At 35.6% G+C, this 68,504-nt stretch overlaps 5 protein-coding genes across 5 annotated transcripts; 4 read left to right on the top strand and 1 right to left on the bottom strand.

The window, feature by feature from the left end:
- The first annotated feature begins 14,471 nt into the window (after positions 1-14,471).
- On the top strand, positions 14,472-15,347 carry LOC141685625 (uncharacterized). Its single transcript, XM_074490721.1, has one exon. The coding sequence runs from the start codon at positions 14,472-14,474 to the stop codon at positions 15,345-15,347; it is 876 nt and encodes a 291-aa protein (XP_074346822.1).
- A 3,360-nt stretch (positions 15,348-18,707) lies between these two features.
- On the top strand, positions 18,708-19,462 carry LOC141685614 (uncharacterized). The gene is made up of 2 exons (XM_074490712.1): positions 18,708-18,814; positions 18,928-19,462. The coding sequence occupies exons 1-2, from the start codon at positions 18,708-18,710 to the stop codon at positions 19,460-19,462; spliced, it is 642 nt and encodes a 213-aa protein (XP_074346813.1).
- Positions 19,463-21,396: 1,934 nt separating this feature from the next.
- On the top strand, positions 21,397-28,097 carry LOC141706983 (WD repeat-containing protein 55). The gene is made up of 15 exons (XM_074509910.1): positions 21,397-21,585; positions 21,924-21,956; positions 22,057-22,121; positions 22,208-22,295; positions 22,382-22,454; positions 22,891-22,997; positions 23,776-23,818; positions 24,772-24,828; positions 25,823-25,899; positions 26,041-26,089; positions 26,176-26,222; positions 26,313-26,386; positions 26,525-26,580; positions 26,693-26,819; positions 27,687-28,097. Exons 1-15 carry the CDS (start codon positions 21,491-21,493, stop codon positions 27,743-27,745), a joined length of 1,050 nt encoding a protein of 349 aa, XP_074366011.1. The 5' UTR covers positions 21,397-21,490; the 3' UTR covers positions 27,746-28,097.
- A 953-nt stretch (positions 28,098-29,050) lies between these two features.
- On the top strand, positions 29,051-30,364 carry LOC141706982 (putative clathrin assembly protein At4g40080). Its single transcript, XM_074509909.1, has one exon. The coding sequence runs from the start codon at positions 29,164-29,166 to the stop codon at positions 30,220-30,222; it is 1,059 nt and encodes a 352-aa protein (XP_074366010.1). The 5' UTR covers positions 29,051-29,163; the 3' UTR covers positions 30,223-30,364.
- Positions 30,365-47,309: 16,945 nt separating this feature from the next.
- LOC141685604 (zinc finger BED domain-containing protein RICESLEEPER 2-like) lies at positions 47,310-49,712 on the bottom strand. The gene is made up of 6 exons (XM_074490703.1): positions 49,692-49,712; positions 48,189-49,595; positions 47,985-48,134; positions 47,630-47,900; positions 47,406-47,513; positions 47,310-47,320 (listed from the first exon to the last, which is right to left on the bottom strand). Exons 1-6 carry the CDS (start codon positions 49,710-49,712, stop codon positions 47,310-47,312), a joined length of 1,968 nt encoding a protein of 655 aa, XP_074346804.1.
- Positions 49,713-68,504: the final 18,792 nt, after the last annotated feature.

Below are 68,504 nucleotides of genomic sequence, written 5' to 3'. Positions count from 1 at the left end.
CCCCCTCACTTGGTCCTTTCTCCCCCTTACTTGGTTCTCTCTCCCCCTTTTTGTTATCATCAAGTTGAGGAGTTAGTCCTTGTGCTTTAGCCAGTTGCATGAGAAGATTTGTCTGAGACTGTTGATTTTGAAGAAGGAGGGCCACATAATTCTCAATAACTTGAACTCTATCTTCCAGCTTGGCCAGCTTCTTTTCAGAATCTGATTCTCTCCTCAGTCTCAGTAATAGATCCTGCATGGTACCATATGGCATGTCTGAATCCAGCTTCTCAGAATTGTAGGTCTTCAAGTCAGCTATATCCTTTCTGATTTCATCTACACTCAGATTCTGTCTTAATTGTTGTATCTTCATGAGATGTAGAGAATCTATGTGAGCTTGAAGAATAGTCTTGGTACCAGCATTTGAGCTCTTCTGAATGGCCTTTTGGATAGACATGATTTGTTTGACCAAGGATACACCAAATTGTCCTGGTGTGGACTCCTTTGTCCAGGCCCATTCAGGTAAATCTGGAATAGAACTTGGGCCTTCATCTCCCCCTAAGTTCATGCTTCCATCAAATGAAATAGAGTCATCATCATTAGAATTTACTCCAAATTCCTCAGATGGCTCATCAGCTGTAGGAGGTATTAAATTGACAACAGCTTTATCCCTTTTTAGAGATTCTGAAGTATACACCAAATTTAATGTCTTTTCTGCCTCCTCATTGCCCTGAGCAGCCAACAATTGATAGGCTGACACAGGATGAGTAAAAGTGTCAGCATCCAAGGAAATGTTATCAATTACAGCCTTGTAATGTTGCTGAAATTGTCTTTCCTTTTCAGCATCATCCACAATCATTGACTCATGAGCAATGGCTGTATCCACCCTTATTACTTCTGTACCTGCTTTTCTCTCATAATCTCTTTTTTGTTGCATCAGGGTCTCACCCTAGCTCCCCACCCTCACACCCTCACCTTCACCTACTAAGGTGGGACTCCTCTCACTCACTTTTGTCAATCCTGAATAAATGGATTGCTGATTTTCACTCTTTTCCTCTCCTTTTGCCTGGGAGTAACCCAGCCTCTCACTCAATACACTCTCCTCTCTCAGTCCTAAGAGTGACTGTACAACCACTAAATCTTCTGCACTTGAAATAATTGAAGTTTGAAGTTGTGCAGAGATACTCAACGGATAAATGATATCCGTCAAGTGAGTGGTAATGCTATCCGACGGATAACTGCTGTTAGGCTTATCCGTCGGGATACAATCACTACTCGACGGATGAGCAATATCCATCGAGAGAGTAGAAATGAATGAGGTGGGAAGAGAAACTATTGTTGACTCTGTGTTGATTGAAGATATTTGGGGCACAGATGTCACAATAGTATCTGAAAGAATTGGCAAGTGAGCCAACAAATCATCTAAAAGATGATGCTCACTTGCACTAGATTTTGGCTTCCCCAACAGAGTTAAAGAAGGGGAATCAGGAATTGAAGTGTTTATCATATCCACTTCTAGAGAGTTTGTTGGTGAGTATGGTGTTTCGGATGCTTCTATTATTAGAGATTTTGGCTGTGACTCCACATTTATTGGAGCCACATCAAACTGAATTTGAGAGAGTGCAGGGACTGTGTCTTTAGCACCAGTTTGCACTGTGTGTGCCCTGTGCATCCCCAGAGGTTTTAGATTTCTTCTTTCTTGTGTAAGTTTGGGGTGAGCTTGTGTCCCTAACCCTTTTGGCCTGTGCTCTTGGCTGAGAGCTTTGTTCAATAACTGCATCCTTTTGGGAGGATGCAACTAGAAGTGAGCTTTTATCCTTTTTAAGCACTGCAGTTTATTGAGAAACTGCAGTGTGGCTAGGCTGGGATTCACTCAACTCTCCATCCTTATTCTTGGGATTTCTTTGATGTTCACCCCTTCCCTCACCTGACTTTCCCTCCTTCACACTCCCCTCTTTTGCTTTTGTGGATTTTTCAACTGGCATCTTTTGAGAGATGCCAGAGGGGGTTTTCTTTGATTTAGATTTGGAAATTGTAGAGGGTTTGGAGGCTTTGGTAGGCAACTATTTGGTCATTGGAACAATTGCCATAGCTACTCCTGAAGTCAAAGAAATAGTGGAGGTTGGAATAGTTGTAGGGATGGATGAACTTACCTCACTTACCTGAGGTGCCTGCATTATAGAAAAATAGAACATTGGCACATCCCTATGATGGTTGGCTCTGTTCAAATCTGCAATGAGTCTTCTCTCTTGAACCCAACAAGCCAGTTTGTTGTTTGGGTTCTCAAGCACAATCTCTTGACATAGATGGTTAGCCAATAACATGACAAATCTAGCATAATACACATTATTTACTCTTTTAGCTAACTCACCTAGTTTAAAACCTAACTCAATCAAGACAAGGTCACTGAAATTATAAAATTTATCTGTAACTAGCATGTATAGCATGTTAAGCATGGAAATATTCACTGAATCAAAATTACTGACTTTTCCAGAGAAAACTTTAGTAACCAAATCACACAAGAAACTCCACTCCTTCCTAAGACCCAATCTCCTAATATCACTTAGTTTAGTAGTAGGAAGTGCATAATGCATGGAATTAAGCATATTGATAATATCAGTGTCATTGTGTGGTGAAGTCACATTATTATCAGGAATTTTGAAACATGCTTTTATCATATCACTATTGATACAGAACTCATTACTTTTGATGGTTAGAGTGATGGTCTTGTCAGCAGAGTTGTAGATAGCAGTGGTCCACATCTCTTCAACAACTTCACAGAAGATTGTGGGTGACTCCAGCATGGCGTAATTTAGCTTGCAATTTTTCACAAAGTCCATCATCTTGTGATAGTCCTCTGATTGCTAAATACCCTTATTGACCAAAGCAGTGAAGTTGATCTTCTCATAAATGAACCCAGTTTGAGACATAATCTTTACTACAGGTGCCATTGTTAGAGAATGAAAGCTTGAAGAGAAAGAGAATATTTACTTGAGAGAGAATGAAATAAAAGCAGTTGAATTTGAGAATGATAAAAGAAAACAATTGGAATGAAATAAGCTTTTATACTATCTAAAAAATAACTGATAAAAATAATAAAGAAAAGTAAATTAACCAATAGAAATTGCCTAAAATAGCCGTTTAAAAGTAAACTGTAAAAAATCCACCCATTATCCGTCGTGTAATGCTTACAAACTGTAAGTATCCGTCGACGGATGAGGATAAACTGATATCCGTCGAGACATAAAGTATTCCAGAAAAGTAATTGACTTTTATTAGCAAGTAGTATATCGACGGATGACTAAACTCGATGGATAAGGGTCATCCATCGAGATGCAAATTTTGACTTAGCCAAAATTTCATCCAAGACTTAAAAATCAACTAAATTTCTGGCTACATTACAACTTGCAAAATAACTCAGATAAATTTAAGAGTAATTAAGCATACCTAACTCACTTACCAACCTTGAAAAGGCGGATTCATCCAGTGGCTTGGTAAAGATATCTGCAAGTTGCTTCTCACTTGGAACAAAATGTAATTCCACAGTACCATTCATCACATGTTCCCTTATGAAATGGTACTTGATGTCTATGTGCTTTGTCCTTGAATGTTGCACTGGATTTTCAGTGATGGCAATTGCACTTGTGTTATCACAGAAAATAGGAATCCTCTCAACTTGCAAACCATAGTCTAGCAATTGATTTTTCATCCATAAAATCTGTGCACAGCAACTGCCAGCAGCAATATATTCAGCTTCAGCTGTAGAAGTAGAAACTGAATTTTGCTTCGTACTGAACCAGGACACAAGCTTGTTTCCTAGAAATTGACAAGTTCCTGTTGTGCTCTTTCTATCAATTCTACAACCTGCATAATCTGCATCTGAATAACCAGTTAGATCAAAACCAGAATTTCTAGGGTACCAAATGCCAAGATTTGGTGTTCCCTTGAGATATCTGAAAATTCTTTTAATAGCTATCAAGTGAGATTCTCTAGGATCAACCTGAAATCTAGCAAATAAACATGTAGCAAACATTATATCTAGCCTACTAGCTGTTAAGTACAGAAGTGAGCCAACCATGCCTCTATAACTTGAAATATCCACAGACTTTTCAGTAGTGTTTAGTTCAAGCTTAGTTGCAGTGGCCATGGGAGTTTTTACAGATGTACAATCCATTAGATCAAACTTTTTTAAAAGATTAAAAATATATTTAGTTTGATTAATGAATATTCCATCACTAACTTGCTTAACTTACAAACCAAGAAAGTAAGTTAGTTCTCCCATCATACTCATTTCATACTTACTTTGCATCAATTTGGCAAACTTTTTGCAAAGTTTCTCATCTGTAGAGCCAAAAATAATATCATCTACATAAATTTGAACAAGTATACTAGTGCCATTAATATTTCTGAAAAATAAGGTTTTATCTACAGTACCTCTTGTGAAATGATTTTCCAAAAGAAACTTTGATAAAGTGTCATACCAGGCTCTAGGTGCTTGCTTCAGTCCATAAAGTGCTTTCAGAAGATAATAGACATATTATGGAAAATTTGGATCTTCAAAACCAGGAGGTTGATTAACATACACTTCTTCCTCTAAATCTCCATTTAGAAAGACACTTTTGACATCCATTTGATAGACCTTGAAATTGGCATGGACTGCATAGGCTAAGAAGATTCTAATGGCTTCAAGTCTTGCAACAGGAGCAAAAGTTTCATCAAAATCTATTCCTTCTTGCTGACAATAACCCTTAGCAACCAATCTAGCTTTATTCCCGATTACTATGCCATTTTCATCCATCTTGTTTCTGAATATCCACTTGGTGTCTATTGGATTCTTTCCTTTAGGCTTGGGTACCAGCTTCCATACATTATTCCTTTCAAATTGGTTTAGCTCCTCCTGCATAGCTAAAATCTAATCAGGATCCAACAAAGCTTCTTCTACCTTCTTTGGTTCTTCCTTTGACAGAAAGCTGCTATATAGACATTCTTCCTGAGTTGCTCTTCTTGTTTGAACTCTAGAAGAAACATCACCAATGATAAGCTCAAAGAGGTGATCTTTTGTCCATTTCCTTTGTTGAGGTAGATTAGCTCTAGATGAAGAGACCACATGGTTGTCTTGATGTGTGATTGAGTTTTGATTGCTAGAAACTCCCCCTGAGTTTGTGGATCTTTGATTTGAGAAAGGGGAATTCTCTGTAGGTGATCTGTCTTGACCTCCTGCTCCTTTAGATAACCCGACGGATGGTGAATTTTGAGTACCGACGGATGAGGCAGGTTGTCTTCCGACGGATAACACAGATTGCCTTCCGACGGATGAAGCATTATGCAACTCGACGGATGTTGAGTTTTGTGCTTCATTGGTGGTAGATTTTTCTGTATTATCCTTAGACACTGTTTCTTGATCACTCTCATCATCACTGTCATCACTAACCATCTCCACATTGTCAAAATTGAGGCTCTCATAGTAATCTCCATCTTTCAGTCCTTCAATCTTTTTATCATCAAACACAACATTTTATCATCAAACACAACATGTATAGATTCCACAACAATGTTGGTTCTTAGATTGTAGACTCTATATGCTTTACCAACAGCATATCCAACAAAAATTCCTTCATCTGCTTTAGCATCAAACTTCCCATTTTGATCAGTTTGATTTCTCAGGATATAGCATTTGCAGCCAAAGACATGAAGAAAGTTTAGAGTTGGCTTCTTGTTCTTGAACAATTGATAGGGAGTCATGCATCTTGCTTGATTAATCAGAGAAATGTTCTGAGTGTAGCATGCAGTATTTACAGCTTCAGCCCAGAAATATGTTGGTAGTTTAGATTCTTCAAGCATTGTCCTTGCAGCTTCAATAAGTGATCTGTTCTTTTTTTCCACTACTCCATTCTATTGTGGAATCCTTGCTGCTGAAAACTCGTGCAAAATCCCATTTTCTTCACAAAATGCTCTCATGACAGAATTCTTGAACTCAGTTCCATTGTCACTCCTGATTCTTCTAACTTTGAAATCAGGATGATTGTTGACTTGCCTTATGTGATTGATGATGATTTCATTAGCCTCATCTTTAGACTTTAGAAAATGTGTCCAAGAGAACTTTGAGAAATCATCTACAATTGCTAGGCAAAATCTTTTTCTTAAGATGGACAATACATTGACTGGTCCAAACAAATCCATGTGAAGCAGTTGCAAAGGCTCTTCAATTGCTGAATCAAGTTTCTTCCTGAATGATGCTTTAATCTGCTTCCCTTTTTGGCAGGCATCACACAGTCCATCCTTTGTAAACTCCACTAGAGGAATGCCTCTTACTAGTTCTTTCTTTACCAGCTCATTCATGGTCTTGAAGTTTAAATGGGATAGCTTCTTGTGCCATAGCCAATTTTCATCCTGACTTGCTTTGCTGAGAAGGCAAGTTACAGATTCTGCTTTGGATGAGTTGAAATCAGCTAGATACATATTTTCTCTTCTCACACCAGTGAGAACCACTTTGTTGCTTTGATTATTAGTCACAACACAGGCTTCTTTGTTGAAGGTTACTGAATTGTCTTTGTCACAAAGCTGGCTGATACTCAACAGATTGTGTTTGAGACCATCCACTAAGGCAACCTCCTCAATGATGACATTGTCCTTTGAAATCAAGCCATATCCCACAGTATAACCCTTGTTGTCATCTCCAAAAGTAATACTTGGGCCAGCTCTTTCCTTAAACTCTGTGAGCAGGGTAGAATCACCAGTCATGTGTCTTGAACAGCCACTATCCAAGTACCAAAGATTCTTTCTGTTTCCCTGCACACATCAAAATCACATCAAGTTGATTTTGGTACCCAAGTTTCCTTGGGTCCTGCCTTGTTAGCTTTCTTCTTCTGTTTCTTAGGTCTTATCTCATTTAACTTAGGAATTTCAAATTCTTCCTTAGTCATTTGGGTTGGACCTTTGAAACCATTCAATGCAACAAAATTATTTTAACATCCGGGAAATATCGTGTAATCATTTGTATCAATATATGATTATTATGTGAATATTATAGGAATTTTTGGTGAATTATCTGATGTTTGATAATAATATTGGGATGTTTGTATATAATAAAATATAAGTATGTTAATTTTAATATGTCCAGAATAAAATATAGATAATTAAGGTATTTTTTTGGCAATTTATGGAATGTTATATGATTTTATAATGATTTATGAATTTATTAATTATTTTCTGAATAATTATAAAATTATTTTATAAAGCCGAGAATCATCCGACTTCAACCGTTTTTACGTTTTTACAACCCGAAACTCTTCCGAAAACTCCTTCCTAACCTAATCTGGTAATTTCGGACATTTTCCGTGTTTTGACTTTTTCGATCCGGATTACGGTTTGACCCGTGCGCGACCCGGCGCAAGATTTTCGATACGATAATCATTTCGGTAAATCAACGAAACCCGTATTCTCGAAAGACGAGATATTATTACATTATTTTGGTATAGAGTGTTTTATAAAAAGCCCGGTTGGGATAATTATCCAAAATTGATATCATATCGGATCGTTATTGCAGTTACTTAGTGGCTAAGCAACTAATTTATCGATCCAAAACGATCCAGAACGAACCAATATTTCGTAAATATAAACAACATATTTCTTATTTAATTTTATTCATTTATTCATTTTGCAACCCGTAAAAATACCGTAAATACAGAGAAAAACCTAGAAAACCGATACGTTCCTGAGAATCAAACACATGAACGAAGGTGTTATCGAACTCCGATTCGGGCGTGCAACATATCAAAACGAAGCTTTCAAAATCTTCTTTCTGAATCAATCATCAGTTTTTGCCCAGAAATCATGGTAATTTTCTTACTTATTTAATTATATTCGAATTATTTGATGATTAAATTAGGAAAAATTGTTCTTGATGTTTTTGATATGGTATGGTGTCATAATCATGTAAAGAATAATTTTCCGATCATTTTGGTATATCATATGTTTGATTTTGAGCTTCACATCATATAGAAACGGGTGTTTGATTTTCGAAAAATAAAATTAGGGTTCTTGTTCAAGAACAGTTTTAATTAATTTTGGGTATTTTTGATTTAAGGGTTATTGATAGATTCTGATGCTTGGAATACCTTTTGGATGTAATTTTCAATCGAATTGTATAATGATTTGAATCAAACGATTCCTGGAACTATATATACGAGTTTTCAAGTTTTTAAAAATTTTGATTCGTATTTTTGGTTTAATTGCTAATTCTTTGATATTAAGGATGATTGTATCAGACTGTAAATAAGTAGAGCTGCGTTTTGAGATATATATCACCTATTTGGTTTGGATTCGATCGAAGCCAGTTTTTCGCCGGATTCCGGCTGAAACCCGTCGGGTAAGATGATGTAATCGTCGTTCGGGGAAGTTGTGGCCTGTTCTAGATTTCTGGGGCGATTTGGAGTCAAAACCAGTATCGATTGCAATGTTTAACCCCGAATTTGGGCTGTGTTTTGTTGCCGGAATGAAAGTCCGATGGCCGGACATTGTTGCCGGAATTTGAAGCTTTCCGGTGACGTGACCCGACTCTGTTCTTTGCTGACCCGCGTGAGCCGGATTTTTGACCCGGGTTTGACCCAAAACCCCAATTCCCTTTCCTCAAATCTGTTTCTAGATTTTCCTATTAAAAATAAATCAAAAATCATATTCTAATTCTAAAATCAATATTTTTAATTCTAAAATTATTTTAAATTCGAAATTAAATCTTAATTATTTATTTAATTAATTTTAAGTGATAATTAATTAATTATTTAATCAATTAATTTAATTATTAATTGGTTAATTGATTTAATTAATTATTAATTAATCTTAATTGATTTAATAATTAGATTTAATTATTTATTTTTGATTTAAAAAATTCCGAAAAATAGTTTCGAGCTTTAAAATATTATTTTCAAGGCTCGATAATTACTATAAAATTATTTTAAAGTCATATTCGGGTATTTGAACCCTATTATTTAATTATAAAATGATTCGGAGACCCATTTTAATACCGAAAAATGTTCAAAAATTCATAATAAATCAACCGTTCGTTCGTTTAATACGAAACGAACGCGTCTAGACTCGGAAAAATATTCAGCTTCTATTAAAAATATTTTCGAGACCTTGATTCTTTTGTATCAAAAGGGTGTTTGTTTTATGAATCATCCTGAGTCGGTTATTGATCAATAAAATACTCTTTTCGACCCGATTTCAATTCTAAACATATCGAGACCTATCTTTGACAATTCAACTTATGTGCTATATGAATTACATGATTATGTGTTATGTGGATAATATGATTACCTTCCCTATGTGTACGTATTATGGGAATAATGAGTCAGCATGTCTTTTAAACGTTATCTGATTGTGATGTGATCCTTATCTATTATTATCGGGCGGGTAGACGATAGGAATAAATGTATAGACTAGACAATTATATGTTGTCAGCTCATTAAATAATATTATTTGTGATAGATGCACGTAGTGCGAGACGTTCAAAGCCAGATAGAGATTGTAGAAGTAAATCCTAATTGCGTGTAGTAATGAAACGAGTGGATTCAGAAGAAAGACAAATCTAAGAAAGTAAATTATAAGAAAGATCAAGTAGCCTGTCAAAGGTAGTGCAGATGCGACAGGACTGAGTGATATGGCAGTTAGTTAAAGATCAGGGGATTATCAATTGAGGCAAGTATTCCTTACTTTTCTCGTAAAATACTGCAATTACTTTATTCCTATTCTAAGTTCAGAATAGTTAACTGTTTTATATTTCGCTGCAATTACTCTTAATTATGCAAGTACCCTTCATTATCATCCCTTTATTATTAATTGATCTCTTAAGCAAATACCTATTGTTCCGACTTATTTGCGAACCCTGAATAGAGATGTTTTGAAATCAAAGTGATTTGACATCAAAATACTCTAAGGACTGGATGGTTATGATACGGGACGGGTATAACCCGAACCCTTGATTATTAGGCCATAGTTGCCTGGGTGCCCCATATGTTGGTTGAGTCTATGCAGTTGGGTATAGATCTGCATTATATCCTGACTGATCAGCAGGTTATAGTGCATATGTTGGTTTCTTGTGTCCAGTCTAATTTATTATTGATCGCCATTAATGACATTCCTTCTTGAATAGTTCATAATTCAGAATCAAACAAAGATTTGATTTCAAGGGATGAAACATAAAAACGTTCACTGTTCTTTTACAGAAAAATGTGATTTATGAATAAAGGCGAATGAGGGCCGATGTTTTATTCGCTCAACTATTTAAATATGAAAAGACATTTTTAAAATCATTCAACAATCGTTTCTAGGGGTTTTCTGATCTGAAGCCTGGAAACCATTTATGATACTTGCTGGGCATTTTTGGCTCACTCTTGCTTTGTAAACTCTTATTTCTTTCAGTATCAAATGAGGGCAAAGTGAATAGTTTTTAATAGACAGCAAAAGTGGTAAGATTCCAGCTGAAGAAATTTGGAGATGTTGGAGCGATCAATACAAGGAAATTAGTAGTGAGGTAATGAAATTGTATTTAGACAACGTAAATTTTAGAAGGTTAGATTCTTGTTTCATACTATAACCTGTAAGCGATCTTAAAAATGAGGGGTTATCTGTATATTATTTTAATATACAGGTTTTTATTATTATTTAAAGTTGTATAGTGACACCCAATCCTGACCCCGGATTTGGGGGTGTTACAATTATCATGCATATTATGGCTAACAGGAAATGACATGCTTGGTGTAAACATGTTATTCCAGTAAGGCATGCTAAATGACATTTGAGGTATATTGTATGCAGCATAATATGGATTATGTGCAAATGGCATATTAGCAACCTGTGCATTCATGTTCTGTGTTGGCATAGCATTAACAGACATGGGAGGCATGATATTCATATTAGGAAATTGAGACTGAACAAACATGGGAGTAGGCATGGCAGATTTGCAATTAACAGACAAATGATTTACACTACCACACTTGACATAGATTTTTCTAGGAGCATATTTATCAGGTGTGTAGTTATTGTGTTTGTTAATCCCTACTTTACCATTCCTATTATTTATCCTTTTAGTCTCTATTTTTACCTCAATTTTCTCAAGTTTGTCACTTAACTGTTTGACAGTCATGTGACCAATATTAGCCTTTTTCCCTTTCTTAACTTGACTTGACTCTCCTGAAACAAAGTTCTTGGAAACAGACCCATACTTCTCATTCAGCTTGATTAGTTTGGCTTTGCTAATGGGTTTGCTCACAGCAGACGGATGAGGATTTTCATCTTTCGACGTATAACACTCTTTGTTATCTGACAGATAGTCCTCATCATCCGTCGAGTCTACATCTGTTAGCAAACCATCTACGAAATTAGGTTCTAGTTTCTCTTTGCTCTTTTTCCAGGCTTCATCACAAAAAGACTCAATTCCTTGAACTTTGGTGATTTGAGCATGGACATCCCCGAATGTTTTCCATGCTTTAATCACCTCTTGTTCACGCTCGAGCTGCTTCTTTAAAATCTCTTCCTTTTTTAAGGACTCGATTAATTCCTCCTTAGCAATCTTACACTCAATTCTTAATTTCTCAAAATCAATAAACTGAGACTCAAGCACATTATTCCTCTCACTTAAAAACATATTATTTTCTTTGATTATAGCATTTTCTTTAGTAAGAGACTTAAGTGTAACACGCAAATGATATAATTCTGTAGATATGTCATTTATGGCATCATTACACTCAGCTTTAGATAAATGTGCAAAGTTTGTAGTAATTACCTGATTGCTTGAGGAACTTGTCTCTGTTTCATCAGACTTGGCCATTAGGGCTAGATTGACATAGCTGGCATCTTCATCTTCACCCAAACCATCTGCTGCCCAGTCATTCTCTTGTGTAATAAAAGCCCTTTCCTTTTGTTTGAGTAGATTAAAGTATTTTTGCTTATAATCCACAGACTCAAACCTTTTCTTACTGGAATCTGACTTTCTACACTCATTTGCAAAATGCCCTGCCAAGCCACATTTGAAACATTTGAATTTTGACTTATCCACCATGTTTCTATTTGGCTTGGCTGCTCCAAAGTTCTTCTTGAAATTGAGCTTGGCAAATCTCCTGGAAAGAAATGCTAGGTGCTCATCAATGTACTCCATGTCATCTTGGCTCAATGAATCTTCACTTTCTACTGCAAGCCCCTTGCCCTTGTTCTCACAGACCATAGAAGTTGACTCAACAGCTTCCATCTTCACTTCCTTCTCCTTTTCCAAATCAGCAACTAGTGCAATGGATCCTCCTTTCTTCTTTCCTCTCTCCATCCTTTCATCCTGCTCTATCTCAAGCTCATAGGTCTTCAGGATGCCATACAGTCTCTCCAAAGTAAACTCTTTATAATCTTGTGAGTTTCTTAATGAGACTGTCATTGGTTTCCATTCATTTGGAAGAGATCTAAGGAATTTCAGATTAGAGTCTTTATTCTGATAGACTCTTCCATGCAACTTAAGAGCATTTAGTAGTTTTTGAAATCTACTAAAAATATCAGTGAGTGATTCACTTTCCTCATTGTGAAAATGCTCATATTGCTGAAGTAAGAGCTGCATCTTGTTTTCTCTAACTTGCTCAGTGCCATCACAGATTATCTGTATAGTATCCCAGACTTCCTTGGCAGTTTTGCAGTTGATAATGTTGTCAAACATGTCTGCATCAACTCCATTGAACAGAATGTTCATGGCCTTTTTATCCTTCCTGACTTGTTCAATATCAGGATCAGACCATTCGTGCCTTGGCTTGGGAACTGATAGCTCGTTTCCTGTTGCAGCTCTCATTGGAACATGAGGGCCTCTTTCTATGCAGTCCACACAGGCCTCGTCTTGAGAAAGCATATGAAGATGCATCTTTACCTTCCAATGATGGTAATTATCTTTATCTAGAAAAGGAATCTTGACTCCAACGTCTTTCTTGTATATCTTGCTGAATTATTTTGATCTTTAAACTCTTTGTAGATTAAGAGCTTGCTCTGATACCAATTGTTAGTCCCTTAACAATATAGCAAGAATTACAGAAGGGGGGTTGAATGGAATTCTTGAACCTTTTTTCTCGAAATAAAAATGTTCAACTCGAATATAGATATAAGTGTTTTGATTAGCACAATGAGGAATAGAAACTTAATTGAATCAAAACATAAGTAATTAAAAAAAAGAGTCTTTAAAAACTTTCTGGTGGATTTAAACAATTCCACCAAAGATATATATTATATATCGAGAGGACTCTGTGTGCAAGAATGCTCACAGCTGCTTACAAATTGAACTACTGAGAATACAGGGAAATGCTAAAGATTCTGCTTACAAAGATTTCTCTGTTTTTTGTATCTCAGCTCTCTTGTTTCTATTTGCTATGTTCTTGGTTTATATATTACCAAGATTACAAAGTCAAAAAGACTGAATAAATATAAAAACTATCAGTCTTAAGCTTTGCTACTTTTCGTCCTCTATTACCCAGTTAATGGGCTTCCACAATAGATTTGTATACATCTCGACGGCTGTGCTCAGCTTTCACTGTTCAACTGCTGTTTGAATTCTTTATATGATCATCCGTTGGACTTTATGAATATCCGTTGGATATATGATCATCCGTCGATTTTCTGAACATCCGTTGATGGCTTCATTGATCATCCGTTGACTGCTATATTAAACATCCGTCGATAGTCATTTGATCATCCATCGATGGCTTTGTTAATCATCCATCGGTAGCTATTTTGGCAATTGACTTCATTTCACTTATGCAGAATTACAAGACATCATTTATATACAATTAATCAACCTATTCTGCATATCTAGTTAAAGTCAACATGACTTATAGGCTACTACAAAATCTATACAAAGATGTATACAGAACTGTGCTACAGACTCATTATTACATAAGCTACTCACTCGATGGATAATAAGTCAACATCCGTCGGGACTATAATGATTTATCCGTCGAGACTATAATTCTTATCCGTCGAGTGCTACATTATTTCACTAAGTAAAATCTACTTAGATGTTTTGTTTATGAAATCATCAAGTACACAATATATGCACAACAATGTTTTATATAAATATTAAAATAAATATAAAATTTATTATAAGGCAAGACACCTCATGTAAATAAATAAGTCCCAACTCAATACATAATTTTTATAAAAGTTTAACCAAAAGTGTCTCTAGCTCAAGTGGTTGATGTGTTTAATTTACAAATAGTTGGCATAAGTTCGATTCCTATCAGCAACAACTATTTTTTATATTTATTAAAATACATGGGCAAAGCAGTAATTTCGAATAAAATGTTTTCCCAAAAACTTGATGCTGCAGGTTATAAAGATAACAGATTTTATATAAAATTTGATAAGTGTCATGTATCATAAGATTAGCAGAAGTTAAGGTCTTTTTTCTCTCCTTTCTTGTGAGAGGTTGTTTTTTTCTCTTCAAACTGTAAACCAGTCTGTGAGAGTTTTCTATGGCACGATATCAGAATTTGGAGGAGCATCTAACATATTTGAATATTGATGAGGAAGAAAATGAGGATTTTACTTTTGATGATGGGGTGGAAGAACAGATGAATCAATATGATCTATGTTTAGTGGGGAGATTTCTAACCGAGAAGAACATTAATACAAGGGCGATGAAAACTAAATTAGCGGATGTGTGGAAGCCGACAATGGGAATCAACATCAAGGAGATAGATCCTGTTATTTTTCTATTCCAGTTTTATCGTCGAGAAGATTTACTTTGGGTGTATAATGGGGGACCTTGGTCATTTGACAACGCAATGCTTGTTATTAGTAAGATTCCAACGGTAGATGAGCCACTTAATGTTCCATTATGGTTTATGGAGATGTGGATTCAAGTTCATGATCTTCCGAAAGGTTTTATGTCTGAGGCAGTTGGGAAACAATTGGGAGATTTCTTTGGAGAATTCGTGGCGTATGATGTGAAGAATAATTCAAGTATTTTGGTCGAATATATGAGAATTAAAATCAAAATAGATGTTCGTAGACCACTGAAAAGGAAGAAGAGGATTATAAGAAAGAATGGTACTGAATTCACTATAGACTGCAAATATGAGCGACTTGGGGACTTTTGCTTTGCTTGTGGATTAATGTCACATACAGAGAGGTTTTGTCGACGGAATATTGATAATAGGGGGGAAAATGTTCAGAAAGAATGGGGTGGATGGTTGAGGGCACCGCCAAGAAGGGTGGCAAGTCAAAATCGGAGTAAGTGGATGAGGAACGAGAACGATGCTGACTGGGAGGCGAAAATGGGGGAAACAGTAACGAACCAATATTCACGGGAGGAAATTTCGGAAACAAGGGTAAAGTTGAAGCTGTAGTGCATGATTTTCGGAGGATAGGAGGTAGTTTGAATTGTATGGATATTCATATGGGAGGTAAAGGCGGGATTGTTTTAAAAAATCAAAAACAATTAAGGGTAAATGATATTGGGCCGGGTGACGAGGAGATAGGTGGGCTGGAATTGGAAGTTAGGAAAAGGAGGAGGGGTGGGCCTGAAGTAGTTCTGGATACAAACGATGTCTTGGTGGGCTCAAATATGCTTAACAAAGGTAACATACATAATAAAGTTGTTCTTTCTGATATGGATTGTTTAGGATCATCTCAACTTGATTTGGCTAAGCTTGCACAGCAAGCTAGCCATCCATTATGAATCTTTTAAGTTGGAACTGTCGAGGGTTGGGGAATCTTCGAACAGTTCGAGTGCTTGGGGAAGTTATAAAGTCTCTGAAACCCATGTTTTTATTTTTGTCTTAAACTGAGGTATATGGGAATAAAATAGAGGAATTATGTGGGAAATATGGTTTCTCAGACTGTTTTGCTGTTAATAGAGTAGGGCAGGGTGGTGGATTAGCAGTGATGTGGAAGTCGACAGTGAAGTGTAAAGTTACTAATTTTTCAAACAATCATATATATGTGGTCTTTTTAGAAAAGGATCAACCAGTTTGGCAGCTTTCGTGCTTTTATGGCATGCCAAAGAAGGAAAGAAGACATGAGTCATAGGATCTCTTGAGGCGGTTGGCAATAAAGGATATGTTCCCTTGGTGCGTGTTTGGAGATTTCAATGATCTTTTATATGCTGCAGATAAGAAAGGAGTACATCCTCATCCCCAGACTTTTTTAGATGGATTCAGGAGAGCCATAGAAGATTGCAACTTGGTCGAGCTTGATCTGATGGGAGGAGAATATACTTGGGAGAAGAGTAAAGGCAAGTCGAATTGGGTCAGGGAACGGTTAGACAGGGCTTTTGCTTGTAATGAATGGTGGCGTAAATTTCTGCTGTGTACTTTAAGGGTCAATCATACGACTTGTTCAGATCACGATCCTATAAAATTAATGTTTTTTGATACGAATGTGTCAAGGAAGCAATTCAGATTTCGGTTTGAGAACTCTTGGTTACATGAACCAACATTTTAAGAGGAAGTGGCTAAGTTTTGGAATAGTTTACCTCCGATAAATATTATCCCTAAGCTGTTGTCGTTGTCCTCTCTCTTAGCCAAGTGGGGGAAACAATTTTTTCATAAGTTTAGAGACAAAGTTAAAAGCCAAAAGGAGGTTTTAAACAACCTTATTGATAGGGAAGATGAGGAAGGTGTGAAAGCGTATTTTGAAGAAACGGAGAAATTAAATGAGCTTCTGCTTCATGAAGAAACGTACTAGAAGCAAAGGGCCAAGCTGTTTTGGCTTAAAGAAGGGGATGCTAATACGAAATTTTTTCATGCCCAAGCAACAAAACGGAAGAAACTTAATCATATTGCATACTTGATGACGGGGGGTGAAGATAAAATTGATACTCATGAGCAGATGTGTGAGATGACTAAGGATAATTTTTAGGGTGTATTTTCGGGGAAAGATTGTGGTGATATATCAGAACCTACATCAGAAGTTCCACTTATTACTGATGTACAAAATAAGGAATTAATAGCAGATTTAACCTTTGAGGAGTTTACAATATCGATAAAATAGATGCATCCCGACAAGGCTGCTGGGCCAGATGGTTATAGTCCAGCGTTCTTTCAATATTTCTGGGGGATAGTTGGTAAGAAAGTGTTTGATTGCTGCAAAAAATGGTTAGAAGATAGTGTTTTCCCTACAGATCTTAATAATACGAATATAGTGCTCATTCCGAAAAAAGATAAAGTGGAGAAGCTCATTGATGTTCGGCCAATAGCCCTTTGTAATGTGGTGTATAAAATTTTGGCTAAGGTGTTAGCAAATCGACTAAAGTGTATCCTCCCTGACATTATATCGGAGAATCAGTCGACGTTTGTTCCAGGTAGGAGTATCACTGATAATGTGCTAATTGCTTTTGAAATGATCCATTTTATGAAGAAAAGAAAAGGGTGCCAAGATGGAGAAGTAGCGTTGAAGCTGGATATAAGTAAGGCTTATGACCGTGTTAAGTGGAATTATCTATGGCATATAATGAGAATTATGGGGTTTAATAAAAAATGGACGGGGTGGATTAATATGTGTGTCACAACGGTGCAATATATGGTTAGTATGAATGGGTCCCAGGCGGGTCCTATAAATCCGAGTAGGGGCTTAAGGCAGGGAGACTCACTCTCGCCATATCTTTTTCTCCTTTGTGTAGAATGTTTCTCTCATTCGATTAATACTGCAGTAAGCATTGGGCATATTCAAGGCTGTAGAATCAGTGTAAATGCTCCGGCAGTGTCTCACTTATTATTCGCTGATGACAACTTTTTATTTTTTAAAGCAACTGGGGAAGAGTCGTGGGCTGTTAAGAATGTTATGAAGGTGTATGAACAACAATCGGGGCAAGCAGTGAATTTCAATTAATCTGGAGCCTTTTTTAGCTCTATTGTTTAAAAGGGACAAACAACATGAGATTTCGAGTATCTTGGGGGTTCAAAATGAACTACAAGATAGCAAGTATCTGGGTCTACCATCATTGATTGGTCATTCTAAAAAGAAGGTGTTTAACTTTGTACAGGAAAGAGTTTGGAAACGGGTACAAGGATGAAGTAATAGTAAGCTATCTCGAGTGGGTAAAGCTGTTATGATAAAAAATATAGCACAATCTATTCTTTCATAATGTATGTCGTGCTTTTTGATTCCTAAGTCACTTGATCAATAGATTGACAGAATTTCAAAGGGGTATTGGTGGAAGTCTGGTTCAAATAGCAACAGGGGTATCCGTTGGCTTTCATGGGACAAGATGTGCACTTCGAGAAGTAGAGGAGGTCTAGGTTTTAGGAGTTTGCATGGCTTTAATATAGCACTGATAAGTAAACATGTCTGGCATTTTTTAAAGAATCCAGAATCTTTAGTAGCAAGGATCTTCAAAGCACGTTATTATCCTAATACTTATGTGTTGCCAGCTTCACGAGGTCAGGATGCTAGTTTCATCTGGAAGGGCATTTGTGAGGCCAGAGATGAGCTGTGTACAGGGTTTAAATGGGTGTTGGGTGAAGGGAATAATATAAACATTTTTTCATATCCATGGTTGAGAGGAAAGGCTGATTACAGAGTCGAAAATCATCATGAAAATAGCAGTAGAAATGACAAGGTGAAGGAGTACTTCCGTTCTAATACTAAGCAGTGGGACGTGACTAAAGTACAATAAACTTTTCACGAAGTGAATGCTAGATGCATTTTGAAAACGAGAATACCTCAAAATCAGGTGCAGGATCGAGTAGCTTGGGTGCATACAATAGATGGATGTTACACAGCTAAGTCAGGTTATCATTTTTGGTATGAGAGGCATTATAATAGAGGGGCAGAGGCTGACTCAAAAGGGTGGAAACGGTTATGGAAGTTGCAGGTACCTCACAAAATAAATTGCTTTTTGTGGCGGGTCTGTAAGAATAATATTCCGGTGAAAAATCTTCTTCGAGGTCGAGGTGTACCAACTTCGATTATTTGTTCCATGTGTAGTGAAGATATTGAACATGTACGTCATGTTTTTATGGAGTGTAAATATGCAAAAGGTTGTTGGGAATGCATTAGTCGAGATATTGATATAACAAAGGTGGAGGATCTTTCTGTATGGTTGTTGGACAAACTGGGGACAGAAACTGAAGTTAAGCTAGTGCATATGGCTAAAATTCTCCGGGGGATATGGTTTGCAAGGAACAAAAGAGATTGGGATGGGAAGATAATGTCACCTTCAGTAGCAATGGAGATTAGCATGAAGATGGTTTTAGACTGGAGGGCAGCTCAGAGTATGGCTCAAGGTAATATGCAAACTGCTGGAAATATAGTAGCTAAGGATCAAGTTAAGTGGCAAAAGCCTCCTTCTGGGTGGTACAAAGTGAACGTTGACGCTGCTATACATGTGGGATCAACATGGTTTAAAGTCGGGATGGTGCTTAGAAATGATAAAGGGGAATTTGTAGCTGGTATGCACAATGGTTTTGAAGAGGATGTTACGATTCTGGAGCGGAAGCAACAGGTGTGTATGAAGCCTTGATGTGGATTGGTGATATGAGAATTCAACAAGTGATTCTGGAGTGTGATTCACTAGTAGTAGTGAATGCTTTGATTAAAAGCACTACGTTTGTTTCTGAAGTTGGGACTGCTCTTGAGTTTTGTAGATCCATATTTCGTCAACGTAGTGATCTGAAGGTTCAACATGTTCGTAGACAGGCTAATAGGGTAGCTCATAACATAGTTAGGCTCCACTGTATGCTGAGAATGAGCTGTTTTACCTCCTCTCCTCCCTGTGTGTTGGAGTCTATTATGTATGATTATTCCTCTAATTAATGGAATTTATTTTAAAAAAAACATCTTTTATATAAATATTAAAATAAATATAAAATTTAATGTAAGGCAAGACAACTCGTGTAAATAAATAAGTTCGAAGAGCATCTCCAATAACTTCTTAGTTCATTCCCTAAATTTAATATAAAATATTGGATCTTAGTAAGTTAATACATCAATAACTATTCAACTCCAACAATATTCCCTATATTCATTCCTTATACAATATTTAATCATTAAAAAGTAACATTATTATATAAAGTAAAGAAAGAGAAAGTGTTTATTACAAATATATATTATAAAATAAAAGTTAGAAGAGAAGAGAGGTTAGTTAAAGATAAAGAATGTGAAGAAGATCTCAGTGGATCTTAGTAATTTAAGGAATCACTAGGATACTGTTGGAGTAGTTTTTTTCTCTATGTTCCTTATATTTGACTTTAAGACTCCAAATAGCTAAGCCGTTGGAGTTGCTCTAACTCAATACTTAATGTTATAAAACTCTAACTAAAAGTATATCTAGCTCAAGTGCTGTATGTGTTTAATTTGCAAATATTTGGCATAGGTTCGATTCCAATCAAAAATTGCAGTATTATATAAAGAAGATAATAGAGTAGATGACTATTTTTGTTTTAAAATTCTAAAAAAGGTCATTTTTATCATCATTTCTTCGGTTCGTTGGTAATGTAATTTTCAATGTTGAAGTGAAGAGAAAATATTGGAAAAAAAATACAGGGACAGCTTGGTTCAGGTTAGAAAAAAAAACTTTTTTCACTTATAAATCATTCAAACAAAAAGTCTTTTTTTTATCGCAATTTGAAAGAAATTTGCCCAAAAATATCACCAACTCATAAAATGGTCCTCTCTACTCTATCACAAAAAACCGTACCTATAATATACTTCAAGAAAAACACAATTTGGATATGTATTTTTGCAAAATAATATATTAAAAACGCATGGGTCGTATACATTTTTGAAGAAAAACAAAAAAATGAAAAAGGTATAAACGCATGTTCACGACTGTCTTTTATTTTTGTAAAAACGCATGTTATGTTTACGTGATAGAGTAATGATCATTTTGTCATTTTGTCATTTTTTCATTTATTTAAGTGATATAAATGGCGTAACGCCTCACAAAAAAATAAAAAATAAAAGGATAAAATAAAATTATACGAAAAATCTAATGTTATAAAAATTGGTAATCAGAAGAAATCGGTTAGTGTATTGATTTAGGATTAATCGGAGAATCAGAAATTTATCTAAAATGATTAGTCGGAGAAAAAATTGGGTGAATTTTAATATAAAAATTATATTTAATTCTAGCATCCTTATTTTATTAATAATTTTTAAGTATTTATACATTTATCATATTATATAATTTATAGTTATTTAAATTCATTATAAACTCTATTTTACATATAATAATTTATTTGCAATATACCCATAAAAAAGAATACATAGATATTAATAAGAATAGGATCAGTAATGTGTTTTGCAAAAAATTAATCGGGAATTAATAAAATCAGAGATTTTTTAAGAATTATGAAAAAAATTTAAATATTAATTTGGCCAAAAAATATAAAAATTCCAACATAAAAAAATTTAATAATTTGGAGTCCGATAACAAAATCTAATAAACCCCTGCCGCCGTTTCTTGGACAAATTTACATACACAATTGCGTGTGTGTATAATTAGGGTTTATCAAACAAACACAACTTTTCTAGGGTTTAAGAAATAGCAATGGAGATTGATTTGCAAAAACTCCCATTTGATCTTGACTTTCACCCTTCTAATCAATTGGTATCTGTTGGCTTAATCACCGGAGATCTTCACCTGTAAGCTCAATTTTCACTCTCAATCTTACACATATCTGTATGTATTTATATATCTTTAATTAGGTTTATTAAACCCTAATTCATGTGTTTTTACTTATAAAGATTTGATCTTTTTGCTTGTAGATATCGTTTTAGCTTAATTAGACCCTGATTTTTGTGTTTTTACTGATAAAGATTTAATCTTTTTGATTGTAGATATGGTTTTGGGTTAACTAAACCCTAATTTTTGCGTTTTTACTGATAAAGATTTGAACTTTTTGCTTGTAGATATCGTTTTAGGTTAATTAAACCTTGTTTTAGTGCATTTAGTGATAAAGATTCGATCTTTTTGCTTGTAGGTATCGTTATGCTGCTGATTCGACACCAGGAAGGTGTGTGTAATTGTGTGTGTTTGTTTTGTATTGATAGATTGGATAGTAGATGGTTGAGATTGGGTGAGTTGTTGTTTATGTTTGAGTGTGTTTTTTATAGGGTTTTTGAAGTTTCGGCGCATAAAGAATCGTGTAGAGCTGTTCGGTTTATTAACGAAGGACGCGGTAATTGGGATTATAGGTTTTGTAATTAATTTGAATTCTTTTGTGGAGTTGAGGTTAATTGTAGTTGGTGTTTGTATGTTTGTTAGCTATTCTCTCTGGTTCTCCGGATTTATCGATTTTGGCAACGGATGTTGAGACTGGAACTCAGGTTGCTCGTGTTGATAATGCACATGGGTGAGTTAGTTTTTTACTTTATGATTTGGGATTAGAATGTCATATGATGAGTGGTGATTGAAAATTGAAATAATGTTCTTCTGTAGGGCTGCTGTGAATCGGTTAGTTAACTTAACAGAGAACACAGTTGCATCTGGTGATGATGATGGTTGTGTGAAGGTGCATTTTTATTTTATCTTTGTTATATATTTCAGTCTGGTCCCAAGCGAGGTGTCTTTTTTAGTTTTATTTTGTTAGTAAGGTCCAGCTGCAGATGCACTTGTCTTTTCAGTTCTAGATTTAATTTGATCTCTGTGGCTCACATGAACGATGTCTGTGGTGCAGTTGCTTAAAAGGATGCAGAGTTATATATTATTATTATATTATTATATAGATTAAGGAGAAGTATGTTTTGAAGATTGTCAACTTGTGGAATGGGTATTCATTTTATTACAATTTAAAGTTGCATGTTAGCAGTAGTTTCATATTAAAATTTTAGGCCATTTTTTCCCTAATGTGCACAAAATTCTCCTATAATTGTTCTTTAATGGTTCATAATTTCTCGGTCTAATTGGTGAATTGTATTTATGTTCACATTTGTTTTCTCCATTTGTAGGTGTGGGATACAAGACAGCGTTCCTGTTGTAATACCTTTAGTGTTCATGAAGAATACATTTCAGACATGACTTATGCGGCTGATTCTCATAAATTGGTGGCTACGAGGTATTTGGAGGAGCCCTCATAAATATGTTCAACTTATGATTTTGAAAATATTGAGTGATTTGATTGATTTCTGGTAGTGTTAAGAGTATATATACAAACGGCCTTTGGTCTGCATAACTGCATGTATTACCATATAAACTGTAAAAGGAAAATAACTGCAAAATGTAATACATGTCACGTGATTGTGGTAAATGGTTATTATCTATTTATTTTGTAGTGAACTCATTTTGCTTAACTTAAATAAATATACTTGTTCCTTAAAGTTATTTAATTAATTATAACTTACTAATAGATTTTTTTCATATAACTTATAATTTATTATCTGTTTTGATGATTTAGTTGAAAATTATAGCTGATAAGTTAAAATAATAAAAAGTAAAATTGACAAAAAAATTAATAGGAGTTACATATGCTGATGAGTGATGATAATATCTATTTCTGTGAAGTCATCACAAATTTAAATAAGTCACTAAAAAATTACCTCGTCCAAATTCATAAAACTAAACTTCTAGATCAGTTTTAAATAATAAGCTGTTTTTTGACGAAATAGACCAAATAAATTAATTTAGCTTCTGATCCAAATGTGTGTTATAAGCTGATTTTGACTTGTAATCTTAAAACACAAACATGCCTTCTTTGAAATTTGAGTTTTATAGATTGCTTTACTTTTGCATGTTTGATTTCAGATGAACTTTTGTGCATATTGTATATTATATAAACATGTATGTGAAGACTGTCTACTTTAGTTGACATTTTAATCTATCTCTCATTTGTGCAGTGGAGATGGAACTCTTTCTGTCTGCAATTTGCGAAGCAACAAGGCAAGTTTCCAACTACTTTTCTTCCTGGTGTTTTATGTTTATTTTTTTAGAGGCAATAGTATTAAAATTTTACAACTTCGTTGATTTTAGTGCAATTCACAGATGACAGGAGGAACAAATTAATTCTCGCCTCTGTGTAGTGCATAAGTTATTATTCTGGGCCCTTGTGACTTGTTCGAAGGAAAAACCATTTATCCTGTGAACAAACATTAATTACCAGAAGATTTTTTGCCGCAAACTATAAATTTGTAACTTTCTACTATTAAGGTTAAGCACATGTTTTTAGCAACAATTTATAATATTCTTTAAAGCAACACATGCTTTATTACCTCTAGGTTTATGGAATGTGAATATTTGATTGATAATGTAATGCAGTTGAAACCAAAAACTTTACAGTGGTTGGCGATGAGCACCTCAGCTATATTTTGCACAATGATCTGCTTTGCAGTCTGTCCCATTATCTTGGAATTTTGGAATTTTCTATTCATTTAATTTCTAAATTCTTTAGAAATCTTATTATAATTCAAAAGCTAAATTATTTAATAAAATAAAAAAGAAATTGTCCGCATAATATATTTGGGATTCGGCCCCTTCTGATTTTAGAAGTTGTTGCCACCTTAGGGGCCGATTACATGCTCATTATAAAAGGATTATATGAAGGTTGATGGTACATATATAAAGATTGTGTTTATATTTAGTCATTCATATAATTGTTGCAATTTTATTATTTTTGTTATATACCGCTTTTACGCAAGTGATGCAATCTGCACATGATGAAAATATTCGTTTATTTTTTTAATAAAATTAATTTTAGATGCATGATGTAAAAGAAAAGTTAAGTGTAAATAAAAATATTTACTCTGGTTCTAGGTTGGAAAGCTGAAAGGGGTGATTTGTTAACCAATAATGTGTGCTAATTCTATTTCTTGACAGATTTAATATGTTGTTATCAGGTACAAACAAGGTCCGAGTTCTCAGAAGATGAGCTGCTGTCTGTTGTTATAATGAAGGTAAAGAGTCTTTTATGCTTTGAAATAAATCTTTTAATTTACCATTGATGTTGTGGCTATGGTTATAGATAGGTTGTCAACAATGCAACATTTGTATACATTTTCCCCCTACTATTGGACACATGTGGACTATTTCTTTTGTTATAATTGATTATTTATCTCATAAACAAGCCTGTATATACGATAGAAAGCTTATTCAGGCCCTAGCCTCTTGTCAGTTTTGATGAAAGATAATTTTAATAAGACAAGAGTTTAGAGATGCATGCAGAATTGTAATAGGCTGTTGAAGACACCTCATTTAGTCAACACAAGGCGCCTTCTATAGAGAACTACCGTTTTTGGGATTTACTGTAGAAATGTATTCACCTTTTAAGATAGCTGTATCGTAAATGTATTCGGAATTAATAATAAACCCTTAAATATGATATAAAAAATATGTCCTAGTAACTTAGGACATGGTAAACTAACTTCATCTCCAACAATGTGCCTTATCTTCACTACATGTTTAATGTTTTATTATTAAATGTTTCTTTCATCATTAAAATACAATATAAAGTAGAGAGAAAGATAGTGTTGATAAGAATTTATTGTAAATACAAGTTAGGACAAGGATAGATGTGCCTTAAAAATTGGGCTTGAAGAGGTTGTCCTAGTGATTTAAGGCCTCACTAGGACATTGTTGGATCAATTTTTTTTTATCAAATGCCCTATATGTTAACTTAGGACATCATATAGGGCACTTGTTGGACTTGCTCTTAGGCAGATTATTTTCTTAGCCATCCCATTTTCGTAAGTATCTTAATTAAGTGCTGAAAATCTGTGAGTCTGTTTGGAAAACCTATTAAGTTACTCGTATGCTGGAATAAGTACCTCCTGTAATTTACTTAATTCAGCATATAAGCAGCTTCTTATGCTAATCCAAGCTGGACCTTGATATTATGCTTGATTATCTGCAAAACGCATCTCTCATGATAGTTATCCTGTCTTACTTCAGAATGGTCGAAAAGTTATTTGCGGAACGCAGACCGGAGCTCTTCTATTGTATTCTTGGGGTTTTTTCAAGGATTGCAGGTATCTCCTATTTTGTAGTAAAATGCTTTAAGTAGCATAACGGGGGATAGTTAGATACTATGTGAAATAAAATTGACCTTAAACCCATTATGTCAAGTATTGATACCTCTTATTTGGTGTGTATTGTTTTCTGATCTTCAGTGACCGCTTTGTTGATCTCTCTCCAAACTCTGTGGATGCCTTGTTAAAGGTGTGTATTTGCTCAGTTAGTGCTATATTAACAAATTTATCTGTACTGATCGGTTTTATCGGATTTATAATTTATTTCTACTTTAGCTTGATGAAGAGAGGGTTATAACTGCCTCGGAGAATGGTGTCATCAGGTGAGTTGACATTATTATCGGATAGGGATTGGTTCTCCCCTAAAATTTGTGCGATAAAGATTATTGGTTTTAACCCATTTTCACATGTAGCCTTGTAGGAATATTACCCAACAGAATAATTCAGCCAATTGCAGAACACTCGGAGTATCCTGTTGAACGACTTGGTATTGTTCTTTTTCAATCAAGAATAGTTAATTTTTATTTTCTTTTGAAAGCTGCTGTACTTTCTAGTTCCGAAAGTTCTTTGGACATTTCTTTTCCTAAAATGTTGAAATACTGACTCATCGTTTCCTGTTTTGCAGCCTTTTCTCATGAAAAGAAGTTTCTTGGCAGTATATCACATGATAATATGTTGAAGGTACGTAATCTTTCCTTTCTTAGAAAAGGAGGGAAGAAATTATCGAAAGAAACTGTGTAGACTGTAGAATGTGTAAATAGCGCTCAACTATTAAGGCTCTTTCTTCATGTAGCTGTGGGATTTGGAAGATATACTACAAGGATCGGGAAATACAGCTAGAAGTTCTTTACCAGCAGATAAAAGTGATAGTGACAGTGACGATATGGATGTGGATACTAGTGCTCCAAAGTCAAAAAGAGGTATTTTACAGACTTATGTACTAACTAGTTGTTGTAATCTTAGTGTTAACCTTGAACTTGTATTCGGTATAATTGTTCTAGGCCAAATGATAGAACGGAAACTTGACCATGTTGTCTTTGTATTTTTTATTATAGACACATGCATAAAGTTTTTGAATATTTTTCTGTGTTAAAATTTAGCATTAGTGTAGACTAGCATGGTAATCTTCTGGGGGATTGTAAAGTTAGTCTATATAGTAATTGTGTTCTTGAGCTGGGCATACCTCAATACTCTATTGCTTAAGAAAATAAGAGATAATTGGTCGTAGTGATTTATTTGATCACTCATAAAACGTCTTAGCTTTTACTCTCAATTCTTAACACCTTCTCTTTTATTTATTAACTCCCAAATGAAAGACCTTGATAGCCTTTATGTTCTCTCTGGCACAATATGCGAAGTATTCAAGTTTAATTTTTAAAGCTTGCAAAGGAATAGAATGTATTGCCTTTGCTTGCAAGTTTCAAGACCATTTTGCCCTTGAAGAGAAAAGTTTTGGATCAGGCAAGATAAGTGACACCGTGTGAGTGCCTAGGTCCTAGACTCAGCAAATTCTTTCAAATGAATCTGAAACACACACATGTTAAGGGACTTACTACACTGGTGTTTGTAGTTCTAGTGAAACTTTTATCATCATAGTATGGTGGATTCTTTCCTCTTTGTTTGGTTATTGTATTATTAGTTTTTTCTTTTGTATCAGAAACGTTATAGGGACACTGTGTTGATATTTATGAATTTGTTATCGTGTTTATGATCTGTAAGTGTATTTTATGGGTTATTATTGTAGATAGCATGTTACAGCACTTTACTGAAAATCACATTTTATGCAGGGACTAAAAGAACTGCTAATCCCGGCCAGATGCAGGGAAACTTCTTTGCAGATATGTAGTTAAATTGCAGTTTAGTCTGTTCAATCTCACAGCAAACTTAAAAAGTTGACCTCCCTTACAAGTTAAGAAGCTTTCAGGAAAGAAGCTTGACGGTGACCCTTTCTCTTTAGAGAAGCGGCTCAACTTGGAGCTCCTTTGACTTGTTTCGAAACTTCTGGTTAAAAGTTGAGCATTATTTAAAAGGGTAGCTCCTGCACCCACCCTACTTAAATACCTTTTTGTAAGATAAGTTTTGGAAATGAGTTTCATAGTTGATATTTTATAAAAGATAATCAGACAAACTCGCAGTAGGAATCATATGATTGTGCCATTATTTCATTTTGTGCTATAAATGCAGTATTGAATTTTTTATTTTCAATTTTCAGGAAACAAACCTTTAGTTTGTAAATGGATGGCTTTTTATAGTTGAATATATGATTAATGAACACGCAATTTGATTGATGAATAAGATGGTCAAATTATCAGCTACTACATGTTTGAAGGTTGAGTAGTTAACAATAAGAGAATTTTCAAATGTACTAAGATATACTCATACAAGTCGAGACATAACAATGTGTAACTTAATATCAAATTTGGCAATATAAGTGTATGCTATTGTATTCTCAGCCGTGCTACAGAACCGACCATCTATCATCAAATAACAAATGCTTATCGAGATTTTTCTTAATAAATGATTAACCATGATACATATGCAATTTTTTTCATTTTCAACCTGACCACACTTAGGACTTCATCGACACAATATAGCCTAATATATATCGGTATAATCCACCTTCTTGATATTTATCTTTTTCATTCACGCAATTTTAACATGGAACTAAGTTAAAAGCACGCAGACACCTAAAGGCATATGCTAAAAGTTAGTACTCGATGAAATGTCGACAAAATATTGGTGGAAAATTTATTAATAATGATAAATCGTTTATTTATCAATAGACGGAATAAATTAAAAAAAAATTACAACTCATGCTATACAAGGAAGGAGCAATGTGCTACTAATTTTCAATTAATCCGCCAAGTTGTATAATGTTAAAAGAAAAGCGAAAACAATGTAGAAATGCAATAAACACGGATTTAACACAAGGTCGTAGTTGACATTTCTAATGTGCCGCTTTCTTTTTTGTCCCGCTCACCCCTACAAACAATTTTATTAAGACCATTTCTTCTCTAATTACTTTATTGTTACAAAGTAATTAACAACTCCGCGTTAACACACATAATTATAGATTATTCCTTAACCACACACACCAAAACACACAGCCCCACGTCTAGATTCTAACATATAAGCTAACCTCTATTTCTATATAACAAGCTCCATTCTACAATCAACTCACACATTCTCCGATCCTCCCTCACCTTCGAAAAAAAATATCAGACACTTTTCTAAATTATTCTTAAATTATTCCGAAATCTCGTAATGGTTCGAAAATTTAAACTGAGGTTGCTACTAGGCAATTTTAAAGACAAAGCTTCAATTCTCAAAGCAAGCTTATCAACCAAACGCCGGACGGCTTCTATCCGTCTCTCCGTCATCCGCGCCACCACCAGAACCTCCACTTCTCCACCACCGGAGCATCGGATAGACGCCATTCTTGCCTACGGTCACAACAATCGTCTCACGGCGTCTGCATGCATCCATGCAATCATGGATAGGATACACAAAACTCGAAATGTTTACGTAGTTTTCAAGTGCCTAATTATTGTGCATAATATTATTACAAGAGGTTCCTTCATCCTCAAGGATCAACTTTCGATTTATCCTTCTACCGGAGGCCGAAATTATTTAAATCTTTCGATGTTTAACGATAAAAGTAACGTGAAAACATGGGAGTTTTCGGCATGGGTACGTTGGTATGCTCGTTTCTTGGAACTTAACTTAATGACGTCTAGGGTTTTGGGTTCGAGTGTGTCGAGTTCTGCAAATTCATCGATCAAGAATATTAAAGATTTCGAAAATTTGTCGGGATTATTGAGTTCGGATTTAGTTAAAGAGTGTACCGCTTTAGTTGATATAGTTGACGAGATTTGTAGAATACCAGACGGATCGATTACTCAACAAAATAATTTGGTGTACGAGGCCATGAAGTTAATTAGTGAAGACTATCGATCAACTCAACAAAAAATGTACTCACGACTCACTGAGTTGGATGACCGAGTTGACGGGCTAAACCCGGGCGAGTTGGATGAGTTGATAAATTGTTTGGGAAAGGTGGAAGAGTGTAAAGAAAGGCTGGTTGTTTTGTTTGTTAATAGAAAAAGACATGATGCTTTTTGGGAGTTGATAAGTCAAACAAAGACAAACTTTTTGCGAGTTAAAAAAGAGCGTGAAATTGTTTTGGCAATTAGTGAGTCGACTCAGTTGGAAAAACGAGTTGGAACACCGAGTCTGCTGTTGTCGAGATTGTTGCCACATGCAGGAAAATGGTTAAAAGCTGAGTCGACTTATATCGTAACTGTTTCAACGGCAAGGACGTGATTTACAAGGAATGTTACACGGTGCATTCTTGAATTATAATTTATAAATGTGTATTCCGAAAATTAAAGCCGAACGTTGTATTCAAAATCGTTGTTTTTATCGATTTTACTGAATAATCGTTACATTTGTCATTTTTTCACAATCTCATATTGAATTTTTTGTAAATTAAAATGATACTATTCTGTTTTCCGATACAGAAACAATTATTTATTTTCCGGCTGTTTTTAAGTGTTATTCAACCGATACCGATAGTTAACGGAATGAAGACAGAGTTTCCGGTGCATATAAGGATGTTCTGTCATCACTCAAGACACATCAAGTTCCCGGAGAAGTGCATATAAAGATGTTCTGTCATCACTCAAGGACACATCAAGTTCCGGTGCATATTATTTATATGCGTAAGTGCATATAAGGATGTTCTGTCTTCTTTATCCCAAAATAGTCGTTATTTTTTTTAAAAAAATATGAAAGTGCTCAAGATTCTAGGACCCTAATCGAAATCAGTTTATAAGGTCTAATTCACATAAATCATGCAAATTCTTATACTTTTTTACTTAAGGGAGTTGAAAATTTTTGGAAATTTTTGGAATCCTTGTTTGTTTGGGATCTTATAGCCAGAATCATTCTAAAAGTACCCCTCAAAATTTAAAAATATTAAGATATATTCTCAAAATTTTCCCCATATCATTCTACACTAAAGTTCGGGTGTGCCTCCGCCAATATTAATAATTTATATCAAACAAGAAATATACCGTTACTTAATATGAGCATAAAAGAGATCTGAATTTGTATACATGCAAGTCATCTTTCCAATAGTAACATTCACCTGAACAAGAAAGAAAGGTTCCATTTATTTATTTTTTTGACAGGAAGAAAGGTTCCATTTATATTACTGATTACAAGTGCAATTTGAATACAGTAATTTTCTTAAAATTCAACTACGTCCTAAATTAAAAAAAAATAAAATATAAATGCATAAATTACCACCAAGCTATTTCAGGGGGGGGGCTGTGGCGTTCTTGTAGTATGAGTTATGCTCCAGCCCTTGATAATATAACTGCCAAAAACCAAAAAACAATTACCAATTTTAGCAGATACAGGAGAACACTGGCAGAAACAACAATATAACCTATAATCAGCAGGTAACAATTCGGTTGCAAGCCACACCAACCATGACACATCTTCAACATGCTCACCATAACAAGTTTCATCTTCGCTGTTTGATACATTTATCACTTCAAACTCATCATTTGTACCCTTCATATTCAGATACATTTCTTTTAACATCTTCAACAACTCCTCAACATCTTTTTCATACTTATTACTCTCAAAAACCAGTATGATTCCCTTTTTGATAGAGTAATTTACAAATACCACAGTTACAATGAACATACAGGAGTATTTTGGACCTCCACATCAAATGTCGTATTCTGCACTAGGAATCTGAACTTCATTCGAGAATAGACTTTATATAAATAGAAAGATAATTACTGCTTTTTTTATTCCAGATTTAGCAAATTAGGGGAATCTACTTATCCAAGTACATGATTACATCATTATAGCTTCCTGCTACTTGATGTTTGTTGGTCAGTTAATATTTACTTAGGTAACTCGTTTACTTAGATCCGCATTAGTTATATAGCTACTTTCTCTTTTCTTGCATTTCAATAGAAGATCATACACTTGCATTACTTCTTCTATTTGCATACACTTGCATATTTATAATTTCTAATTGTTATGCATCACAGAGGAGAGTTTATAAGATACTAAGAAAATGTGAAATTTGGGAGAATGTTATTGGATGGATTTATGTGAATGCAGGAGATTCATTATTATTAATTCAGTTGTATCCAATAAAATCACGACAAGTGGTATTTGAGAACCATTTTGGGTACTGATTTGGTACCTCTAGAATTATTTATAAAGTTTATACGATGTTTGTTAGATTGTCATTTTTTTAACATGTTCTATACAATCACGAATCACCTCTGTTTGTCTCGTTAGTCGTTACAAAATTTTAAATTACAAGGTAAGATAAAGTTTTTGTATGTTGTTTTTTGCAGGTCGAGGATTGAAATTGTAGCCTAAATAAGGATTTTAAGTCCAGATTTAGAAGTTACATCTGATAAAGCGTATTTCGGGTTGTCACCTTGACCCTCAGTTTTTATCCACTTTTAGCTCCTTCACTGCCGCCATTAAAAATTACAGCATGTCAGGTATTTGCATAGATAGTTACTATTGTCTCTGGAGCTTTTTATATTAGCACAAAAACTACGTTAAAATAAAATGAACTCATATCAGAGCAATTACATACATGTATTGTTCATTATTCTAATCTAGTCCATGTCAGAGCACTTTGGTCCTTCTTTATTTTTTCTGTCCAATTCATCCTTCCAACCTCATTGAGGCATTTTGTCTTTATATGGATGTTGTTTAGATTACTCTCAGCAGCTTGTAAACATGTTCACAACTGACGAATATGTTATCAAGTTCGCCAAAATGCCATATCAGATACTGCTGCACCAAGTAGCTACAGGTAATTGTGTTCTTATTTTCTTACCTTACTTTTTTCTGTAGCTGGTTTCATCCACCCTCTGGATTTTTCTAATATGAACATTGTTGCAACATACCATAGAATGTTGAAATTAGAGTAGTAATCTTATAGCTTGCTGCATTATAGTGAAGGGTTATATGTCAAAGATGCAAGAGCAGAGCTTCATGACCAGTTTGCAAACTGCAAATTGTATCTCATTGTTCAGGAAAACTCTTCGCCTCATAATATCACAAGGATTTTTCTCTCCCGGGTTAGTGATGCATTCCTTCATACTTAATTCTTCAAGTTGTAAAAATTAATGGATACATAATGCTTTCAGTTGTTAGTTATGACCGAACGGATGATGCTTTTTTGTTTATTGGGGGGATTTGTCAAAATCATGCACTAGATAAACCACAAAGGTAGTTCATATCGGCTCATGTTTAATTTGAATATCCATCACATTTCTATTTTACGAAATAAGTAATTTTCTGCAATTAGTTTGAATCAATCCGCTTAATCGTCGTGATATGGTTCACCCTATAGTTAGGCCGTGGTTTTAATATACAATACACACATCGCAACAAACCACAGCCAACTCAAAACTCAGATTTAGCACAAATTTTCGAACTATTTTATATTTTATCGGATTGATCTGTGTCTTGCTTAATTTATGTGAAAAACCAAATAAAAGGACAAATTATATATATATATATATATACAAATTATATATATATATATGTATATTTATATATAATATTTGTTAGTTTCATATATACCAGGAAAAATACTATTGTAAATTTATGGTTTAATCTTGTGTAATATTGAGCTAGGCTTGGCTGAAAATAATATATGTGTCGTCGGTACATATCTAAATCAGTTGCAGAAGTTTCTTGACTTAGGTTCTCCTGGATGATTTCATCTTAAACAACTTTTTATCTTCTCGTCAGATTTGCGAAATTTACTTATATTTGATTACCATTTCCTTTTTGTTATAAAATTGTTGGTTAAATATGGAGCATTAATTTTTTAAAAAGGTTAAAAACTTGATTGTACATAGATATATGCACACCCTAAAGTTATATTTGCATACCTTTTTTCACTACATGGAGGGTGGGTCTGTAAATGAGCGGAGCCGGACACTCTCAATTAATTGTGAAAAAATTGCAACTTGAAATTTTAATTTTTGGATGATTTGTTTAATTTTAGCTGGTGTCAACTAGGGTTTTGGTGTTTTGTAAATTTGAAGTGTTTGTTTAGATTAATGTTTAATATTGCTCGGGCGTATTTGATCGTAATTACGTATGCTACGAAGCACTACAAATTTCGTTGGGGCACTTTATATATAAGGATCGATTTTCGCTAAGATCATTTGTTTTTGTCTTTTTTCTATCTATTTATAAATTTATTAAATAAATATGTTCGCAGCTGACGAGTGTTGCTATCAAGTTCGCCAAAATGCCATATCAGATACTGCTGCACCAAGTAGCTATAGATAATTGTGTTCTTATTTTCTTACCTTACTTTTTCTGTTGATGGTTTTATCCACCCTCTAGATTTTTCTAATATGAATATTGTTGCAACATACTATAGAATGTTGAAATTAGAGTAGTAATCTTATAGCGTGTTGCATTACGATGAAGGTTATATGTCAAAGATGCAAGAGCAGAGCTTCATAACCAGTTTGCAGGTTGCAAATTGTATCTCATTGCCCAGGCAAACTCTTCGCCACATAATTTCATAAGGATTTTTCACTCACGGATTAGTGATGCATTCCTTCATACTTAATTCTTCAAGTTGTGAAAATTAATGGATATATAATACTTTCAGTTCTTAGTTATGATCGAACGGTTGATGTTTTTTTTGTTTATTGGGGGGATTTGTCGATATCATGCACCAGATGAATCACAAAGGTAGTTCATATTGGCTCATGTTTAATTTGAATATACATCACGTTTCTATTTCACGAAATAAGTAATTTTCTGCAATTAGTTTGCATCAAGCCGCTTAATCGTTGTGATATGGTTCACCCTACAGTTAGGCCGTGATTTTAATATATAATACACACATCGCAACGAGCCACATCCAATTCAGAACTCATATTTCGCACAAATTTTCGAACTATTTTATATTTTATCGGATTGGTCTTTGTCTTGCTTAATTTATGTGAAAAGCCAAATAAAAGGACAAATTATATATATATATATAATTTTTGTTAGTTTCATATATTCCAGGAAAAATACTGTTGTAAATTAATGTTCTAATCTTGTGTAAAATTGAGTTAGGCTTAGCTGAAAATAATATCTGTATCGTCGGAACATATCTAAATCGGTTGCAGAAGTTTCTTGACTTAGGTTCTCCTGAATGATTTAATCTTAAACAACTTTTTATCTTCTCGTCAAGTTTGCGAAATTTAATTGTATTTTATTGTACCTAAATCGGGGACTCAAACCTGTAGCTCTGATACCAACTGTGACGGCCTCAACCCCGGGGTCAGGAGTTGACGTCACCAACAACAATAATTACAATCATAATCCAGTCCAACTCATTAATAATACATAACTACGACCCCTTTACGAAGACCTTTTCCAGGTTTAAGTATGACTTAGGTTACTCAACTAACACAACCCAAATTACCTTACACAATCCTGACCACTAATTTAATGCAGCAACTCAACAGACCTCATCTGGTCTAAACACAACTACCTCAGAGGAGCCTGACACGAAAGGAGCTGGAACTCTGTCCTGACTATCACGCAAGAATCTCCTAGACATCTACAATACATATATAAAACATTCTGCAAGGGTGAGCAATCAATTGCTCAGTAGTACCACTATATGAATAACAACTAAAACAGTGTATAATAAAACAGTGATAGGAACATAATTCACAACTCGTTACAAAACAGGTAAACATTCATAACTGGATATTAAAACTAGCATGCTCCGAGAAACAACGATATCAGTCGTGTGCTGTATATAAATACCAGAGTTCAATTCTTTTAGCATGTTATTTCATTTTCACATCATCTGTCTCAATAAGTTGAGTTGTTAATCCATTTCAAATCTGAATCAAACAAATCTATTGGACGTTAACGGGTGAAGATAGCTGATCAGTCTACCCTCACCGGACAGCGACTAGCGGCCGTCCAGAAATAGAATGTGTTCCGGAACTTGGGAAAAGACTAGCTAGGTCTTTCCCCCACGCTGGACTAATCGGTTAAACAAAATGCCCAATCCAATTAGCCACTTACGCAACCACATGCTGGGCCGTTACCGAATAACGTGCCTCTTACGCAACTCCATAGATCAACTGAATTCCCTTTTTGCCTCTTTCCAAAATTCCACGACATAGGTGGATCAAAACCTTCCACGACATAGGTGGATTAAAACTGTCTCTTTATCCAGTTTTCAAAATCACTGTCACCTATCTCTTTTTAAAACCATTCTATCACAACACACTATTCAAAACTCTTTTCATTTAAATCACGTTTACAGATAGGTGTTTTCAAAAGTTACTTTTCCCTAAAACATAATTTTTAAACAACATTTTCAAATACAGGGGATATGTAACTTAAAACGTTTATGTTCCATTACGAGATTAAAATATTAGCTATTCACATATACTGAATCATAAAAAGAATGGTCAGGGGTACTTGCCTTGCAGAGCGTTACAACTATCTCTGATTGACCATGAACCGATTCGGGACACTCGGCTTTATCGCTTTACTATTTGACTATCCTGGATCCGACTTCAACGCTCAGGTCCTTCGCTTAGAAACCTCGCTGCGTTTGTCGACTGATCACTAGGTTATCTTATTCCAACGTCCACTTTCAGGTTCCCGACTATAACCTACAGAGTCGAAATACCCTACGTTAGACGTCTATGTATGCTTGACATATCCTCGATATACATCCACCCATTCGATATCAAATCCCGACTCGTACTTATATACATTATTACAATACACGCATCAACTTAGGGTTCACATTCTCGAAAAATAGGTTCGGTGTTCATTTTCAGAAAATACGCGTACTCGTCCTTGTACGAAAATAGGGTTATTGGTTTTGGTAAAACAATTTACCACTACATACAATCAGATTCTGCATAAAACATATGTATATACTTATTTATACTCGCTCGACATTCCGATAATTACAGGGTATGTCCCGAATTTTTGAATTTAATTTCCAAAAAAATTCGGGCAGCACCTCATCTGTTTACCGACCTACCCGTCGACTAATTCGACGTCGATCACAACAACAACAATCAATCACACAATCCAACATCCGCAAATTCCCAAATGCCAATTCAATACTATTATTAATTAGTATTCCCATTTTACCTTTAATTCATATTTTATGTTTATTTATTAAAATAGGACTCAGAATATGATCATCACGGTCCACCGTCGGCTCGCCTACGCTCATCGCCGACGGCGGTGAAACTTGCGGGTACCCGAATAATTTCGGGGTTCCAACGCAACTCCTACTGATTAATTAAATAATTACACGTACCACTTATTAATTATTTCCATCATAAATTTCAGAATAACAAAAATGAATAAACAATTGCAGAAGGAGTACATGCGCGCATGTACCCCCCAACACAGCAATAATCGGAAAACTGAGAAGTACAATCGGAAAACTACAACCCGGAAAACAGGCCAGAAACGGCACCACAAGAGAACATAGGCGACACACAAACATACACCCAACATCCACACACGCGCGCACATATCAGGCGCCACCCCCTCGCCGGAAAACAGCGAAGGGCGGCGACCTGAAAGGAGGAAACAGAGGCCGGACTTACCAGAAAAACTCACCAAAAATGGGGGAAATATGGGGGAGAGAGGAGAGATTAAGATATTGATTGAGAGAGAGGTGAGAAACAGAGAGGATTCGAGAGTGTGGCCGAGAAAGAAATCGAGAGAGATCGAAATGGAATGGTGAAGAAAGAACAGGAACAAGGTTTCTGTTGTGTTTTTTTTAAACAACTGATTTTTTTGTGCTCGCAACACGTGTCCAATTATTTGACACGTAACCCCCTGGATAGCTAGTCGATTTGTATCGCTTTTTGCCCTTTAACGATATAATATGGCGAATAAATATTAATCGAACAATTCCGAAGTAATCTTAAAATTTTGCAAATATCCCGAAACCAATAAAGCACAAATTTCATAATTTTTAAAACAACTTTTGCAACGCACTTATATCCGTTTTTTTTACAATTAACGAACCGAGCTATACATAAAATAATTTCAGAAAATTATAAAAATAGTCTTAAAATGTTATACATATCCCGAAGTTTATAAAAACATAAATTTTTAAATTTTTAAACAATTTCTAAAACACAATTTATACCCGCTTTTATCAATTAAACGAATCGGCGCGCGGGTGAAACTAACTCCGAAAATTCCCAAAATAATTTTAAAATTCTCAGAATAATACGAACTTATTAAAATATAAGTTTCATAATTTTTAAAGTTTTTCATAATTAAATATGGATTTTACCATTAAACACACTTAGAAAATCATTTAAAAATAAATAATTAACGAATATTGATTTCTCAATTTTATAAAGTCCTAAAAATAATTATTGAAATTATAAAATTATAAAAACAATTTTAGAGACAATTCAAGTATTTATGGAAATAAAACTGCAATAATAACATCTTTAACAACGATACAAAATCATACCTTTCATTAATTAACCACGCAATTCAATTCCATACACTAATAATCACATACACATAATGACAGAGTAATAACCCACTGACTGAACCCACACAAATATTTTATTTAATTATTTATTCCATAATTACACATTTAAATAATAATAAAAATATACGGGTCGTTATATCCTTCCCCCCTTAAAAAGATTCTGTCATCAGAATCTGATTTAACTAAATAAGTGAGGATATTTGTCAAGCATATCCAACTCTAACTTCCAGGTAAACTCTTCTACTCGGGGATTTATTCATCGCATACTCACCATAGGCATAAATTCATTATTAAGGACTCACTCTTAACGATCTAGGATTTGGATCGATTATTTCACGCAGAACAAATTTGGATGAGAGCCCGTTGGCTTCTAATTAATGGCTTGATTCAAATTAGAAATATATCGCTTTAACATTGACACTTATATCATATTATATATATACTCTCAACATATTCTATATTGTCTAAATCGTCTTTTCACTTTGGCCCTTCGTTTACGGATGATAGATGTTACTTTCTTTTAACTCAATTTCCAAACATTTGAACACTTTTTATTCATTTCCATTAATTAAGGCTGGAAGGTAATCTCATATCTTCACTTCTTCTTAACTTCAGGTATTCGAACTTCACCTCCCACTCTTTCCAGTTCTTCTATTAATTCTTCAGGAATCTTAACCATATTCATTTCTTCTCTCCTATTCAAGACATCGGTCCCTAAATGGACCTTGCTTGGTTATTAGTTACTCAAACACCCAGGCTCCTGACCAGCACCTCATACCTTTAAGGTTCAATATACAATTGCTAGTGTGCAACCCTTCACGACATTTCTTTCGGTTTTCAACTTAGCCTTCCTTAGCCCTTAGATGGCGAGGATGTTATCAATAAATACGATTATACCATGCAAGTACTCCTGATACACCATATTCCTTATTTTCTTATAGACAACTAATACACTTGTTACTCCGCCCATTATCACCAAAACTTACAGCACTCATAACCCATTCTATGCAGGGTTACTTATTCCTATTCGTCAACTATCTAACTTCTGATAATTATCACGTAACTTCATACATCCATCCTTCTTTCCTATAAATCACCTCAGTGCACAACACAGAATGCACCTTGTCTCATTATTCTTTCATCCCACAATTCTGAAGTTTCCTTCTTAATATCCCTTATATGCATTAGTCAGGCCTTATCTTCTTGCTTATGTCCTTGGATACTTATTCCAATATTAGCTTCCGTAGTGATTATCGTTTGCTTCTTCCGGTAATCAATTATTTCCTTGGTTCCTTATCAGGGTCCTGAGCAGCTAAACTTTTAATCATATTACAAGTCTTAGCCTTGGCTGTATTGGATGTCAAACCTTTTGATGCACTACCTCCAATGCTATCTCGGAAAGTACTTCTACAATTCTTGGCAACATGCCCTACCTTACCACAGTTATAACAGACGACTCCTGGATTTTCCACCTTACATTCTGACGCATAATGTCCCTTCTGACTACACCTAAAACATTCAGTATTTGCTTTACACCTTTCACCATGTCTCTTACCGCATTGCTTACATTCCGATATAGGCGATTTAACCGAATTGGCCTGATTAGAGCTGGCTGAGGTGTTACTAATTCTATTTAAAGAAATACTTTTTTCTCTAAATTCTTTATTCTTACTCCTTCCGACCTTTTTATGAGACTTCTGACTGGATCCTTCTTGACCTGACGCTTCTTCCTTATCATCAATCTTTCGCTTCTTATCTTTTTTTTCTCTAGCGGCTAACTTCTGATCAAATTCAATTACTAAGGTGGCCTGAACTACGGAAGGATACGTCTTGAGTTGCAATGCCACTCCACTACGAATTTCAGGCTTCAATCCTTGTTGAAACCTCCTTGCCTTCTGAGCTTCAGAGCACACATAATCTAGTACAAACCTAGCCAACTCTGTGAACTTAGCCTCATACTCAGCTACACTTCTGTCACCTTGCTTCAGTTCTAGGAACTCAATCTCCATTTGATTCTTTACGCAGTCAGGAAAATACTTTTCCAAAAATAACTCAGTAAACCTAGCCCATGGAACAGGGCCTTCTCCTTCTAATGCCCTGGTTGACTCCCACCAATAATTCACTTCATTTTTCAAGAAATAGCTTGCATAATCAGTCTTAAGATTCTCACTTACTTGAACAAGATTGAAAGCTTTCTCCATTTCTTTTAACCATGCTCCAGCAGCTACTGGATTAGGTTCACCTTTAAATTCAGGAGGGTTAACATTCTGAAAAGATTTAAAACTAACACTTCGGTTCACTCCTTGTTGTTGCTGCTGCAACAGTAGTTGCTGTTGCTGAACCTGTTGGATTAACTGCAACTGTTGTTGCTGCTGCTGACGCAACAAGTCTAGAATTTCATTTATAGCTGGACTCTCCGTAAAACTACTACTATTTCCTTTAGACTGGGTAGCTTTCTTGGGTGGCATCTTCCTGAAATATATAAATGAGTTTATTCAATAACAAAAATATTTGACAAAAGGTATCACCGTTTAAACGGTGCACCTGTATCAGGAAAATGCTGCCCAATCACAGTACCCATGTCTTTAATATTGGGGTCCATTTATAAAAGAAATTTAGATTAACAGCATAAGCAATAATAGCAACAATGACAGTAGCAGAATCAACAACAGTACAGAAAAACAGAAATATAAAGAACTAGTCACCGTAGCACGATTCCTCAATATAACAGCAACTGACCAACTTCCCATCCCTACTCAGGTACAACAGCTAAATTTATCCAACATACCACAAAAGTCGGCTGAATATATTAGTCACACACTATGTAGAACAAGCCGATAAATCGAGTCAAGCTTAAGGGACACTGACTCTACTAAGCACCATCGTTCATGTTTCAATTAACCCTTCTTCTAAGGATGATTTCCTTATCACCGCAAGTAACCCATCAACCATTGATTCACTTTTTCTAAGGCTATAATTCCATCATTAAGTCCTGAACTCTCGCAGTTACCATTCTTCTTAAATGATATATTGATATAGGACTTTCGTTATTCTCAACAGTCGCTTTTACTTGCTTTTAATAACGAGAACCATCTAATCGAATAAATTCATTTCCATAGAATATCCAATGAAATTTCCGGCTCAAGAAAGTCGAATAAGAAGAAACAGTGAAGAAGAAAATGTAGGTATGACTGAGAGCAACCATACAAGTACATAAGATGGCCAGTCTTAGTACCATACGGTCACAACACATAATTCGGTGGCGTCCCACCAGACCCTTTTGCCACACAGACAAATGGTCAATTCATATGCATTGTTTGCCCCAATCAACCAATAAAATTTATGAGAGAAGAAACAAGGTTCGAAAGAAAATTCACAAATAGAAAGAGGGGTGAATCTGATTTGTAATGAGATCAACAAAACCCTAAGTAGCTTACTTTGGGTTCACAACTTTCTCACAAGAAAATAAGTAACTTATGGAACAGGAAAGAATTACTCTGGAAACAAAGTAGGTCTCAAGAAAGAAGTACAAGGAATCAAAATATACACCTCCGTACTGATCCACATTCACTTTGAGACTTGACTGTTATAACAGCCCCTGACTATTATCATACTACCCGAACTCATCAAGGTCACACAATCGGGCCAATAACATCCCTTGACATAGAAAAGGTAATATTTAGGAATAACGTTGGCGTCTTCTCAGCTGACATAACAAGGGTCCGCTTACCGCATAATCCTCACAATGAAACTCGTTTTCTCGAGGAAAAGACTAGAAATCTGTATCGAACGTTACTAATAATACATATACAAAGAAGACGTACTCTAGGTTAGGGCAGTTCCAGTCAATCCTCAATAAACGTCAGGGTTACATCTCTGAACCCTTGACTAAACTCTTAGACTCGCTCCTCTGATTGAGTTGCTGACTTACACATATATATATATACCTTTCTGCACTCTTTTGACTATATTCCTAACCTAAATCAGGGACTCAAACCTGTAGCTCTGATACCAACTGTGACGGCCTCAACCCCGGGGTCAGGAGTTGACGTCACCAACAACAATAATTACAATCATAATCCAGTCCAACTCATTAATAATACATAACTACGACCCCTTTACGAAGACCTTTTCCAGGTTTAAGTATGACTTAGGTTACTCAACTAACACAACCCAAATTACCTTACACAATCCTGACCACTAATTTAATGCAGCAACTCAACAGACCTCATCTGGTCTAAACACAACTACCTCAGAGGAGCCTGACACGAAAGGAGCTGGAACTCTGCCCTGACTATCGCGCAAGAATCTCCTAGGTATCTGCAATACATATATAAAACATTCTGCAAGGGTGAGCAATCAATTGCTCAGCAGTACCACTATATGAATAACAAGTAAAATAGTGTATAATAAAACAGTGATAGGAACAAAATTCATAACTCGTTAGAAAAAAGATAAACATTCATAACTGGATATTAAAACTAGCATGCTCCGAGAAACAACGATATCAGTCGTGTGCTGTATATAATTACCAGAGTTCAATTCTTTTAGCATGCTATTTCATTTTCACATCATCTGTCTCAATAAGTTGAGTTGTTAATCCATTTCAAATCTGAATCAATCAAATCTATTGGACGTTAACGGGTGAAGATAGCTGATCAGTCTACCCTCACCGGACAGCGACTAGCGGTCGTCCAGAAATAGAATGTGTTCCGAAACTTGGGAAAAGAGTAGCTAGGTCTTTCCCCCACGCTGGACTAATCGGTTAAACAGAATGCCCAACCCAATTAGCCACTTACGCAACCACATGCTGGGCCGTTACCGAATAACGGGCCTCTTACGCAATTCCAATAGATCAACTGAATTCCCTTTTTGCCACTTTCCAAAATTCCACGACATAGGTGGATCAAAACCTTCCACGACATAGGTGGATTAAAACTGTCTCTTTATCCAGTTTTCAAAATCACTGTCACCTATCTCTTTTTAAAACCATTCTATCACAGCACACTATTCAAAACTCTTTTCATTTAAATCACAATTAGAGATAGGTGTTTTCAGAAGTTACCTTTCCCCAAAATATAATTTTTAAACAACATTTTCAAATACAGGGGATATGTAAATTAAAACGTTTATGTTCCATTACGATATTAAAACATTAGCTATTCACATATACCGAACCATAAAAAGAATGGTCAGGGGTACTCGCCTTGCAGAGCGTTACAACTATCTCTTATTGACCTTGAACCGATTCGGGATACTCGGCTTTATCGCTTTACTATTTGACTATCCTGGATCCGACTTCAACGCTCAGGTCCTTCGCTTAGAAACCTCGCTGCGTTTGTCGACTGATCACTAGGCTATCTTAGTACAACGTCCACTTTCAAGTTCCCGACTATAACCTACAGAGTCGAAATACCCTACGTTAGACGTCTAGGTATGCTTGACATATCCTCAATATACATCCACCCATTCGATATCAAATCCCGACTCGTACTTATATATATTATTACAATACACGCATCAACTTAGGGTTCACATTCTCGAAAAATAGGTTCGGAGTTCATTTTCAGAAAATACGCGTACTCGTCCTTGTACGAAAATAGGGTTATTAGTTTTGGCAAAACAATTTACCACTCATACAATCAGATTCCGCATAAAACATATGTATATACTTATTTATACTCGCTCGACGTTCCGATAATTATAGGGTATGTCCCGAATTTTCGAATTTAATTTCCAAAAAAATTCGTGCAGCACCTCCTCTGTTTATCGGCCTACCCGTCGACCAATTCGACGTCAATCACAACAATAATCAATCAATCACACAATCCAACATCCGCAAATTCCCAAATGCCAATTCAATACTATTATTAATTAGTATTCCCATTTTACCTTTACTTCATATTTTATGTTTATTTATTAAAATAGGACTCAGAATATGATCATCACAGTCCACCGTCGGCTCGCCTAGGCTCATCGCCGACGGCGGTGAAACTTGCGGTTACCCGAATAATTTCGGGTTTCCAACGCAACTCCTACCGATTAATTAAATAATTACACGTACCACTTATTAATTATTTCCATCAGAAATTTCAGAATAACAAAAATGAATAAACAATTGCAGAAGGAGTACACGCGCGCATGTACCCCCCCAACACAGCAGCAATCGGAAAACTGAGAAGTACAATCGGAAAACTACAACCCGAAAAACAGGCCAGAAACGGCACCACAAGAGAACATAGGCGACACACAAACACACACCCAACATCCACACACGCGCGCACATATCACGCGCCACCCCCTCGCCGGAAAACAGCGAAGGGCGGTGACCTGAAAGGAGGAAACAGAGGCCGAACTTACCAGAAAAACTCACCAAAAATGGGGGAAATATGGGGGAGAGAGAGAGGAGAGATTAAGATATTGATTGAGAGAGAGGTGAGAAACAGAGAGGATTCGAGAGTGTGGCCGAAAGAGAAATCGAGAGAGATCGAAATGGAATGGTGAAGAAAGAACAGGAACAAGGTTTCTGTTGTGTTGTTTATTTTTTTTTCTAAACAGCTGAGTTTTTTGTGCTCGCAATACATGTCCAATTATTTGACACGTAACCCCCTAGATAGCTAGTCGATTTGTATCGCTTCTTGCCCTTTAACGATATAATATGGCGAATAAATATTAATCGAACAATTCCGAAGTAATCTTAAAATTTTGCAAATATCCCGAAATCAATAAAGCACAAATTTCATAATTTTTAAAACAACTTTTGCAACACACTTATATCCGTTTTTTACAATTAACGAACCGAGCTATACATAAAACAATTTCAGAAAATTACAAAAATAGTCTTAAAATGTTATACATATCCCGAAGTTCATAAAAACATAAATTTTGAACTTTTTAAACAATTTCTAAAATGCAATTTATACCTGCTTTTATCAATTAAATGAATCGGCGCGCGGGTGAAACTAACTCCGAAAATTCCTAAAATAATTTTAAAATTCTCAGAATAATACGAACTTATTAAAATATAAGTTTCATAATTTTTAAATATTTACATAATTAAATATGGATTTTACCATTAAACACACTCAGAAAATTATTTAAAAATAAATAATTAACGAAATATTGATTTCTCAATTTTATAAAGTCCTAAAAATAATTATTGAAATTATAAAATCATAAAAACAATTTTCGAGACAATCCAAGTATTTATGGAAATAAAACTGCAATAATACCATCTTTAACAACGAAATAAAATCATACCTTTCATTAATTAACCAGGCAATTCAATTTCATACACTAATAATCACATACACATAGTAACAGAGTAATAACCCACTGACTGAACCTACACAAATATTTTATTTAATTATTTATTCCATAATTACACATTTAAATAATAATAAAAATATACGGGTCATTATAAATAAAATATATAAAATACATAAAAATTAAAAATAACACAAGCTCGATTAGGCCCATGAGCTCTTCACGAGTAATATGAACCTTGAGCTCGGCTCGATTATTCGAAGACTTTACGGGTCGAGCTCGTGTAGCTCACAAACCTTTTGGCTCATTTAAACCCCACCCCGGACTATATAAAAAACCTCATAACTTCAATATAACTTTGTGTTAGTCCTTTTACCACTTTTACTCAAGTACTTGTAAATATATGTTTATTGTATCTTTTTGATACTGTTACAATTATATTATAATTTTTTATGATTATAAACATATACATGACACGCTTCCTAACAGGTTTGAATGATTTTTAAAATCTGTATGGTTTTAAAATTCTGACTGGTTTGAATGATTTTTTGTTTCGGAGAATGAGGTCTGGGATTCAATGAAGATTGGGATTGTGTTGATAAGAGAAATGCCATAAAATTCCAGATAAACCATGTGTGAAGAAAACCATGAGTTCAAGTATTCTCGACTATTTTACAAATTATGAGGTCAAATATATGCTTGTTTAAAATTCCTACTTATTTTTTATCGTCTGTATTTAATTTATATATCGTTACTTTCCAAAACTATGAGGCTGACCACATAGATTGTCCCTAAGCTGTAAAAACTTATAGTGTGTTTTCAGATCTTGTTTAGTATTGACCCCATAAATTTTTCTTTGTCATGTATAAATTGGTATCCTGGTACGATCTGTTATGATAGAGTGGGGCTGATCATCATATATATATATATATATACCATTTTGTACTCTTATCTAAGCGAACCAAATGTATTATTAAAGGTTCTTATAATACAGTAGGATATGGGCCCTATCCTGAACACTGACCAATCTCATTACCCAGAAGTAGGCCGGGCAATCGTGTCGTGTCGTGTACTTTCATGTCGTGTATTTTCGTGTAATCAAAGTTAAAACCGAACACGACCCGATAACATTTCGTGTACCTGTTTATCATATCCGAACACGAAACGAAATTTTTCGATTAACACGAAACGAAACGAAAAGTGCACGAATTATTTCGTGTACTTTTCGTATACACAAAACGACTCAAAACGAATAAACAAAATGTACACGAATACACGAAATGTACACGAATACTAAGTAATACATAAAATGGATTGAAATTAAAAGAGTTAAAAATAGCAAAATTAAAAATAAAAATGGAGGTCTTTCAAGTCTTAACTCTTAATAAGCAAATAGCAAAGTTCTGATGCAGCTTAAGTCTTAAGGAAGTACAACCAAATTAATATAAAGTTCAGGCTAATAAAAAAATAAACATGAAGTTTTATCCAGTGGAATCAAATACAACATCAAAAGAAATTCATTTCTCCAGTGGAAATTCAGCTTGCTTTGATTTTGGTCCATAAGTCATATCCCTCCTGCAAAATCAGTAAAGTGAACCACATGAATATATGCTGAAAAATTGCTCAAATAAATTGAATGAAAAACTAATGCAGAATTTACCTTGCAATGGAGGCACAACAGAGCTTTCACCACCAAAATCCATGTCATCACTAAGTGTCAAATTCATGATATCTTCAGTCAATTCTTCCAAAGTAAAATTTGGAGCCGCTGTAATTAAAAACAAAAATGCTTAGAGAACACCAATAATGCAGACAACACATGATACGACTTAAGAAGTTTACTACCTTCTGCATTGAATTTCCAGTCGCGCGTGCATATTATACTTTCCACAATATTACTCGCTAATGAGCTGCGGTATTGATCTAAAATTCTTCCACCAACACTGAATGCAGACTCAGAGGCAACTGTGGAAATCGGAATTGATAATATATCTTTAACCATCAAAGAGAGATTAGGAAACCTGTACTGATTTATCCTCCAATACTCTAGGATGTCGATCTCAAGGTTCCTATTCAGTCTTTTTTCTTCCAAATATTTGTCCAACTCGGTCTTTTCAAGGGCAACACTATTCTCTCCATCCATAGCATCAAATTCCTTGCAATATAATAAGAATGTTAGTACGCGCAATTACATATATAATCAGAATACTAAATTAAGGCAAAAACAAATATATAATACCTTCAAGACATCATTTCCTTCATTATGAAATGAATTACTAGCAAATTCTTCAGAGGTAGTAGAATAGGAAGGAATTTTGTCTTTGTACAGATCAAACAATGCCTTCAAGGCTCTATGTAATTTTCCTATCTGTTCAGAATCTTCTCCATACTACATTTTGTAGCAGAACTCAACAAACTGTGTTTTGTATCGGGGATCAAAAACAACAGCAATAGCAAGAATAATGCTATATTCTTTCAAATACTTGTTAAACTTGGGTCTCATTCTCTCAGCCAAGGAACTTGCTATATAGTTCCTATCTTCCACTGCCTTAATCAACGTAAGTTCAACTAGAAAAACATTTGGAAAATACAGATTTGCAGTTGGGTATTTAGATCCAGAGAACAATCGAGTGATATTATAGGAAACTGAAAGAAACTTACAAATACCCTCCACTTTATCCCATTCATCATCAGGAAGACCATGCTTATAGTTTGAGTCAGTTAATTGCAAATGAGTGAAAGCATGACGATAGTAAATCGCACTCTCAAGCATTAGAAAGGTAGAATTCCACCTAGTGGGGACATCTTGACGCAAGCCTCTTTTCTTATCAAGAGCTACTGATGATATACATTCCCTAAATTTTTCTTTTCTAACTTGAGAGCCTTTAATATACTTAACAGATTCACATATTTTGACAACAGATTCATCCATTTCTTTAAGACCCTCTTGAACAATCAAATTAAGGATGTGAGCACAACACCTTATGTGAAAAAATTCACCCTTACACAACAAAGCATTTCTCAAATTCAGTTGTGTTCTCAATGTAGCAACAAATGAATCTTTACTAGAAGCATTATCTAAAGTGATGGATCCTAGTTTTGACTCAATATTCCACTCACATAACATCTTATAAATTTTTTCAGATATGGTAATACCGGTATGTGGTGATGGAAGATAAGAAAAATTCAGAAGCTTCTTATGCAGAATCCAATCAGATGTAATAAAGTGCGCAGTAAGAGAGATATAACCATCAGTAGCAACCGACGTCCATAAATCAGAGGTTAGGCTTACTCTACCATCAAAGTCTTGCAACATATTAAACATTTTTTTCTTTTCAAACTGATAACAAGATAAAATATCTTTCTTCAAGGTGTTCCTACTGACTAAAGTAGACTTTGGATGTGCATAGATGAAGGCATCTTTAATGCCTTCATAATCTACAAAGTGCAGTGGAAAATTACGCTTAATGACAGCGTTGGTAATCAAATCTCTAAATACCTGAGGGTCAAACAATGTGTTGCGCAATGCCATAGATCCCTCGCTGCTAGACAAGACCATCTGCCTAATATCCTTGGTATCTACACATACCTTTTGATGCTTCAGCAAGTTCCCGGTACCATTTTTTGAATCATAGATGCACATATAACCACCCTTTGTGCATCTTCCCCTCGTTATTTTATCAGCTCCAGTGACGAGGTCAAACGTAGTCCAAACCTTTGATCTCTTTCTTTTGGTAGCCGGTTGTTTTTTGAACTTCGAAGAACCTTCACTAGGATTCTCAGTAGTAGGATTCTTAGTAGGAACATTTTCCAAAACATCAGCTTCATCGTCGCTTAGAGATTGATAACCCTGCAAATTAACACAAATTAGTAACAAATCGTATATAAAAAATTGAGTAATTAACAAATTAAGGCATGAAAACAATTAAATAAACATTAATATTACCTTATCTATGAGATCATCCATGTTATCCAATTTAGGGTTTTGTGAAGAGGGAGGCGGAGGGCAGAGTAAAAAAGGAGGCGGATGTGGTTTGTGACTTGTGAGGGAAAAACCCTAATGGTGCTTTATATATGACTTTGTGTTGACCGACTATCAACCTTCCCACTTGTTTGAGTACAATATTTTAATTAATGTATGATTAAAATTATATATTATGTTAAGTAGTATATATTATGTATGTATATATATATATTTAATATATAAAAAATATAAAAAACATATATAACATATTTCGTGTACTTTCATGTACTTTTCGTGTACCTAAATCAAAACTCATATCCGACACTAAATTTACCGTGTAATTTCGTGTTCGTGTACTTTCGTGTTTCGTGTACCGAAAATCAAAACCCATATCCGTATTTTTCGTGTCGTTTCGTGTCGTGTTCACGTGTCGTGTACCAAATTGCCCGCTCTACCCAGAAGCCAATATATCTACTGCACGTGTGGTGGTATTTCGCCATAAAGGTTCTTAAGTTATGAAAGTTCTGCCACTTCTGTTATTAAAAAGCTAAATGCAGGATAAAATAGTAGGTATTAGACAAAACTGCCAACAATTATTTGGTAATAGAAAACAATCACATAATTATCTATACATGAGATTGAAAGAATACACAAGCAGAGTAAAATAGTTTTAAGGATCTGTTTAACAGGTCAGATAATTTATAAAGTGAATAGGAGTCAAGAGATGGTGAAGCTAGTCATTGTTTGCTACAAATGCTTCCATCTGGCCTTGTGCTTGATAAAGAAATAACCCGCACTTTAGATAATAGTAACATTAAAAACCAAACAATAAAAAAGTCAATCAAAACCTGTTGGTGGAAAATAAGGCTAACCTGCCTACATTTAGCAAAAAAAACACTAACCTGCCTACTGTGATCCACATGTCCGTTACTTTCTTTTAAAGTAAAAGTCACCACATCCAAGATTTACACACTTGGTTTCAGGATGATCAATCAGTGTCTTCTGTTTCTCCATCAAAAAGACAAGTTTAGACAAAACTATATCCCTGGCTCGATCAACTCTGAAACATACAGAAATATCTTTCTTTGCAGCCTTTGATATACGAGCCCTGAAGTAGTCACAATTGTAAAATTTCCCGTAGGAAACTCTTTCAACAGGTTTTGTATATACAGCTCCCTATCTTTCTGGAAAAACACTAGCCGCTGCTATTATTTCTTGCCAGTAGTTATCCCCCCACTTGGTGTTTAAGACAGGAATGTCATCTTGAACTGCATGTTTCAAAAATATTGCGACTCGAAAAGTATCGTCACTGTCGTTTTGTTCAGGATTGGCCAAATCTGATCCATTTTCTCCCTTAGGTCTCGGATTCTGACCTCAGCTAGTAGTAGAGTGATGTACTTTGTGTATTATATGTAGATAGATGCAGCGTAGTATTTTATGACTAGTTTGTATGCATGTAGCCACTAGTTTTGACTGATAACATTAGCAGGACGACTGATATGTTAAAGACTTTTTGTATCAAGCATTGACACCTGCAACTGGTGTCCTACCTATATATATATAATGAGCTTTTCCACATTTTCTTTATTTTATTTTTCCAGTCCTTTAAGCATTTACATGTATTTCACCGTTTTACCGTTGCATATTCTAAAATGTTGTTTTTATTTACAATCATGTTGTACCTTTTACTTTTCCAAAATATTTAATTATTTTAAAATGATTTATTTAAACCTCGCACTATTTTTAATTATTTATTTTAGATATTTGGTAAATTGTTTTCTTTCATGTATCAACTGTTTAAATTCCATTTTAATACTATATGAATTGTTTCTTATCTATATCTTGCAAAAAGACAAATATCCGTTAATGTGCTAAGGGGCTGTCTCTAAAAACTAAATGACGCACCCTATTGAAAGGCACTCCAGATGCAGTTGATTTTAGAAAAAAATATGTTTTAAAATTGTAAGCAGATACATACCGGCGCACCCTTACGAGAGAACGCACCTCATGATAGAAGTGTGTAAAGGTTAGCAAAAGAACTAAAAACAACAATCTATATGACAAGGCGCGCCCAAATGGTTGATGCGCCTTCCCAAACTTCATATGCATAATGAAAGATATAAAGTTAGATAAAACCTTACAATGAATCACAAAAGTGAAAGAGTAGCAAAAACATAGTCGTACAACTTTGCACAACATCAAAGGAAGGTTGGCTCCTCAATGTATTAAGAGACTTAGTTCAGATAAGAAAAGATAGAAAATTAGGGCGCGCCCTGATTTTTATCAGTTGGAGGAAGGGATTGGATAGGGATTGATGGGTCAGCTTCAGACGCGTCCTTCTCGGGCTCATCTATAGGCGCGCCTTCAGCTTTCTCTAGGCCAAGCTCCACCCTTTTTTTCTCGAATCTCCTTGGAAAATTCCCTCTTGAATTCAGCCATTTCAGCTGCGGTCTCTTCACCAAACTTCTCGAAAGTGTACTCAGGATCATTCACCACGAATCCAATCCTGTAAAAATGAAATCCATTGGAGAAAGCATCATATGTTATGATCCTCCTCTCCTCTAACCAACCATTCCTCTCTTGATCCTCAAGGTATTCAATCCTTGCTTTGGCCTCAGCTAACTCGACATGGAGAGATTCTGCCTTTGTGTTGGCAATCTCCAGTAAAGAGGATGAATTTGCAACTTCTCCCTTGAGGAAAGCTATCTCAGAGTCCTTGGTTTTTATGTCCTTGGAATGGAGGAAATCATTGTCTTTGAGAGTGTTCTTCAAAATGTTGTTATCCCCTTGAAGCCTCTCAAGGCGCGCCCTCTCCTCCAATAGCTTGTCCACCACTTGGTTAGGATGAATGAACAATTGGCAAGATGCCTTAATGGAAGCCCTAGTAGCGTCCTCTAAACTCATGGCTTGCCACTGCTCCACTTATTCATCTGTAACATGAAGAGAGCCTAGTGGGCCAAGACAATTTAAGGCAGTTGAGGATCCTGAAGGCGCGCCATCTGTCCTAGGTTTCTTGGGCGCGCCCTGCTTCTCTGTTAGATCAATAATGGGCCTTTTTGGGACATGAGTAGTTTGAAGGATAGGAGTAGGAGTAGGGATGGAGGTTGGAACCTTAGGGGCATCTCTCTTTGGCTTTGACTAAGGCTTGTCGCTTGGACGCACCCCGAATGATTTAGGAATCTTGGGAGGAACCATTTCTGCACAGGGAAAATGACAACATTAGTAAAAAGAAATAACGACAGGGCGCGCCTTAATGAAGCCGCTAATAAGGTTTTAAAGATATACAATGTACAGAGATGCAACTAAGACAAAAGCAAATACATAATGTAAAGCAAGTAGTCAGAGGTATAAGGCGCGCCTTAAAAAAGTAATGATGATTCAACAGTATGTAAATAACTAGAAGTGTTATATAAAACAACAAAGATGCACCAATAACACAGGGTGCGCCATGAAGACTTTGAGTGGTCAAACCTGAGGGAATTTCCCCTTGAAAGGAACTGTCTTCCATTTCATCATCCTTTTCATCACCTTCTTCATCACTGTCCAAGTCGACAACACGAGAGACAGGAACAACTTTTCTAAATCTGATAAATTTGTACTTCACTCCTATTTGATCAGAGAGGATTCCCACATGCATCAGATTGATCCTAGTGACCAATGTCTTCAGATTCCATCTTTCGGCGGTTACTCTAAGGAGGGCCTCTGCTCATTTTTTGGGCTCGCCCTCAAGTGTCTTCGCCGCTGGCTTGTCTGGATAAATATGATTTTATGAGGAATAAGGAGTAAATATTAACAATGAAAAAGAGGACTAAGAAGGCGCACCCTTACTTGGAGATGTGTTAAATCTGATCCTCAATCTTGGGACATCATATAGATAGAAAAAATTCTCCTTCCAGCCTTTCTCATGGCTAAGCTTTCCTGAAGAGAAGCCTTTCTTATTGTGCTGCTTGTCTGCGACCAGATATTAATATCCATGGTCGGACTTCCTTAGGCTAAAAAAATGGCCAACCTCATCCATTGAGGGTTGAGGAAAGCCCAAATCTGTGTAGAGAATGAATAGGGCGAGGACAAATTTATAGCTGTTGGGAGAAAGTTGGAGAGGAGCCACATCATAAACTTCGATCACCTCCTTAAAAAAAGGGTGTAAGGGCGCGCCCACACCTAGTGAAACCAGCTTAGGACTGGTAATCATTCTGAGGATCCTGAAATTTCTCCCATAGTTGAAAATAGGGTGGCGCATCATGCTTAGAGGGAGCGCCATATCATAGAACTCCATGAGCCATTCTAGTTGTTCATCAGAGCAAGCTGAGGGTAGGCCCACACAAAAAAGCTTCCCATGCTCTTTCCTAAAACGTTTCTTCACAGCTTCACTGTATGGCTCGAACTCATCAGTCAAAGTCTAACTCACTGTCAAAGACTTCCCAATGCTGAAAGGGGATTGGAGAAGTGTTATTCCTAGTGGACTAACAATGAGATTTACAGAAGGGGGGTTGAATGTAAATCTCAAAACTTTTTCAAGTTTTGAGCAGTTTATGAAAGTTGTGTGTTCAAGAAGAACAAGTGTGTGAATTGCTTTAAGCTAATACAGACAGATATATATTCAAGCACAAATGTAAAGAACACAACAGACCTTAAAAACTTTTCTGGTGGATTTGTTGTTCCACCAGAGATGGTATTTTAGAAAATCTGTGATTAAACAATGTTGATCACAGCTGCATCCTAGTACAAACTAGATGAATTTTCTCTCAATATTTTTCTAAACAGCTCTGGAAAATCTCTCATCTAATTACTAGCTTCTACTTGGTTTATATATTACCAAGTGTACAAGTGAAGAACAATATAAAATACAGTAATAAAATAAGATCTTCACTTGCTTCTTTTCCTGTTCACTCCAGTACTTTGTTGACTATTACATCTTTGTACTAGAGAAGAACGGCTGCTTTTTCTGTTGTTCCTGAAATTCGGCTACCACATCTCAGTTGTCTCTATCAACCCATGTGCCTCTGTTTGTAGGTACAACTACCCCTTATCAACGGCTAATCATCAGAACATCCGTTGAAGCTTTCATCCGTTGATGCACTCATCCGTTGAAGGATGTTATCCGTTGAAGCTTTCATCCGTTGATGCACTCATCCGTTGAAGGATGTTATCCGTTGATGACTTTATCCGTTGAAGCTTTAGAGACATCCGTTGAAGCTTAGCTTCTCATCCGTTGAAGGTCTTTAAGTCATCCGTTGATACCACTTCACTTATACAAAATTACAAGGCATGAAGTATTTACAATTGGCCTTCCTATCTGCATATCATCTAGTAGTCAACATGACTCATAGTTTCTCTCAACTTCCAAGAATTACATTTTAAATACAGAGACTGAAATATGCTACAACACTAGACTTATTTCTAAGTAAAGCTACACCATCAACGGATAGCCAAAGTGGTCTTATCCGTTGAGGCTACAGACACTAAATTTCTACTTAAGTATTTTGTTAAACATATCATCAAACTAATGCACATACATTCCTAACAATCTCCCCCTATTTATGTCTATAAGAATTGTAGGCATAAATTCAGGGTTAACTTGATGATAACAAAACACTTAACAGATATATGAATTGAAACTAAGTAGAAATTTAAAAATGCTGCAAAAGTGTATGTACTAGGAGATAATTGAAGATTTACAGTGTTTCCAAGGACACTCCTTTAGTCTGAGCAAATCATCTTTTTCTTCTTTGTTCCCTGGTTTTCTTTCCTAGCCTTTTGTCATTTTCCTCAATTTGGAGTTGGAGTTGTCTGAAGAATTCAGCTTCATCTTCAACACTGACATCCAACTTAGATTGCATTTCTTTGAGAGTTTCATTGCTGGCAATCTTGAGTTGGTCTTCAAGTCTGAAAAATCTTCTGACTCCTTTATCATCTCTAAATTCCATCAACCAATGAGGTGATTTGAGAATTTTCATTTCCCTTTCTTGAATGAGTAAAGTCCTGGGTAAAGCATTGGGCTCCCTCCAAGTTTTCCTTATATTGGCTATCTTGTTGAGAATTTCAGTCTTGGCAGTTCTGGTAAAGCCAGAATCCTTTTGTATAGCTGAATAGACTCTAATCAAGGTAGAGTAGCCTTCATCCAGAATCCTGTGGAGAGGCCATGTTCTTTCCCCAGCTCCTTTATATCTGAACACTAATCTCTCTGGTAACTGTCTGTAGGCAGCTATTCCCCTTACATCCTCCAGCTCATCCAGATAGAGTTCAATGTCTGAAATTTCTTTTATGTCACAGATGTGAACATAATCATCTTTAGAAATGGGTGACTTAGGCTTAGGTTTTTGTTTTTGAGTGAATTTCTTAGAGGTTATGGGAGGTGTAGATTTTGGTTTTCTTTTCTGTTTCTTTGGTAGTGGAAGAGTGGTTAGAAAGGTAGGCAATTTGATAGTGTCCCAATCAATAGGTTCCTCTTTTGGAATGATTGGTTCACCATGGATGTTTATTGTGGGATCAGCAACAAGGGGTTCAGGTATGGAAGGTAGTGGTTTAGATATAGATTTGGTTACTTCAGTGTTATCTCCACTCCTTCTATGTGCCTTGGCCTTTCTTCTGTTTCCCTTCTGCCATTCCTCTCTTTCTTCCACACTCTCACCAAATATACTCCCTAAAACCTCATCTAGGTTTGTAGTCTTGTCTTCACCCCTGACTTCAATCCCTTTTTCTTTTTCAACTAGACTTGACTTTAGCTGTTGTTCAAGCTTTGCTTGTGCTCTTTTGTCAGCCTTTAATTGCTTGTCTTCTTCCTTCTTGGCTATTGAGAATTTGGGATGTCCTTGCATCACACATATGCTCTTTCCCTCTCTAATGATAATAGCTCTATTTCTCCTTACAGCCTCATCCATGGTCTTTTTGAGATAAGCAATACTTCTGCCTAAAATCTTGTTCTCATCAGCTTTTGGAGGAGGAAAGTCCACTTCTTTTAAAGGATTCTTTGTTGAGTCCTTATTGGATCTTTCATTGGGCTTGAGAATTATAGCTTGTAGTTCTTTGGAAGAAGCTTCTCCATCCTTATGACTCCCTACTGGCATGAGCTCCATGTTGATTGGTTCAATTTTTGTGCTGTATTTCACAGATGTTGATTTGTCTTGTGTAGAACCAAACAACAGTTGCAACCTTTCATCAATTCTCCTCCTTTGCTCTTTCACTTGAATTTCAGCTGCTGCTAGCTGAATCAAATCAATTCCATCAGGCTTGCCCTTGATTTGAATGATTGGAGAAGTAGTGATGGCAGGAACTAGCACTTTAGATATGTTGACTTTTGTAGATGGCTCTCCTTCCCCTTCCCTTTTACTCTCCCCCTTTTTGTTATCATCAAGGAGAGGGGTCAAGCCTTGTGCTTTTGCCAGCTGCATTAGGAGACTGGTTTGAGATTGTTGATTTTGAAGAATGGTGGCCACAGAATTTTCAATAACTTGAACTCTGTCTTCTAACTTGGCCAACCGTTTTTCAGTAACAGATTCTTTCTTCAATCTCAAAACCAAGTCCTGCAATGTACCATAGGGCATGACTGAATCCAATTTTTCTGAAGTATAGGTTTTCAAGTCAGCAATATCCTTCCTGAGATCATCCATACTCAGATTCTGCTTCACTTGCTGCAGCTTCATGAGATGCAGTGAGTCCAGGTGAGCTTGAAGGATAGCCTTGATACTTGCATGTGAAGTATTCTGAATGGCCTGTTGAATAGTGTTGATTTGTTTGACTAAGGAGACATTGAATTCCCCTGATCTGTACTCCTTAGTCAAGGCCCATTCAGGTAGATTTGGAATTGAACTAGGGCCTTCATCTCCCCCTAAGTTCATGCTTCCATCAAAAGAAATAGAGTCATCATCATCAGAATTTGCTCCAAATTCCTCAGATGGCTCACCAGCTGTAGAAGGCATTTTGTTAATGGCAGCTTTATCCCTTTGAAGAGATTCTGTTGTGTGCACTAGATGTAGTGACCTTTCTGCTTTCTCATTGCCCTGAGCAGCCAACAGTTGATAGGCTGTCACAGGATGAGTAAAAGTGTCAGCATCCAAGGAAATGTTATCAATTACAGCTTTGTAATGTTGCTGAAATTTTCTTTGATGTTCACCCCTCCCCTCACCACTCACACCCTGTTCACTCACCTCAGGGTTAATAGTTGGTGTTACAACTGTTGTCTTTTGAGAAACAACAGAGGTGGATTTCTTTGTCTTTAATTTTGAAAGTTTAGTTTTGGTGACCTTGGTAGAAATCTGTTGGGGCATCACAGATTTCATGGCCACACTAGAAGATAAAGAAATAGAGGGGTTGGAAGAAGTAGGAGTTGTAGAAGCAATTACCTCACCTACCTGAGGTGCATTCATGATTGGTAAATATACCAATGACACACTGCTGTTAAGATCCATTCTCATCAAGTCTACAAGAACTCTTTTCCCTTGTGCCCAGCACTTGAGTTTATTATTCTCATTGATTATGACTAAACCTTCAGCAACATGGTTAGCCAATAACATAAAGAATCTAGCATAATAGATGTTATTAGGTCTATTAGCTTTGTTACCTAATCTAGTACCTAATTCTAGCATCACATAGTTGCTAAAGTTAAAATACCTATCAGAAACAAGCATATAGAGCATATTAACTAGAGATGAAGTTATGGCATCAAAATTACTAATTTTCCCAGAGAAAACCTTTATAAAGGCATCCCCAAGGAAACTCCATTCTTTCCTAAGGCCTTTTCTTCTAATACTCCCTAAATTAGCAGAGTTAAGAGAATAACCTATGGAATCTAACATGCTGGATACATCACTATCAGTGTGTGGTGTCATGGCATTGTTCTCAGGCAATTTAAAACATGCTTGTAAATCATCACAGTTAATACAGTGAGTTTTACCTTTGAGAGTGAAGGAGATAGTCATATCCATGGAGTTGAACTCAGCAGTTGTCCAAATCTCCTCAACTACTTCACAGAAAATTGTTGGGGCTTCCAGCATTGCATAGCTAAGTTTACAGTTTTTGATGAAGTCCATCATTTTGTGATAGTCTGAGTGGGCTTCATTCTTTTCTACCAAAGCTATGAAATTGTTCTTTTCATAGATGAACCCAGATTGAGACATAATCTTCACGACTGGTGCCATTGTTGTGAGTAGAAATTGCAGAGAATAACTTGAAGTTTTTGCAGAGAGAAAATGGTAAATGCTTGAAATTTTAAGAAAGCGTAAAGTAAAAATGAACAATCAGAAGGACTTATATGCTTTCTCAAATTAATAAACAAAAATATAAAGTAAAGATTTATCAATAAATATGCGTTAGTGAATTTCAGCCGTTTTAAGAATAAACTGTAAGTATTCTAAAAACTACCTTTAAAACCAATACATACAGATGTATGTATGAGTATCAACGGTTAAGAGAATAGAATCAACTGCTGTTAAACACCTGAATTGATTGATGTGACATTTCAACGGATAAGGCAAATTGTCATCCGTTGAAAGGTACTTCAGTTTTATCCGTTGACGGATAAAAATTCCAGAAATGTATTTGTCTTTCAACGGATAATGATTATCCGTTGATAGAGCAATTTTGACTTTCAACGGATAGGGAACATCCGTTGATGGAATAAACTATGTTAAAAGTCAAATTTGTTCTTAGCAACTAATATATTTCAGGCTTCAATTCAAATTGCAATAAAGACATGAATTTTAAGAGTAATTAAGCATACCTAGCTCACTTACCAATCTTGTGAATGTTGATTCATCAAGTGGCTTGGTAAATATGTCAGCAATTTGTTGTTCACTTGGAACAAAATGTAGTTCCACTGTACCATTCATGACATGCTCCCTAATGAAGTGGTACTTGATATCAATGTGCTTGGTCCTTGAGTGCTGCACAGGATTCTCTGTTATGGCTATGGCACTTGTGTTGTCACAAAAGATAGGAATTCTATCAACATGAAGTCCATAGTCAAGGAGTTGGTTCCTCATCCATAACACTTGAGAACAGCAACTTCCAGCAGCAATGTATTCAGCCTCAGCTGTAGAAGTAGAGACTGAATTTTGCTTTTTGCTAAACCATGATACAAGCTTGTTTCCCAGGAATTGGCAGGAGCCTGTTGTACTTTTCCTATCTATTTTGCAACCTGCATAGTCTGCATCTGAATAACCAATTAGATCAAAGCCAGATTCTCTAGGATACCAAATACCTAAATTTGGTGTACCCTTGAGATATCTGAAAATCCTTTTGATAGCAATTAAGTGAGACTCCCTAGGATCAGCTTGGAATCTAGCACATAGACATGTAGCAAACATTATATCTGGTCTGCTAGCAGTTAAATATAAAAGTGAACCAACCATGCCTCTATAACTTGTAATATCCACAGACCTTTCAGTCTTATTTAATTCAAGTTTGGTGGCAGTGGCCATGGGAGTTTTTGCAGATGAACATTCCATTAAGTCAAACTTCTTTAAAAGATCATAAATATATTTAGTTTGACTAATGAAAATTCCATCACTAACTTGTTTAACTTGTAAACCAAGAAAATAGGTTAGTTCTCCCATTAGGCTCATTTCATAATTACTTTGCATTAGCTTAGCAAACTTTTTGCAAAGTTTATCATCTATAGAGCCAAATATTATGTCATCTACATAAATTTGAACAAGTATACTAGAGCCATTAACATCCCTAAAGAAGAGAGTTTTATCAACAGTACCTCTAGTGAAGTGATTCTCCAAAAGAAATTTTGATAAGGTTTCATACCAGGCTCTAGGTGCTTGCTTCAGTCCATAGAGTGCTTTCAACAGATAATACACATAGTCTGGAAAATTTGGATCTTCAAATCCTGGAGGTTGACTTACATAGACTTCTTCCTCTAATTTCCCATTTAGAAATGCACTCTTGACATCCATTTGATAGACTTTGAAATTGGCATGGGCTGCATGGGCTAGAAATATTCTGATGGCTTCAAGTCTTGCAACAGGAGCATATGTTTCATCAAAATCTATTCCCTCTTGCTGAGAATAGCCTTTAGCAACCAGTCTGGCTTTATTCCTTATGATAATGCCATTTTCATCCATCTTGTTTCTGAATACCCACTTTGTGTCAATAGGACTCTTGTTCTTTGGTTTGGGTACCAGCTTCCATACTTGGTTTCTCTCAAATTGGTTCAGCTCTTCCTGCATAGCTAATATCCAATCTGGATCCAATAGAGCTTCTTCCACTTTCTTAGGTTCCTCCTGAGACAGAAAACTACTATACAGACATTCATCTTGAGTGGCTTTTCTTGTTTGCACTTTAGATGATGCATCACCAATGATCAGTTCAAAGGGATGATTCTTGGTCCATTTCCTTTGTGGTGGAAGATGTGCTCTAGATGAGGTGGCCTCAGTATTGTCATGATGTGAGACAGAGTGTTGACTAGTTGAAACTCCCCCTGAGTTGTTGGTCCTTTGCAGGGAACTTGGAGTTCTATCAACTGATGATGTAAATCGATTATCCGTTGATGAACTATGATCAACGGATGCTTCATTTTATACTTCAACGGATGATGCACTATGTCTTTCAACGGATACTGCATTGCCTCTATCAACGGATGCAGTATTTTGTGCATTATCCAAGGGCATGTTTTGAATCCCTTTTGAAGTGTCATCTCCATCAGTCTCCTCTTCACTATCATCACAATATATCTCAATGTTGTCAAATTTGAGTCTCTCATTATGTCCCTCATCTGTTAGTCCATCAATCTTTTTATCATCAAACACAACATGCACAGATTCCATAACAATGTTGGTTCTTAGATTGTAGACCCTATAAGATTTTCCAGCTGAGTAACCAACAAATATCCCTTCATCAGCCTTTGCATCAAACTTCCCTTTATGGTCAGATTGATTCCTCAGTATAAAGCATTTACATCCAAAGACATGAAGAAAGTTTAGAGTTGGTTTTCTTCTCTTGAACAACTGATAAGGAGTCATGCCTTTAGCTTGATTGATCAAAGAAATATTCTGAGTGAAGCAGGCACAATTAACAGCTTCAGCCCAGAAATATGTTGGTAACTTTGATTCTTCAAGCATTGTTCTGGCAGCTTCAATTAAAGATCTGTTCTTTCTTTCAACAACCCCATTTTGCTGAGGTGTTCTTGGAGCTGAGAACTCATGCATGATTCCATTTTCTTCACAGAACAACCTTAATGCCAAATTCTTGAATTCAGTTCCATTGTCACTCCTGATATTTCTAACCTTCAAGTCAGGATGATTGTTGACTTGCCTGATGTGATTGATAATGATTTCACTTGCTTCATCCTTTGATCCAAGAAAATAGACCCATGAGAACTTTGAGAAATCATCTACAATCACTAAGCAATATCTTTTTCTTGCAATAGACAATACATTGACTGGTCCAAACAAATCCATATGTAGCAGCTGTAATGGTTCATCAATTGTTGTTTCAAGCTTCTTTTTGAATGATGCTTTCCTTTGTTTGCCTTTCTGACAAGCATCACACAAACCATCCCTTGAGAATTCAACTAGAGGGATTCCTCTAACTAAGTCCTTTTTGACTAGATCATTCATTGTCTTGAAATTCAAGTGAGATAGCTTCTTGTGCCATAGCCAACTTTCAACTGTGCTTGCTTTGCTGAAGAGACAAGTAATGGATTCTGCATCTGTAGAGTTGAAGTCAGCTATGTACACATTTCCTTTTCTAACTCCAGTTAGAACCACTTTGTTGTCTTTCTTACTAGTGATAACACAGGCTTCAGAATTGAAGGAAACTGTATTCCCTCTATCACATAGTTGACTGATGCTCAGTAAATTGTGCTTGAGACCATCAACTAATGCAACTTCATTAATGATGACATTCCTTGTTGAAATCAAGCCATATCCTATAGTAAACCCTTTGCTGTCATCTCCAAAGGTTATGCTAGGGCCAGCTCTCTCCTTGAACTCTGTGAGCAGGGAGAAATCTCCTGTCATGTGTCTTGAATAACCACTGTCCAAGTACCATAGATTTCTTCCATTTCCCTGCACACCATAAAATCAATCAATTTGATTTTGGTACCCAAGTTTCCTTGGGTCCATTCTTGTTAGCCTTTCTCCTAGACTTCATTCCTCCTGCATCTTTAGACTTAGGTAAGTTTGAGTCAACCTTGGTCTTAGATGTAGTTGGTTGAGGTGTAGGGTTAGTCACAGAATCATTTAACACATTTGTAAAATTATTAGGCATTGATTGTGCAAACATGTTATTCCATATGGGCATATTGTATGGCATTTGAGGCATACTAAATGCAGCAAGATAAGGATTGTTAAAATATGGCATGTTTACAAAATGTGCATAAGGATTTTGTTGAGACTTAACAGGCATAGCATGCAGAGGTGATGCAGACATATTAGGCATAGAAGAGGGTACATTTATGGGAGTCTTCTTAATGGATTTACAACTAGCAGATAGATGATTAACACTACTACAATGCACACAGCTTTTTCTAGGAGCATACCTATCAGGTGTGTAATTGTTGTGTTTATTAACTCCTACCTTCCCATTTCTGTTGGATTTTCTTTTAGATTCCTTTTTATCCTCAACCATCTTGAGCCTATTATTTAACTGTTCTAAGGTCATGTGCCCTACATTCACCTTACTGACATTTTTGGATGTGCTTGCTTCTTCTTTGACAAAGTTCTTTGAAGTTGAACCAAACTTTTTGTTGAGTTTCTTTAGATTCTCTCTTTTAGAAACATCTGCCTATTTTGATTGAGGAACCTTCAACGGATGCTCCTTTTCTTCCTTCAACGGATAACTTTCATCATCCGTTGATTCCACATCCGTTGACAGCCCATCAATTAATTCCAGTTTCTTTTTATTTTTATCTCAGGCAGTTTCACAGAATGATTCAATTCCTTGGACCTTAGCAATTTGAGCACTTACATCCCTAGATGTCTTCCAGGCTTTAATCACCTCTTGCTCTTTCTCTAATTGATTGGAAAGTATTTCTACTTTCTTAACAGATTCAGCTAGTTCATTTTCAACAGATATACAATGCAACTTTGTTTTCTCTAGGTCAATCATCTTATCTTCTAACAAAGCATTTCTATTACTTAAAAACAGATTGTTCTCTCTAATCCTACTATTTTCTTTAGCAAGAGATTTAAGAGACACACGCAAATGATACAATTCGGTAGACATGTCATTAAAAGCATCATTGCACTCTTCTTTAGTAAGCCGTGTTAAGTCAGTAGTGATTACCTGATTGCTTGATGAACTAACTTCATTTTCTTCAGAATCAGCCATGAGAGCAAGGTTGACATACTCCACATCTTCATCCTCTTCATCTCCATTAGCTGCCCAGTCCCTTTCTTGAGTAATGAAAGCCCTCTCCTTTTGCTTGAGTAGATCAAAATATTTCTTTTTGTAATCTACTTGTTCAAATTTCTTCTTTTCAGAAGTTGGCTTTCTGCACTCACCTGCAAAGTGTCCACTTATACCACAATTGAAACACTTGAACTTGGATTTGTCCACAGTGTTTTTGTGAGGTTTAGTGGCTCTAGTGTTTTTCTTGAATTTCATCTTTGCAAATCTTCTGGACAGAAATGCAAGATGCTCATCAATACCATCTGAGTCATCTTGGCTGGAGTTGTCTTCATTTTCAGCAACTTGCTCTTTCCCCTTGCTTGATTCCTGATTTCTTATACCATCTTTGGAGTTTGATGTAGATCTCGCAGTTTCTTGTCTGCATTTCCTCTCATCTTCAGCTACCAATGCAACTGAACTTCCTTTCTTTCTCCCCTTCTCCAATACCTCATCCTGTTCCAGCTCTAGTTCATAAGTCTTCAAGATTCCATACAATCTTTCAAGAGTGAAGTCCTTATAATCTTGAGAGTTTCTTAAGGAGACAGTCATGGGTTTCCATTCCTTTGGCAAGGATCTTAAAAATTTAAGATTTGAATCCTTCACCTGGTACACTCTTCCATACAGCTTCAGTCCATTCAACAGCTTTTGGAACCTATTGAATGCTTCATTTAAAGATTCATTTTCTTCAAAATGAAAGTATTCATACTGTTGAATGAGAAGCTGCATTTTGTTTTCTTTCACTTGTTCTGTACCTTCACACAGTAGTTGAACTGTGTCCCAAACCTCTTTGGCAGTTGTGCAATTTATCACATTATCAAACATATCCATGTTAAGACCATTAAACAAAATGTTCATAGCCTTCTTATCCTTGTGGACTTCTTCTGTGTCTTCCATTGTCCATTCTGCTCTAGGTTTTGGAATGGATTGACCAACAGCAAATGTGGCTGTAGCAACTGTTGCTACTTTGTGGGGAATGTGAGGACCATTCTCAATGCAGTTTACATAACCTTCATCTTGGGAGAGTAGATGAAGGTGCATTTTCACCTTCCAATGGTGATAACTGTCTTTGTCAAGAACTGGGATCTTTACTCCAATATCCTTCTTACTCATCTTTGTTAGATTCCAAGATCTTTAAACTCTTTGTATGTCAAGAGCCTGCTCTGATACCAATTGTTATTCCTAGTGGACTAACAATGAGATTTACAGAAGGGGGGTTGAATGTAAATCTCAAAACTTTTTCAAGTTTTGAGTAGTTTATGAAAGTTGTGTGTTCAAGAAGAACAAGTGTGTGAATTGCTTTAAGCTAATACAGACAGATATATATTCAAGCACAAATGTAAAGAACACAACAAACCTTAAAAACTTTTCTGGTGGATTTGTTGTTCCACCAGAGATGGTATTTTAGAAAATCTGTGATTAAACAATGTTGATCACAGCTGCATCCTAGTACAAACTAGATGAATTTTCTCTCAATATTTTTCTAAACAACTCTGGAAAATCTCTCATCTAATTACTAGCTTCTACTTGGTTTATATATTACCAAGTGTACAAGTGAAGAACAATATAAAATACAGTAATAAAAAAAGATCTTCACTTGCTTCTTTTCCTGTTCACTCCAGTACTTTGTTGACTATTGCATCTTTGTACTAGAGAAGAACGGCTGCTTTTTCTGTTGTTCCTGAAATTTGGCTACCACATCTCAGTTGTCTCTATCAACCCATGTGCCTCTGTTTGTAGGTACAACTACCCCTTATCAACGGCTAATCATCAGAACATCCGTTGAAGCTTTCATCCGTTGATGCACTCATCCGTTGAAGGATGTTATCCGTTGAAGCTTTCATCCGTTGATGCACTCATCCGTTGAAGGATGTTATCCGTTGATGACTTTATCCGTTGAAGCTTTAGAGACATCCGTTGAAGCTTAGCTTCTCATCCGTTGAAGGTCTTTAAGTCATCCGTTGATACCACTTCACTTATACAAAATTACAAGGCATGAAGTATTTACAATTGGCCTTCCTATCTGCATATCATCTAGTAGTCAACATGACTCATAGTTTCTCTCAACTTCCAAGAATTACATTTTAAATACAGAGACTGAAATATGCTACAACACTAGACTTATTTCTAAGTAAAGCTACACCATCAACGGATAGCCAAAGTGGTCTTATCCGTTGAGGCTACAGACACTAAATTTCTACTTAAGTATTTTGTTAAACATATCATCAAACTAATGCACATACATTCCTAACAAGAAGGTTTAGGAGAGGTGGAAAACTGGAGAGTGTCTTCATCGAAGAAATTCATTTCGTCGCGAATGGGCGACATATTCCCTTCAGGCGCCCCCTCAGAAATGGGGGAAGTAGGCGCGTCCCGTGGTTATTGTAGAGAGAGGCTTGGAGAAACAGCCCTGTAGGAGACTTTGGATGGTCCTGCACCAACGTTAACACCAATTTCAATGCCCCTATACCTATCCGCGTTCAAACTTTCCATACAGTCATTATCATCTAGTTCTGTACTAACAAGGACTGAAGATCTTTCTTTTTGGATTAACTTTTGTTTACCCCTTCTCTGATTTAGAGGAACGTGATCTTGAGAGTCGGTTGATGATTCTGCTATTATGTCACTGACTTTGAACTCTTCAACAAGGCGCGCCTCTTGTTCTAAAAAATGGGGAGTCTTGTGTGCGTCTGGGAAGTCAGGTTCAAAGGAGATGGAGGGAGGGGAGTAGATCCCTAACTTAGTATAAAAGTCCTTAAAAGGATGAAAAGGTGAGGACTCGCCCTCGTCTTCCAGCTGTCAAGAAAATCAAAGAAATATTGAGGGCGCGCCCAATTCGAAAGAATGAGAGAAGAAAATATAGAGGAAAATAAATAAAAGGTGGAGGGCTTGAGAAAATAATATTCGCTATGTTAAAGGTGACCTATGTTGACCTCTGCTTAAGGCGCGTCCTATACTAAGAACGCGCGTCGTGTCAAGAGAAAGACCTATGAAGTCTAGTATTAAGATTAAATGATAGGAAATTGAAAGGTTAGTGGCTAAGATAGGTGTGCCTTAAACACGCTACAGTAGCTATACTAGTAATAAAATGGGAGGACGCGCCTCATAAATAAATATAAGGGCGCGCCATGGTCGGGTCTCGCGGAATATATGCTTTTGGGCCTAATTGAAGGTGAGCGGTTGGGATTCCTAGAAACATAAAATTGAAAATTGAACCAAATGATTTTGGATCTAAAACCACAAAGATTCAAAATTACAGATATACATACATAGATATAAACTCCATTTTATATACATATCATCAAGAACAGTTAAAGAAGTTAAAAGGATAGTGTGACATGCAATATGATATACATAATAAAACACGAAAGGAGAGAAGTTTTACATACCTTTTCAGTTGGGGAAGGAGTTGACCGGAAAAGATTTGGAAAACGTTAACGGAAAAGGTTGATTCTAAACAAAATAACCCCGCCGATGTTGAAGTTTTTAGAGAGAAAGGGAAAGTGAAAGGGAGAGAGGGTAAAAGTAAAAATAAAAAGACTGATTGTGACTGGTATTTATAGCTCAAAATAGGGCTGTAATTCGAGCCGAGCTTTTTTGAGCTCGACTCGAACTCGACTCGATTAACTCGGCTCGACTCGACTCGAACTCGTTATCGAGCTCGAGCTCGAACAAGATTTTAGGCTCGATTAAAAACTCGAGCCGAGCTGAACTCGAACTCGACTCGACTCGAACTCGACTCGACTCGAACTCGAACTCGGTTATTTTTTTTATATTTTTATTATTTATATATGTTATTACTTATGTTATTAATATTACTTATGTTTTTCTATATTTTTTATTTTTTTCCATTAATATAACTTGATGCTATTTTTATTTGTTATTTACATGATTAATGATATTTTATTTTACTTATATTATTAATATGACTTATGTCTTTCTATATTTGTTATTTACATGATTGATAATTTTTTCTGGATATGTATATATATTTTGATATTGGTAGTCTTTTGTCACTTTTTGTATATTTGAGGAGACCCCTTCCATACTTTAATTTTTTCTGGATATGTATATATATTTTTAATAAAATTATCATTTTACTTTATTTATCATATACATAAGATATACAATATACAATATAGAAAAATAAGTACATTTTTAAAAAATATGAAGATAGAGTTCAACAAAATTAATAAAATAGATGATTTGAAAAATTATACTAACAAAGGTGTTGTTATTTGTTTTCTAGTTTATACATGTATTTGATTATGTTGTTAGATTTACCTCAGAACACATGTATGTTATTTTGAACATTTATTTATTGTTATTAATAGTGAAACTAATGTTTTTAAATTATAAGTCAAAATTTCAAAAAAGAAATATTTTTACGAAGGTAAAAATAAAACTCGGATAACTCGATAAGAACACGATAACTCGAAAACATGTTAAAAACTCGATAAA

The sequence above is a fragment of the Apium graveolens genome, chromosome 2 (genome assembly GCF_009905375.1).
Source record: "Apium graveolens cultivar Ventura chromosome 2, ASM990537v1, whole genome shotgun sequence".
Taxonomy (NCBI): Eukaryota; Viridiplantae; Streptophyta; class Magnoliopsida; order Apiales; family Apiaceae; genus Apium; species Apium graveolens.
Note: the sequence above shows the minus strand (reverse complement) of the source record. Positions and strands in the feature narration are given on the sequence as shown.

What these genes read in the sequence shown, in the direction of transcription:
- LOC141685614 (XM_074490712.1), top strand. Translation starts at nt 18,708, where the DNA reads ATGGATGTTACACAGCTAAGTCAGGTTATCATTTTTGGTATGAGAGGC. An exon ending in AACGGTTATGGAAGTTGCAG is followed by an intron (nt 18,815 to 18,927) that starts GTACCTCACAAA and finishes TTCCATGTGTAG; the next exon opens with TGAAGATATTGAACATGTAC.
- LOC141685625 (XM_074490721.1), top strand. Translation starts at nt 14,472, where the DNA reads ATGGCACGATATCAGAATTTGGAGGAGCATCTAACATATTTGAATATT.
- LOC141706982 (XM_074509909.1), top strand. Translation starts at nt 29,164, where the DNA reads ATGGTTCGAAAATTTAAACTGAGGTTGCTACTAGGCAATTTTAAAGAC.
- LOC141685604 (XM_074490703.1), bottom strand. Translation starts at nt 49,712, where the DNA reads ATGGATGATCTCATAGATAAG. An exon ending in TTATTCTTGCTATTGCTGTT is followed by an intron (nt 48,135 to 48,188) that starts GTTTTTGATCCC and finishes TACAAAATGTAG; the next exon opens with TATGGAGAAGATTCTGAACA. An exon ending in AAGGAAATGATGTCTTGAAG is followed by an intron (nt 47,901 to 47,984) that starts GTATTATATATT and finishes TTATATTGCAAG; the next exon opens with GAATTTGATGCTATGGATGG.
- LOC141706983 (XM_074509910.1), top strand. Translation starts at nt 21,491, where the DNA reads ATGGAGATTGATTTGCAAAAACTCCCATTTGATCTTGACTTTCACCCT. An exon ending in GTATCCTGTTGAACGACTTG is followed by an intron (nt 26,387 to 26,524) that starts GTATTGTTCTTT and finishes CCTGTTTTGCAG; the next exon opens with CCTTTTCTCATGAAAAGAAG. An exon ending in TGCTCCAAAGTCAAAAAGAG is followed by an intron (nt 26,820 to 27,686) that starts GTATTTTACAGA and finishes CATTTTATGCAG; the next exon opens with GGACTAAAAGAACTGCTAAT.